This window comes from Asterias amurensis, chromosome 10, assembly GCF_032118995.1.
Source record: "Asterias amurensis chromosome 10, ASM3211899v1".
Classification (NCBI taxonomy): domain Eukaryota; kingdom Metazoa; phylum Echinodermata; class Asteroidea; order Forcipulatida; family Asteriidae; genus Asterias; species Asterias amurensis.
This window is the reverse complement of record NC_092657.1, coordinates 15,495,592-15,567,680: the sequence shown is the minus strand read 5'-3', so window position 1 is coordinate 15,567,680 and position 72,089 is coordinate 15,495,592. Positions and strand designations below refer to the sequence as shown.

The 72,089-nt window shown below is 38.0% G+C and overlaps 2 protein-coding genes, 1 non-coding gene and 1 pseudogene across 3 annotated transcripts in view; 2 read left to right on the top strand and 2 right to left on the bottom strand.

Moving 5' to 3' along the window:
- LOC139943185 (monocarboxylate transporter 11-like) overlaps positions 1-1,889 on the bottom strand; it is a 4,697-nt gene extending 2,808 nt beyond the window's left edge. Inside the window, exons 1-2 of the mRNA XM_071940001.1 lie at positions 1,739-1,889; positions 262-405 (exon numbers count right to left, since the gene is read on the bottom strand). Of these exons, the coding sequence (XP_071796102.1) occupies positions 262-405; positions 1,739-1,874 (280 nt within the window). The 5' untranslated portion in view covers positions 1,875-1,889. The remainder of the gene's footprint in view (positions 1-261; positions 406-1,738) is intronic.
- A 22,309-nt stretch (positions 1,890-24,198) lies between these two features.
- Trnas-gga (transfer RNA serine (anticodon GGA)) lies at positions 24,199-24,273 on the bottom strand. Its single transcript has one exon. It is a non-coding gene; the product is annotated as a tRNA-Ser (tRNA).
- Positions 24,274-42,681: 18,408 nt separating this feature from the next.
- LOC139942730 (monocarboxylate transporter 12-like) lies at positions 42,682-61,415 on the top strand. The gene is made up of 4 exons (XM_071939525.1): positions 42,682-42,913; positions 47,874-48,014; positions 58,896-59,738; positions 61,246-61,415. The coding sequence occupies exons 1-4, from the start codon at positions 42,682-42,684 to the stop codon at positions 61,413-61,415; spliced, it is 1,386 nt and encodes a 461-aa protein (XP_071795626.1).
- Positions 61,416-70,382: 8,967 nt separating this feature from the next.
- LOC139942729 (microfibril-associated glycoprotein 4 pseudogene) lies at positions 70,383-71,282 on the top strand (annotated as a pseudogene).
- The last annotated feature ends 807 nt before the right edge of the window (positions 71,283-72,089 follow it).

Genomic DNA, 72,089 nt, shown 5'->3' with positions numbered 1-72,089 from the left:
AAATCTGAGGTCTCGAAACCAAATTTGCGGAAACTACTCTACTTCAGAGGGAGCCGTTTCTCACAATGTTTTATACTACCAACCTCTCCCCATTACTCGTTACCAAGTAAGGTTTTATGCTAATAATTACTTTTACTAGTAAATACCATTAGTGTCCACTGCCTTTAAAGGGTCTATGTACTTTTTGTAGGAAAAAAAAAAAAAACACAATTTCACTAAATGGACACATTTTTTCCGTAATAACAGTCTTGTAATACTAACCTGCAAATACGGTAAGGATGAGGGCGATTGTGTATAAACTGGACAGGAATGGCGCAGTTATCATGGAGACACCAGCAACTAATCCACTCACTGTCACCACAGTCCTGGCGCCAAATCTCTCTTTAAGTGGGGTTGCTGAGACACCTGTTCAGAAACAGCAAACTTGTTAAAGAAAACAGGGTTAGGATGAAGACGATTGCGTATAAACTGGGCAGGAATGACGCAGTTATCATGGAGATACGCAGCAACTAATCCACACACTGTCAACACGGTCCTGGCTCAAAATCTATCCTTTACTGGCGGTGCTAGGATGCCTTTTAGAAGAATTTTTTTTTTCTAAAGCAAAACAGACATTTAGAGGAAGCTGATCATGTTTACCCACATATTATTCGGTATAGCCAGAACTATTGGAGGGGGGGGGGGGTCGAAAATTTTTGAAAATAAAATGGAAATTCTGATAGACACGTTCTGAACTGACTGGCTTGTTAACACTTGTTGTGCATTGATGTATAAGTACTTCATGTTGTGTATACATGTAATGTGTTGGGTGCAACCTTAGAAGATGCATTTCTTTAATTTTGCGCAAAATGTAGTTTTGTTTTGGCGCAAACTCTGTTTCCTTTTTTTTTTTTTTTTTTTTTTTTTTTTTTTTGGGGGGGGGGAGTACGCACGATTGGCTTTATAAACATGTCATTTCACCCAATGAGTTGCAATTGCGGTACCAGAGTATATACTCCGAGCCATGCGCACACCTGTGCTCACACTATACATGGATAATAGGGTCGAACAATTTTTTTTAGTTATAAGCTCAATAAAATTGTAGTAAGTACGGTGCTCTTAAAGTGTCATCCGACATCCAAGATACTGACATAAATATCTCCGGATGACGTACTCCTAAACGGAAATAAGTCGACATACCGAGATAATTTTGTCGGGATGTCGACATCCAAAAAGTAGGTGCAGACTCGTGTCTCAGTGATTGCAGCCACTAGGTTTTGTGCATATTAGAATTTAGTTCAAAATATATGAAACATTAGTTTGTGTTATGCCTTTTCCAACTTTCTATGGATGCTATAAGAATCCTGAGTTGATGTGGATGGTATTATTAAATTTTGGAAGATTTGTTTTTCTTTTTTACCATGCAAAAACTGTTTAGTGACACCAACCACCAAGACACGCACTTATGGACTACCTATTTTTATGTTCTTAACCCCAGGCTAAATTGGGCGCCAAAGTCTGCGATTCAACTTTGAGGTGTTGACCGATGCCCCAGTACAGGATAAACTGAAATAGCAGGTTCAGTGGATTTTTTTATCCAGATGTGGCAGATGAAAACCAATACTGGTCGGTGGGAGCTGTCACAGTGGTGACTTCATTAAAGTGTCCCCGTTGAAACCCAACCAATCATAATTAACGACGTAAACGTGATAGTTTAAGCTGAATGTCGTATTCCCAAAACAAACTCGATCGTGCTTACCTGCGAAATATCCTCCTGCGTTGACAAAAGCAACCATCCAGCCAATTAACCAAGTCGAAGTGGCGAACTGTTCTTGTAGTGTAGGTAACATCATACCACAAACCCAACACAGCAATCCAACCATGAAGACCACCATCTTGTAAAGTCTCAATTGAAGAGTGCAAAACGCGTTCAAAGCAGCCGGGCTTCATTTTTAAACAACCTTCAATTATATAAACGACTTGATAGTCAACAGTCTTTGATACGGCAAGCAGATATAACTCAAACTCAGAATTTCTGTTTTGTATGTCTGACTAACACACGTTTTATGAATGCGCTACATGACCTTTGCGACAAAGCGCAGTGTCATAAAACTCTCATTACGTTCGCTTGTGTGGTGTCGTGTCGTCAGTAGCATTAGCTTGATCAACAAATTGTACATTTACCACCTTTCATAAAAAGGTTATCAATGGTTGACCTCATCTAGACAACTATACAGTACTGATGATAATAAGGATTCACTGCATGACAACTTCTGTTGCTGGTCTACCACGCCGTCCATGGATCCTCACCAATCTACTTGCAGAACTCTAAAAAAAAAAATCCAGGCATACCCTCTAAAAACTAAAGAGTTGAACCCAACACTTGCATGAGTTCGGTGAGTGACTACACTTTCCAGCATTATGTTCAATCCAGCATTTTAGGGTATTCAGTCAACAATTTAAGGGCCCGTTAAACGTTAAAACGCTGGATCCAAGTGTAGTCACTCACCGAACTCATATGCAAGTTAGTGTGTGATTCAACTCTTTAGTTTGTAGAGTGTATCAACCATATCGCAGACTACGGTCATCATACTCTGTGCTTCTTCAGGTTTCCCGATCGCACTACTCTTGGGGTGACCACAGCTTTTCCCACGCAGGGCCATCTCTCTAGAACAATCTGCCTCTTCTTCGTCACCAAGCCTCCTCCGCTACTTCTTTCAAACAACTACTCTAAACCCATCTGTTCACTTTGTAATTATGTTTCATTGAACTGTGTGCACTGCATCTCTACCTAATTTAGTCAAAATACGTCAATTGTATACAGCGCCATGAGCGCCATGCCTGACGAACTTGAGCGCTTTATATAGGTCACTTTTTTTGTATTGACACCTTACAAAAGGATAAAGGGATAATACTTCATGTTTAAAAAGCATGCGATTCGTCACCTGTGTCCGCAGAGTTTTTAAATGTATGATTCAAGGTTAATTCAAATAACGGAAGCTTGGCAGAAATTTAAGCAATAATAAAATAATAATAATAATAATAATACTAATAATAATAATAATAATACTAATAATAATAATAATAATAATAATAATACTAATACTAATAATAATACTAATAATAATAATACTAATAATAATAATAATACTAATAATAATAATACTAATAATAATAATAATAATAATAATAATAATAATAATAATAATAATAATAATAATAATAATAATAATAATAATAATAATAATAATAATAATAATAATAATAATAATAATAATAATAATAATAATAATAATAATAATAATAATAATAATAATAATAATAATAATAATAATAATAATAATAATAATAATAATAATAATAATAATAATAATAATAATAATAATAATAATAATAATAATAATAATAATAATAATAATAATAATAATAATAATAATAATAATAATAATAATAATAATAATAATAATAATAATAATAATAATAATAATAATAATAATAATAATAATAATAATAATAATAATAATAATAATAATAATAATAATAATAATAATAATAATAATAATAATAATAATAATAATAATAATAATAATAATAATAATAATAATAATAATAATAATAATAATAATAATAATAATAATAATAATAATAATAATAATAATAATAATAATAATAATAATAATAATAATAATAATAATAATAATAATAATAATAATAATAATAATAATAATAATAATAATAATAATAATAATAATAATAATAATAATAATAATAATAATAATAATAATAATAATAATAATAATAATAATAATAATAATAATAATAATAATAATAATAATAATAATAATAATAATAATAATAATAATAATAATAATAATAATAATAATAATAATAATAATAATAATAATAATAATAATAATAATAATAATAATAATAATAATAATAATAATAATAATAATAATAATAATAATAATACTAATAATAATAATAATAATAATAATAATAATAATAATAATACTAATAATAATAATAATAATAATAATAATAATAATAATAATAATAATACTAATACTAATACTAATAATAATAATAATACTAATAATAATAATACTAATAATAATAATAATACTAATAATAATAATAATAATAATAATAATAATAATAATAATAATAATAATAATAATAATAATAATAATAATAATAATAATAATAATAATAATAATAATAATAATAATAATAATAATAATAATAATAATAATAATAATAATAATACTAATACTAATACTAATACTAATACTAATACTAATAATAATAATAATAACAATAATAATAATAATAATAATAATAATAATAATAATAATAATAATAATAATAATAATAATAATAATAATAATAATAATAATAATAATAATAATAATAATAATAATAATAATAATAATAATAATAACAATAATAATAATAATAATTATAATACTTTAAAGCCGTTGGACCCTTTCGGTACAGAAAACAAAATGAAAGTGAACAGATTTACAAATAACTTACATAGTTTACAGCAGGTAGTGGTGAAAGACTTCTCTTGAAATATTATTTCATGAAATGCTTTACTTTTCGAGATATCGAGAATCACGGATTTATGTTAAACACAAGTCATGACATGGCGAAACGTGCGGATACAAGGGTGGGTTTTCCCGTTATTTTCTCCCGACTCCGACGTCCGATTGAGCCTACATTTTCACAGGTTTGTTATTTTATATAGAAGTTGTGATACACGAAGTGTGGGCCTTGGACAATACTGTTTACCGAAATGGTCAAATGGCTTTAAGACATTGGACACTGTTAGTAATTGTCACAGACCAGTTTTTTCACTTGGTGTATCTCAACACATGCCAAACCTGTGAACATTTCAGCTCAATTGGTCGTCGAAGTTGCGAGATAATAATGAAAGAAAAAAGAAAACCCTTGTCACACGAAATTGTGTACTTTCAGATGCTTGATTTCAAGACCAAAAATTCTAAATCTGAGGTCTTGAAATCAAATGCGTGGAAAATTACTTATTTCTCAAGAACTAGCAGAGGGAGCCGTTTTTCACAATGTTTTATACCAACAGCTCTCTATTACTCGTTACCAAGTAAGGCTTTATGCTAATAATTATTTTGAATAATTACCAATAGATGATGTGACCTATGTTTACATTTAAACCGCCCTCTGTTGACAAAACACTGTATACGTGATGTTTCGCCAGGCAAAAAGATTGCATACACTTTTTAGCTGGCTGCTAAAACACAAAATGTTTTGCCCGGCGGTATGCCCGCGAATCATGTTATGGTTTTCGAGTGACGTCAGAGGTCACATGGTCAATAGTGTCCACTGCCTTTAAAAATGAATGAATTTATTTGTGTATATCCACTTCAGAAAACCAAAATTACATGTACTATTAAAGACTCAGAGGTTAACCTGGAGGCAACATAAAACATTAAAGATATCGAGTTTAAGATTTTATTTTACTTTGGAGTTTCAATTCAAGCTATTGAGTTGTGACATGAAACCAGGGCACAGTGGGCCAGATCAAGGTCAAACTGTGCCAAAAATAGGCAATTGGTGATTGTTTAAAAAAATCAAAAACTTCAATTTTTGTTATTGTTCCTAATGGTCAAGGGGTATGGAAAGAATTAATGAAAAACAAAATCACTTTAAAATACGGGTTATAACTTTATTTAGTCACAAAATGGTGAAAAAGTGCGGCAAAACAGTTGCACTTAACGGAGTATTTTAACTCGCTGCCCCGTACAGCTCATAAAAGATAACGCCATGAAAACCGCTTCGATGGTTGTTTATAATCTATAATTCATGAAAATTAAAATAATCATCTGTTTACTGTTTGAAACAGCCTGACAAATCACATAAAATGCCTCATAACTGTCATTATTTTTAATCAGAGACAAAATAAATATAAAATGCCACCGATATCCGCTTTAAATCTCACATTTTTATTCCAGAAGCCTAAACCTTCAGGAACAGTCTAAAACAAAATTTGTTTTCGACTTTTTGCGGCCTTGGAAATTATTCAATTTTGAAGTTGTATTCCCTAAGAGAGACGCCTGTTTTGACTCAACCACCCGTGCAACTACTCGCGGTCATATTAATTGTATCTGTTCAGCATCAAAGAAAGGCCACCATCTAATAGTACCGCTTTAGAAATCTTTATGAAAACGCCATTTTGATTGAGACTTTTCAGAAAAGACTGAAAATGACCGAATTCCAGAAGCCCTTTTGACTAATTAATATTCACACAGAGGTCACGCACGTAAAAACGATGAATATTCTGCAGATAAATCACACAGGAGATTAGTGACCTGCGTGTAGACTGTAATATTCGAAACAATTCATAGTCAAGGTAGCAGTAAAAAGCAGTCATCCACTTACCCACCTATTAACTACATGACTCGACTTATAAGGCGAATGTGTACAAGACACTGGACACTATTGGTAATTATCAAAGACCAGCCTTGTCACTTGGTTTATCAATTTTAAGTACTTTTTTGATATTCAAGCTCTGGTCTTGATGACCCATACTTTAATGTTTCATCATAACGTGCACTACCTTGTTTTGCACCACATTCCAATCATCATCGACTGACACACTACATAATTCATCCCCCTCTAGCCACCCTTACCGTCAGCATAATCGATTCTCCTTCCTTTGTTTCAAGTTACCATATTATATCTTTTAATAATAACCTTTTGTACTATTGTTGCTATTATTTGTTTTTATGCTGATAAACAAGTCGTTGAAGTTTTGGTGTGGTAGTTGAAGAAAATACCTTTTTTTTTTTTTTTTTAGAGTCTCAGAAGTTCTCTTTGCACCACTTTTGTAATAAATACTATCAATGAACATTGCATACAAAATTGTCAACCCCGGCGTAACTTACTTCATAATATCAGCAAAGCCTGCTTCTCAAAGTATTATGGCTTTTGATTTGTAACCTGTTAAAAAAAAACATTGGCACCGTGTTCTTGGTTTATTTGTAGTCATGGTTTAGTGTTCATAGTTATTGATCTTGAATTTTGTTGGCTGAAGTGAGTTCTTGGAAACTCTTGTGAGGTCCCTAGCAAACAAGTCGTATAAAAGCAGTGCGCAGTAGCTATTGTGGTCCAGGGAACATGTTGGGCAAAGCTAGACAATATAGTGTTCTGGCGATGGCACGGGATGGGGACTTGAGTCAAGTCTAGGTATATGATCCTGCCAGCTGAACTTTTGACCTCTTATGCATTCACACTTGTAGGCACATTTCACTTGATTTATTAAACAGTTACAGAATTATATTCACTCGTCCACAGCAGGATTAACTGCTGATGTATGAAGCTGACAAAGAACGTCACTTCGGAGCAATCAAATCCAACGCAGAGTTTTTATTTTTTTTTCGAAATTGTGGGTGGGTGGGTGAACTGAAAATCGAAATTCATTTATTATTATTATTAGCTTTTTGTGTTTACAACATGATAAAAATAAGAAGGAAATAAAAGACCACGCTGGTCCAGATCTTCGTCTGGCGCATCTAGCAGGTCTGTTCGCCGTCACCGAACAATTGTTTTCAAACTAAAAACTGTTGTATAAAGTTGTATGTGCTTGCAAATTTCATTTCTAGTTATAACTACAAATTTGTTTAAGCAATGAACAGCTATTATAAACTACTGATGTTGGAGTCATTTGACCTGATAAATCTGCATCAGTTGAGGCATTACTTTGTTCTTTAGTGCATAGAGTATATTGTGAAGCAAATCAATATTAAAAAAATCTAAATTTTGGGTGGGTGGGTGGGTCAAAACAATTCCGAAAAAAAATAAAATCGATTGTTTTTTTTTTTTTTACATTGACTATTACGAATGGCCCCTTATGTCATTTAAAGTTTATGAACTCATATCATTGGGATAACGTAATGACAACGACATGTGGTCAGTCTACATTGGTCCCTGCCGTCCGTGAGTGTGTGGTCAAAGCTGTCGATAGTGACCTAAAATTTATAAAACATTGAGAGAAGCGGCACCCTCTGAAGGAGTGTTGATTGTAAACCGTAGAATGGTTTGCGAATGTTTTAAGTATTGCATTTTTTCTTGTTTTAAAGGCAGTGGACACTATTTGTAATTACTCAAAACAATTATAAGCATAAAACTTCACTTGGTAACGAGTAATGGGGAGAGGTTGATAGTATAAAACATTGTGAGAAACGGTTCCCTCTGAAGTGACGTAGTTTTCGAGAAATAAGCGAGTTTTTCCGTAATTTTCCGCGAGTTTGATTTCGAGACCTCAGATTTAGAATTTGAGGTCCGAAGTCAATCATTCGAAAGCACACAGCTTCGTGTGACAAGGGTGTTTTTTTTTCTTTCATTGTTATCTCACATATCCGACGACCAATCGAGCTCAATTTTCCACAGGTTTGTAATACTATGCACATGTTGAGATACACCAAGTGAGAAGACTGGTCTTTGACAATTACCAATAGTGTCCAGTGTCTTTAATGCACTGGAAACATTTAGTATTGTCATAGACCAGTACACTCATTTGGTGTAATACAACATTATGTAAACATAGCACAAAAACCCTGTGACAAATCTCAAAACGCTGTACAGTAATTTTACATAATTTTAAACATTATGCTAAAAAGAGATAAGCAAAATGCAGCAAGATTACATTGTACATAAAGAACGACAAAAATACAAACAATGCGATAAGCCAATACGAGACAATCCACAATATCACACCACTAGAAAAGGCAATACAAAAAAAAAAAAATACAAAGATTCAAAGATAATGTTTTTTTAAAAAGAAATGTTCTGAGTTTTTAACAATACCAAAGTTTACGATAGCCCTCAAATGAATGGGTAATTGAGTCAAAAGAGTTGGAGCATAACTACAAAAAAGCCCGATCCCCATGAGACTAAAACCAAAACTGATAGAGTAAAATCGTCAAACAATATATAGGAGGGTAAACTGTATCAATGCCTCTACTACATGAAATTGCATGCTGGCATATATCTTTTTAAAACTCGGTTAGGTGAGCGATAATTTCATTGATGGATTTTTCTCTAAGGGAAAATTTAAAACGAATATTAAAACTCGCCTTGGTTTTTGACATTTGTATAGTATACGCTGTAGAAAAACTGGTGCCTTAATTATGGTCGGTATTGGTTACGCTCTTGAACTTAATACAAAATAATGATTTTCCACAGGGGTGATAATGCACGGGCAGGTAGGGTTCGTTTTAAAATGCCGAGCCCTTGGTGGTAAATTTTTACCAATTGGCAATGAATAATACAACGCGTTTAAAGGGTGTGTGTAACTTTTGTAAGACAAAAAAAAAAAAATAATGTCCACAGATTTACACCTTACTTACACAGTTTGAAGATAATGATAGTAGAAAGCTTCCCTGAAAATATTACGTGGTGAGGTGCTGTAGTTTTTGAGAAACGAGTAAAACAATGTCATGAAAGCATTTACAAACGTATTTTACTGACATTGTTTTACTCATTTCTCAAAAACTACAGCACCTCAGTAAGTTATATTTGAAGGGAAGCTTTCCACTATCATTTTCTTCACACCCTGTAAGTTTAATGTAAATCTATGGACATTTTGAAAAGGTACCCAAATCCTTTAAAGGCACTGGACATGTTTGGTAATATTGTCAAAGACCAGTATGCTCATTGTGTGTATCCCAACATATGCATCAAACAACAAATTTATGACATGTTTCACTCAATTGGTCATCGAAGTTGCAACAGAACAATGAAAGAAAAACAAAAACATGTTGTGCACAAATGTATATGCCTGATATACAATACAATACAATACAATAATCTTTATTAGATCCCCAAAAGGGTAATTCAAATGCTCGCGTACAGTACAAACATTGACACTAGTAAAAACATTAAAAACCAGACAAGGGCTATATACAATTACAAGAAAAACCACTAAAAAGCGACAAAAAAATATTGAGATTGTGGTGTGTTATTATTGCACGAGGGATAAAGGAGGATGGGTAGCGGTTTGTCGCAGAATATGGCACTCGCATACGACCAGACCTAGGGATCAGCTTGCTGGCAAGCGCATCATGAAGCAGATGGTTAGCATCATCCAGTAGCATAGTTAGCTTGCCAGCCAGCAGATCCTCAATGCTGTGTCAACAAAGCGGCCGCGACTCCCCAATGATCCTTCCTGCTGCTTTTATCATTGTATTTATGCGATCATTTGCAACCCCACGTACATTTCCACCCCAACAGATCAAGCAGTAGGCCCAAACACTAGCAACCACAGTGTCGTAAAAGTAGATAACATTTTACGATTGACATGAAACGAATTTAATTTCCTAAAACAAAACATACGAGAATTAATTGTGTTCACAATGTAATATACATGCTCATGCCAACACAGTTCATTGTCAAATACGACAATTTATACTGATATTTGTAATAATTGTACGTTCCACTGCCCTGTCTTTCATGATAACATGAATAACGCATCAGACTTGAAATTTGTTATTGTTTGAGTGGAAAATTACCTCTTTCTCCAAAAACACGTTGCTTCAGAGGTAGCCGTTTCTCACAATGTTCTGACTATCAACAACTCTGTATTGCTCTTTAGTTACCAGGTATGTTGTTTTGCGAAAAAATATTTTGAGTAATTATCAATAGTGTCCAGGGCCTTTAATCTCAAGAATAATATGACGTGTTAAGTGATGAATTCAACGCTGCAGCAAACATGCTGTTTGCAGCTCCATTTGTGTTTTGCATTGTTTCAAGACAGTCTGCTGGTAATCGAAGTAGTGTTACCGATAGGACTTAAGATGAAGAGTTTACTGTTGATCGGACTCCTGGCGTTCTGCACTGAAGGTTAAATTTACCATAAACAAAAAAATGTATTATCGCACAGGATAAAGTCAAGTTTATTAACAATTTTAACTTTGTTGGTTCTCTGCATCTCAAACAATCTATTTTTTTATATTGTGCATTGTTTATCCTAGATTGTATCCTCTCTCTGTGTCATAAGGTGTCTTTTTTATTGTTTTTTTTTTATGGTTTAATATTTATATTGTTCATTGTAATGCGCCTTTGAACAACTTTGCCTGGAATTGGCGCAGTATAAACATGTTTTTTTTTCTTTCTATTTTTAAATTTGATCGGGGATAAAAAAATTTAATTTCGTTTTCACCCATACAAAATTAATAATAATAATAATATTCTGTATCCCCGATGCAAATTTAACATATGTTATATCGTTGCGGTACCCGCTGCCAAAACATAGGATTCGAACTGACTCAAGCTACCAGGCACCCTGTTCGTTTAGTTGGTATAAGACATGCCTGTGATTTTTGTTTTCACAGGACTCGGGAAAGTAGGCCCCTATACAGTGCTTACACACATCGGTGTATGGGCAAAAACCAATATATATTTTGTTTTATCACGTAATTATCACATGGCTTCAAATAAATCGCTTATTGATTCACCTTTGTGAAATCCTGTAACATTAGTTACCCATGAGGAGGGGCTTATAATTCGGGGTCTGTGCGATTTAAAGAACACATAATTAGGGTAGGTGGGGACTTTTAGGAGGGAGGAAAGCTACGCCCCGCCCCCACTTGGGATGCACTGGTAGTAATAATATTATGAAACATATGGTTTGAGTTTGAGCTTCCCATTAATTAGTATGGTAAAGCCAACCTACCCAAGGTAGCCTTGTACCAGTTTAAGCCGCGAACGATCAGGAAATCCCTAATTGGAATAACGAATGAAGCAGTTCACTCCGTCCTTTCAGGTCGATCCCAATGCCTCGCCATCAAAACGTAGCCATTTATTACAAAACTTAAAGCTGCATTTCGGGGAAGTAACGTCAGGTAAAAGTAAGCACCAATATTAAAAAAAAAATATATTCCTTTTGGCAATTGAAGTTGACAACAATCGTCATTGCATGCGTTAGAGTGATTTGTTTATTATTTATTTGAATCTAACATCTGACAAAAACACTCGAAAGAAAGACGGTAATTCACCCACAAATTAGTGTAAACAATTACAACTTATCAAGTTCAATTAAAGCTTAAAAACATGAAAGCAATATGTTTAATGAAACCGTTAAATGTTTGATTTGCACTACCCATATGAACAGTGTGATTTCAACATCGCCTAAAAAAAATTAAATGGCTAAAAAAAAAAAAGTAAAACTTGGGAAAATGCACAAAAATTTGTTACTTGAATATTTGTAAGTTTGACTCAAAAATTAGCTTCAAACAAATTCATCGTATGTAAACTGTCCAGTTGTTTTTCTATACCGGCATAAAAAAAACACCGCTTCAAGAATAACAAGGTTTCGAAATTAATTCACCCTCGAGTATATGCCAGGGGTTTGCGTGGGTTTGAAGCTTTGAATCTTACTTTGACGATACTCATCTTCCTTGCGCGTGGTATTGATTAGTGTACGCTTGTTGATAATGCGTGCACCGCCTATAAAATCACAAGCCATGTGATAAGTAAGCATCAGATTGACTATAAACCACAGTCTTATTAAAGTTGATGCGACAGACAAACTCAGACAGACATCAAAAAAGATGGTTTGGGCAGTGGTGAGGATCTGGCTGTTGGTTGAAGTCATCTGGTATTCGGAAGGTATACTTTACTAGATGTTAAATTTACATTCGGAATAAAGAGTATTCATTTTGGTTTTTACCCATTTACAGATGTGTGTTAGCACTGTATACTCAGTACTTTACCGAGTCCTGTGAAAACAATCACATGCATAAAACTCTGATGGGATTCGAACCCACGACCAAAATGAATGTTTTTTACTAATTATAATGTGTTTTGTTGCTATTAATTCAATTTATAATTCATTCTATTATATCGTTGCGGTACCCGCTGCCAAAACATAAGATTCGAACTGCCTGTAGCTGCCGCGCAACCTCGGAAGTCTAGTTGGTAAGACACTGCTCAAGAATTGCAAGGGTCGTGGGTTCGAATCCCACCCGAGTAACATGCCTGTGATATTTTTCCACAGGACTCGGGAAAGTACTGAGTATACAGTGCTAACACACATCGATGTATGGGTAAAAAAACAAAATTAATAATTCATTATATTTTTAAAAATTCCTTAGTGACCATAAAATAAGCTTTTGATGTACTTTGTCACAAGTTTTAGAAAACAAGATTGGTTGTATTGGTTTCCAAACCATGTTCCGATTAACTTATTCACTGAAATGACAAACTTCATGTTTAATGTGTATTTTTTTGAGTTTTTGTTAAGGTTTTTCTCTTGTAGTTTTTGCTTTTATACTTAAGGCTTACTCGGCCAAGTTCAATAAATATTTACTCAATTAAACACACCGGATAAACATTCAACTATCAAAAATGCTCATTAAAATTCAAAGTTTTAGCATTCAATTTGTCTATAAAGACACTGGACACTACTGGTAAATGTCAAAGACCAGTCCTCTCACTTCATGTATCTCAACATTATGCATAAAATAACCAACCTGTGAAAATTTGAACTCAATGGGTAGTCGAAGTTGCAAGAAAAAAATGAAACAACAAAAAACCTTCTCACACAAAGTTAAGTACTTTCAGATGCTTGATTTTGAAATTATAAATCTGAGGTCTCGAAATCAAATTTGTGGACAATTACTTTCTCGAAAACTACGATACTTCAGAGGGAGCCGTTTCTCACAATGTTTTATACCATAAACAGCTCCCCATTACTTGTTACCAGTTAAGGTTTTTTGCAAATAATTATTTTGAGAAACCAAAAGTATCCACTGCCTTTAACTCTTTGTGAAATCCACACCTGATGTATGGGCGATCCAGGCATTAAAAACAATAACTGGTTGTTTTGTATATTCTCTTTTTCATGAAGCACTTATCTGCACCATTGGACAAGAACGGGATCCAGAGTCTGGTTTTCGTTACCGTTGGGTAATTCCTGAACCTGATCCATGCCAGTGCACTACGATACGTGTTGGTGGTCTGAATACCCGTACACCTTACAGACCCTTCGTGGTTACATACATGGATACATTCATCCATAGTGATGACCAAGAGGAGATTCAAACATGGCTCAACTGCACAAACGAAATTGACGGTAAACATCTATACCATTATAAACCTAGCTTTCCTGTAAATTTATTATTTTGTTTACAATAGATGTTAAATTTGCATCGGGGATAAAGAATATTAATTTTGTTTTTTACCCATACACCGATGTGTGTTAGCACTGTATACTCAGTACTTTCCCGAGTCCTGTGAAAAAAAAATATTACACGCATGTTACTCGGGTGGGATTCGAACCCACGACCCTTGCAATTCTAGAGCAGTCTCTTACCAACTAGACTACCGAGGTTGCCCGGCAGCTAGAGGCAGTTCGAATCCTATGTTTTGGCAGCGGGTACCGCAACGATAATAATAGATGTTAAATTTGCATCGGGGTTAAAGAATACTGAGTACTGAGTATACAGTGCTAACACACATCGGTATATGGGTAAAAAACAAAATTAATATTTTGTTTACGCTGTAATAAATGGATACCTTTTATAAAACCCCTAAATGAACATAACTATAATACAATTTGAACTTAATATCAAAATCATGAAAAAATGAAAAATGTTTTATGTTATGCTAATAATTATTAAAATGTACAACAAAAGTGTAAATGTTTTTAAAACCAAAATACATTAATATGACAACATTTGAACAACAATGATAGCAACTCAGACGGGGAAAACAATGACATCAACTTAAAAAGGGAAACAAAGACATCAACTTATACATTCGTAACAATGACAACAACTTAGACCTGGACAACAATTACAGCAACTAAGACATCGGTAACATTGACAACAACTCAGACACGGACATGATCGACGACAGTAACGTGGACAGCAATGACAGCAACTCATACATTAGACTGGGCCCCAAAACAGGTCCCTGCCGCTAGATACAGTGATTCCATTGGATATAATGATATTGGATAAACTATTTTGTTTTCCAGTACGAACGTGTTATTTATTAACATCTTCATGCACACGTTCGTACTGGAAAACAGAATAGGCGACTTTTCCAGGACGAACGTGGGGTAATTATCTGCCCACGTTCGTCCTGAAAAAAATAAATAAAAAATACGCCACTTGCATGAGCACATCGGGGTCGACCCAGGGAAGCTTATCGAACGCACCCTTTGTGAAATTGATGAGGTCAAAGGTTAAAACACACGCCATATTTTGATGCCGGTCTCTGGCGTTATTCACGAGCCTCGAAGTGTGATGTTATATTATGTTCAGGCTACTCAAAGGGTGCATTCGTTTAGCTTCCCTGGGTCGACCCCAATGTGGCGTATTTTATTTTTTTCCAGGACGAACGTGGGCACACAATTACCCCACGGTAGTCCTCGAACCAGGAAAAAAACCCAGACACGTCACCACGTGAGCCTTCCCGTGGTGACGTCAGTGCACCTCGGGCCAGCCCCAAGTGATCCTATCCACAAGTGGGGCTCTTTGGGGCTGTCCCGAGGTGTACTGACGTCACCACGGGAAGGCTCACGTGGTGACGTGTCTGTGGGGTTTTTCTGGTTCGAGGACGAACGTGGGGTAATTGTGTGCCCACGTTCGTCCTGGAAAAAAATAAAATACGCAACATCGGGGTCGACCCAGGGAAGCTAAACGAACGCACCCATACATGAACAACAATTGGGTGCGTTCGTTTAGCTTCCCTGGGTCGACCCCGATGTTGCGTATTTTGCGTTTTTGTTTTCTACGACGAACGTGGGTAATTATCTGCACACGTTCGTCCAGGAAAAAACCCAACAACGCCACACACCGGGGTCGACCCGGGGAAGCTTATCGACCGCACCCACGACAGCAACATAGACATGGGCAAACATGACGGCAACTTGGACATAGACAGCAATAACATACAATTAGACATGGATAACAAGAACAACAGATAAATCAAAAACCAGTTTTAAAAAATAGAAGCTGGAACGAAACAGCTCTGTGATTGTTATTTGTAGTTATACAGTGTTCTGACTATTTATATGTTCGTTACCATACAGTGTGTACCATCGACCGCGAAAGGGCGCTCGGTATGGAGAATGGGGACATTCTCGATACTGATCTGAGTGCATCAACGGTGTTATCGTACTATCAACCTGGAAAAGCAAGGCTTAACTATAACGGTACAGTTTCGAATTGATTTAAAGACACTATACACTATTGATTATTACTTAAAGGAACGTTTCAGAATTGGTAAGAAACAAAAATCGTGAAGATCACAGATTTACATTAAACTTACACGGTCTAATGATATTGATAGTTGAAAACATCCTTGAAATATTTCTCTCTGAAATTTCATATTTGATAAATAATCTAACTTCGCGTTTGGAGTTTATCGCTCAGTGAGCGTTTTGTCAAATTGATGTTGGCATCGATGCAATGCAAAATTTGTAATCTTTTGTTTTTGTTTACTATTCTCTCGTGACCCAGATGGCCGATCGATCTACAACTTCTACAGGTTTGTCAGTTTATGTATATGGTGGATTACATACACTGCCAGCAACTAATTCTGTAATGTTCCTTTAAAATAATTGTAACCCTAATAACTTACTTGGTAACGAGCATTGGAGATGCAATGGAGATGTTGATAATATAAAAAATTGTGAGAAACGGCTTCCTCTGAAGTAATGTTACGAGGTTTTGAAATAGAGGTTATTATTTCTCGCTCAAATAAGAAAACAAAACTGCAGGTCTGAAGCATTTTCAGGCATCCGAAAGCACAACAATTATTTACAACTTTGATGACTAATTGGGTCAACATTTCCTCAGATTTGTTTGAATACGGTCTGGGATACACCAAGGAGTGTTCATAGGTTTTGGAGGTACGTCGGCCGGTCGAACGCGTCAGAGCCAATGAACAACTCTCCCTTGGCAGCTACATCCATAATTTGCATACACGACGAACGTCGCACAAGGTTCCTTTATTTTGATTCATTACAGCAGGGTGAATATTCATGCATCGGCCTCTGCGATGACGAAACACCTGGTAAGCTTACCCGTGCTTTTCAAAGGCGAGTGAATAGACTGTGTGCTCGTGACATACCAAGTAAAGAGTTCCTTCGGTTAAAACAGTGCAGTATTGTCTCAACTCGTGTTGGCTGTTTTTTCACTCTGTATGTTGCAAGCACACAGTCTATTCATTCGCCTTTGAATAGCACGGTAAGCTTACCAGGGGTTTCGTCATCGCAGAGGCCGGTGAATATTCACCATGATGTTAATGACTTACAATAAAGGAACCTTGTGCAACGTTCGTCGTGTATGTAAATTGTGGGTGGAGCTACCCAGGGAGAGCTGTTCATTGGCTCTAACGTGGTCGACCGGCCGACGTACCTCCAAAACCTATGAACACTAGTGAGACTATGACTGGTCCTTGACAAACTCCAAAGGTGTCCAGCCTTTAAATAGCAAACTTAAAGTAAGAAGTGAAAGAAAACTGTTGGTAAGCGACATAAATACAAATATAATGAGATCAAGAGACATCCACAATTAGCCCCAACGTGGTTTGCCATTATGAGGCATGGTTTCAGCGAAATAACCACCAAAAATTGACGTCCGAAATCTGGTCAATCAAAATTGTGCTACTCATTTTGGCGCAATATGCTGCGAATCCAGCCAGGAACAACGGGGCAAACCTCCTCTCTTTTCGATAAGCGTGTTATTTTACTTGAGTTAAACACCACACGGTACCAACGATTTTACGTCCCATCAGCAATGGTTGCGTGTCTTGCTTTAGTACACAATTGTCACGGCTGAGGATTCGAACCCACACTCTGCTGCGCTGATCAGAGACACCAACAATTGAATTCGGTGCTCCTAACCGCTCCCACGGCCACGACACTTTCAACCTTGTGTTGCAGTTCCTCATTTTACTATTCCAATACAATTTAAAGTCTCCCTTTCGCGTTTATGTTGCTAAAAACACGAATCCGTAATGAGAATAAAAAAAAACTGCACACTTTTTAAAATAACTTGTAAGAGACAACAATTACAATTAAATACTGGACTTGTCAGCATTATTTTTAGCATTAAATTCATATTAGCTAAAATTAGCGTTCCTTTAGTTCAATGCAGGGACGAAAGACAAACCACGGTATATTTTTTTCATAATGTGTTGTTTATACATCGGTAACAATGTGAAGTTTGATTGCTCGAGAACCAATCACGTGACGTGCAACAAAAACGCACGTGCCATGGCTAAGAATGCGCTACGCGTAATGCACAGCGCGGTCAGTAACATTAAAAGTGATGTTAACCGGTGTGATCACCTTGATCATTCCCACCGTTGGTCGAATTCCAGTGCTTGGTACCAAACGGGCGCGGGTTCGAGGGAACAGTTAATAATAATTGTTTCTCATTTGGACAACTGTTCGTCTACTTATTAAACTATGCATACTCGTCGTAAGTAACGTTTGAAGATGACTACTAAAGGATACTTTGAGAAGAGTAATAATTATGTTACCAAGGTATAACAAAACAATTGTTGCATGCTGTCATTATTTTGGGGTCCATGGGTTTTGTACACCCCCGGGGGGAAATGGCACCCTCGGCTTCGCCGAGGGTGCCATTTCCCCGATCGGATGTACAAAACGCCATGGACCCGTCAATAATCATGTTACCAAGGTGTAACAAAACTATTGCTGCACGCTGTGATTTGGGGTCCATGGTTTTGTACACCCCGGGGGAAAATGGCACCCTCAGCTTCGCCTAGGGTGCCATTTCCCCCGTCGGGTGTACAAAACCCATGGACCCAAAATTACAGCGTGCAAAAATTGTATAATGTTCACCTCTTTATTTAAGATCAACCCTCTGGGTGGTGCTCATTGTCTCAAGATATGGCTCCATGGATACAAGTCAACTTCAACGTTAGAGTGTACATTACTGGTCTGATCACGCAGGGACACAACTATGAATACTATGTGGAGACCTACAACCTTAAGTACGGTGATGACTCAAAGTCATTGATGTACGTGAGAACTTCTAGTGGAAGTATCCAACTGGTAAGTACCGTACTCTGCAAGAACTCTGCTTAGAGTTGAAACACAAATAATGTTGTACCAACTGTTTAAAGGCAGTGGACACTATTGGTTATTACGTATTCTTACTTTGTAACGAGTAATGGGGAGAGATTGATATTATAAAACATTGTGAGAAACGGCTCCCTCTGAAGTAACGACATAGTTTTCGAGAAAGAAGGAATTTTTCCACGAGTTTGATTTCGAGACGTCATAATTATATTTTGAGGTCTCGAAATCAAGCATCTGAAGCTCACAACTTCGTGTGACAAGGGTGTTTTTTCTTTCACTAATATCTCAAAACTTCGACGACCAATTGAGCTCAAATTTTCACAGGCTCGTTGTTTTATGCATATGTTGAGATACACCAAGTGAGAAGACTGGTATTTGACAATTACCAATAGTGCCAATTATCAATAGTGTCCACTGTCTTTATACACGTTTAATTAACGAACATGCTTTAATATCATTTTTACACCTGGTCAAATGCTTTGTAGCATTCAAGCTCACACTTTTTTTTTTTTTATTTTTTTTTTTATTATAGATTATACATGTGAAAAGCAGGTGACAAAATTATGCTTAGACATGTGTTAAATGAATGCTAAAGAATTGGTAAGAAACACAAATCGTGAAGATCACACATTTACATAAAACTTACACGGTCTAAAGATGATGATATTTGAAAACATCCTCTGAAATATTTCTGTCTGAAGTGTCATATTTGATGAGAATTAAATAATATAACTTCGCGTTTGGACTTTATCGCTCAATGAGCGTTTTATTCATTTTTGTTATGGCATCGATGCAACGCAAAATTTGTAATCGGTTTTTGTTCACTATTGTCTCGTGACCCAGATGGCCGATCGATCTCAAACTTCTTCAGGTTTGTCAATATGGTTGATTACATAAAGTGCTTACTCGGCCAGCAAAGGTTTTGTTAGCAAAAAACAATTCTGTAATGTTCCTTTAAATTTATATAGACACTGTTTTTACAGTGTATAGGCAATACTTATAAAGTATAACCACACAATATCCAAAGGTTGCAAAAATGGTGCTAACAAAAGCTAAAATAGCAAAACAAGATATGCGAGAGGAAGCAAATCTTCGTTGGGATTTGAACCCAAGACCCTTGACACTCCATGCAGATGCTCTACAAATCGAGCTTCGAGGCACAGCGGTAAACTCCATCAGGTTTTCCCTAAGAACCAAACAACCACAATGTTTTATCGGTGCTGCATGGATGCGCAACTGGGCAAAGAAACAAACACAGCATGTGATTTGGTATAGTGCCTTATTACTGTATCAGTGAAGATGTATTTGTTTTCTCTCATTCCATGTTTGGTTAGAGACAATAAAGTTAGTTTGAAATTGTATATTGCACAATATGTTTGGTAGTACAAGGTAACATTCACTGTACACACATGTACGGGCAAGTCCAATTTGAAGTATCGACGTACAAGGTAGACATTCACTGTTTAAACCTATATCCAATATCCAATATCTAAAAAGCAATAACGATATTCGCTGTACAAACTTATTGTATTATGTGAATATTTATACAATATCAATCTACAAGGTGGACATTAACTGTACAAAGATGGGAATGCCCACTATCCAATATCAATGTGTAAGGTAGTCAAACAGTGAATATATTTTTGGGGCAGATAATGTCATAATTCAAAGCTCCTTAAAGGTACGAGGGACACTGTTGATAATTATTCAAAATAATTGTTAGCATACAAACTTACTTGGTAACGAACAATGGAGAGCTGTTGATAGTTTAAAACATTGTGAGAACGGCTCCCTCTGAACTAACGTATTTTTTTTTTTTTTAAGTAATTTATCAGTAAAATACTTGAATTGGTTTCGAGATCTCACGCGTGAGGTCTCGAAATGAGGCATCTGAAAGCACGCAATTTCGTGTCACAAGGATAATTGCTCCTCCATTATTATCTTACAACTTCAACGACCACGCTAGTCTAAACTTTCACAGGTTTGTTATTTTGTGCAAGTGTTTGAGATACACCAAAATGAGAAGACTAGTCTTTGACAATTCCCAAAAGGTGCCTTCTTAAAATGGTCATGTTCGTAGGTTTGCTGGTATCCTAATGTAATTTTTCTCTGTAAATTTCGGCAAATGAGCAGCCAATTTAACCACCAAGCTATTCTATTTCGCGCGAAATCGAGTGCTACTGAAAAGGGTCATTCGATTTCGTGTAATGATTAGTCAAATGTAATGTTGCGTCATGTGAATAAACAGTTAACTAAATGTGAATAAACAGTTAATAAGGTTTTAAAAAATCAGTTATTATGTTATTTACAAATTTAAGAGTAGACCCCGACCCGAGAGGGCGCTGTTCGTGACGTCAATCGAGGCAGACTTTGCCTGTAATGCGTAGAGTAAACACAATTGCAAAGTACATGTACGGACCAAGTCGTGAGTTTGTACGTTTCAACAAAAAACACATTTACAGATACTCATGTGACCAACCAGTTCTCGTCAGTGTTGCACGCCCAGTATCTGCGCATCAACCCGGTTTCGTGGGTATTGTACGGTGACAACCTATGCTGTATGCGCTTTGAGGTGATAGGATGTCTGTAAAAAAAATATGGTAGTTAAAGGAACGTTAGAGAATTGGTAAGAAACAAAAATCGTGAAGATCACAGATGTACATATAACCTAAACTTTCACAGGTTTGTTATTTTGTGCAAATGTTTCAGATACACCAAAATGAGAAGACTAGTCTTTGACAATTCCCAAAAGGTGCCTTTTTAAAACGGTCATGTTCGTAGGTTTGCTGGTATCCTAATGTAGGGTTCCTCGGTCAATTTCGACAAATGAGCAGCCAATTTAACCACCAAGCTATTCTATTTCGCGCGAAATCGAGTGCTACTGAAAAGGGTCATTCAACAAAAAACCACAGTTGTTTTTTTTTTTTTTCCGGCAATGCCGACCAGGTGTATTGCTGCTGAATGCAGAAAAACACTTTTTGAAATGTACCAACTCACGACTTGGACGTACATGTACTTTGCATGTGTGTTTACTATACGCATTGCAGGCAAAGTCTGCCTCGATTGACGTCACGAACAGCGCCCTCTCGGGTCGGGGTCTACTCTTAAATTTGTAAATAACATAATAACTGATTTGCTAAAACCTTACTAACTGTTTATTCACATTTAGTTAACTGTTTATTCACATGACGCAACATTACATTTGACTAATCATTACACGAAATCGAATGACCCTTTTCAGTAGCACTCGATTTAATTCGAACGCATAAAAAATTAAACTGGCTGCTTATTTGTTGAATTCGACTGAGAAAACCCATATAAACGTCTCTGTTTGGCTTCCATTGGCGAGTTGTCACAATTCTCTCCACACACAACTCTGACGTGGACAACCATCATGCTAATTGTTGGCTTGATATTGTTTTGTACACAGTTCTCCGGTAATACCGACAAAGATACTCATGTGACCAACCAGTTCTCGTCAGTGTTGCACGCCCAGTATCTGCGCATCAACCCGGTTTCATGGGTATCGCACGGTGACAACCTATGCTGTATGCGCTTTGAGGTGATAGGATGTCTGTAAAAAAAATATGGTAGTTAAAGGAACGTTAGAGAATTGGTAAGAAACAAAAATCGTGAAGGTCACAGATGTACATAACACCTACACGTCTAATGATGACGATAGTTGAAAACATCCCTTGAAATATTTCTGTCTGAAATGTCATAATTGATGAGAAATAAATAATCTAATTTCGTGTTTGGAGTTTATCGCTCATTGAGCGTTTTATTCATTTTTACTTTGGCCTCGATGCAATGCAAAATTTGTAATCGGTTTTTCACTATTCTCTCGTGACCCAGATGGCCGATCGATCTCAAACTTCTTCAGGTCTGTCAGTTTATGTATATGGTGGATTACATAAAGGGCTTATACTGCCAGCAACTGTTTTGTTAGCAAAAACCAATCATGTTATGTACCATTAAAGACCCTAGACACTATTGGTAATTGTCAAAGACCAGTCTTCTCATTTGGTGTATCTCAACATGAATTCAAAATAACAAACCTGTGAAAATTTGAACTAAAATGGTCCTCGATGTTGCGAGATAAAAATGGAAGAAAAAACACCCTTGTCACACGAAGTTGTGTGCTTTCAGATGCTTGATTTCGAGACCTCACGACAACCAAAGGTGTCCAGTGTCTTTAAGTATTTGTAAGTGGATGATATAAAGTCAAATTAAAGATCAACTTTCTAAATTAAGGTGTTACAAAAATAATACTACACTAATTTCAATAAGTCTCTGAATTCTAATTTTCAATAAAGGGTGTTCTTTAAGACACTATGGTTGTTCATTCTTAGCCATCAATGTCATGTATGTTATTAGTATCTTTGTGATAGCACATAAAGTTGATGCCCCTGAAGGGATGAACCGTCTTTTCCATACACCGGGAAAAGAAAGACAATGTTTTTCATATAATAACATACAAAATTATACGGGTCTATGTAGAACCCAATAGGCTACTTTTTTAACTACTATAATTACTTACTATAGGTTTTATCGGTCATATTCGGCAAATGAGCAGTCAATTTAATTTTCACGCGTTCGAATTAAAGCTGTTTTGCTTTTCCAGTTGTTACTGCGTTTCAAATTCAGAATTCGGCCATTAAATTTCGTTTTGGGTCGAGTCAAATTACTTAAGCACTCTGTTCAATTTAGCGTTGCGTCATTCTTTTTCGTGACACACACGTCTCACGAAGCGTCTGCGAATTTGAATGCTGCTTTGATGAATTGTTAAATTGAATGATTATTTTGTTAATTCGAATGACGCAACATTACATTAGACTAATCCCAAAACGAAATCGAATGACCCTTTTGAGTAGCATTCGATTTTGCGCGAAATAGAATAGATTGGTTGTTAAATTGGATGTTCTTTTTCCGAAATTGACCGAGAAAACCGATATTTTGTCATGAAAATCAATAATATAATAGATGCTAAATTTAATTTTTAATCGGGAATAAAGAGTAAAAATGTTTGTTTTTTACCATGACACCGATGTGTGTTAGCACATACTCAGTACTTTCCCGAGTCGTGCGAGGAAACAAAAAAAAACAACCCACAGGCTCATTACTCGGGTGGGATTCGAACCCACGACCCTTGCAATTCCAGAGCAGTGTCTTACCAACTAGACCACCGAGATTGCCCTGTAGCTAGAATCAGTCCGAAAAAAAACAAACAAAAAAAAACCAATTGAAACAAATATGTTGATAAAAAACATTTATTTTGTATGGTCCTACACGTAACGAAATATCTATACCAATCTATATAACCCCAGGTTGGTTATTACACACCTTGACGATTCCCTCCCTGGGGAACGAACTGGACGACAGACGTCATTATATCTTATTATATCGATTCTAAAAACAAACTCAGCAAACATGTACATTATTAATTGTAATATTACAATGAGGGTTAGTTAATACATACATGTACTTTTGACAGTTTTAATAATGGTATTTACATGTTTCGTAATGTCTCAGAAAATGATAGTCAATGAATACGTACATATTATGAAGTTCAGCTGCAGGTTTGAAGGCAACGTGTTCCTTTAAAAGCAAGGTACACCTTGAACTTCTGGAACTGTTTTATTTCTTAGTTAATCCAATACTAATGTACATGTATCAAATAAAACGAACCTTTGAACATTCGGTCGTGTTTTTAATGTTTCGCCGAAAATTGGGCGCGAGTATTTTCACACATCAGGTAAAACAACCGTAAATGAAGAATGTATAAAGCGTGACTGACAGTTCTCCCAGATTCAATTACTTCGAAAGCTGTTGTGGGGTGTCGTGCCGAGTGGATAAGAGCACCGAATTCAAGCTCTGTTCAGCGAAGCTTGGGTTCGAATCCCGGTCGTGACACTTCTGTCCTTGAGCAAGACACTTCACTATAATTGCTTCTCTCCACCCAAGGGTAAATTACCTGTGAGTGCAGAGTTGTTTTTTGTGATTGATTAGCCTTGATTGCGCTACATATTTGGCGGCACGGGCTGTATACTCCCCAGGGAGCTGAGATGGTTTAATGAATGATTTAAGGCCCAGTGACCAGGGGTAAAAATGTTGAAGCGCCATGAGCGTCACTGCGTGATGGACCTGAGCGCTATAGGAAGCCATTAGTATTATTATTAGTAGTAGTATTGCTACTGCTACTGCTACTGCTACTGCTACTGCTACTGCTACTGCTACTGCTACTGCTACTGCTACTGCTACTGCTACTGCTACTGCTACTGCTACTGCTACTGCTACTGCTACTGCTACTGCTACTGCTACTGCTACTGCTACTGCTACTGCTACTGCTACTGCTACTGTTATTATTATTATGCCAGCAATTGAAATAGTTTATACCGAATGTTTGCACTCCCTTTAATCGATGTTAATTTGCATCGAGATTAATTATATTCATTGTTTTCACCCTGTCGCCAACGTGCGTAAACACTTTATGCTAAGTACATGCATATCACGTGGATGGTACTCAAGCCAACCACACTCAGAATCAAACATAAACAAAGCAAAACAATAATAACAATAATAATAACTAGACATTAAGTGTTTGTGAACAAACACAAAGCTGTTTCGTGTTGTTTTGCTTGGATTATGTGTTTCAGTGACCAAAGGATCTGTCAATGAAAAAAGGTTTGAACAGATTTTAGTACTTCTTGAGATATGGTCCCACTTCCGGTTGACCCGCAATTAAAGATCACATGGTTTATTAATTAAAACATAATTTGTTTTACATTTTTTTGTTCACACTTTGTACACACAATCGTGTCTATGATGTTGAGCCTCGCAAGTTAATGAATCTTGTGAACATCCAATTCCATGCAAACAATATGTTAACGGTGGAGATATGGTTGGTTAATTCAAATTTGTTCACCTATAAATTCTAACAAACCTGGTTACTTTTTATTTTGAGATCGCAAGTGCGCCCTCTTTTACAGTGCGATCGGGGTCACGTCATAGTGTTCGCTCGGCCCCATCAGCGGCGAGTAAAGCATGCAAGGCATCGCGCCCGTCCGTATCGCGATCGTACCTTTATCATCGAGCAAGGCATGCTGTGAAAAAAAAAAAAAAAATGTCGACCGACCACCCTTGGGAACGAGGTTGCGGGAAGTCAACAATATTAGTGTGGTCCCGTTCCTGATTTGCAAGAAGTGTAGCGTCTAGCATCTTCGGAACCATATTTTAATCCACGGAGATAATGGAAGGCCGTTGTTTCGGGATTTATCTGAAACAATTTAGATTATACTTGTTTTTGTGAGATGTTTGGGTGTTTGTTTTTTGTCATATTTGTCTCAGAACTTGTTGTTGTCATTGGTAAAATCTAAACTGTCAATGTACTTCTCATGTGTATGGTATTGTACATGCCTCCATCCATGTCATTACCGTTAAGATAGTAGTAGCCATAGTATTCGTTACCATCGTACCCGTAGGTACGACAATGACGTTGACAATACATGCATATCGCATACATGTAAGTGTACAGTACAAACGTAGCCTACATGTACATTGTGTAATTGTTGGGAAATTCTGTTGTTATGTGTATGTATCCAATGTATGTATCTCGATGGTTAACTCGAGCAGTAACTTTCAGTATGGCGCCACCACTTTTTCACTAATTAATTTTTACAAAAAGGTATATATCATAGTCATACAGTCAGTTGAATATGATTGAGGAATATTATTATTAATATTAAAATTAGATACATACTTTACTGTATACATAACATACTATACTATTATTTCATTTCGAATGAATGAAGAAGTGGGTGGCGCCATGTACTTTCTCCACCTCAAGTGTAGGTCAGGTTTTGTACTACCTACTACTAGGTTATGTAGGTTGTCAGTTACCAAACAGTAATTTGCAGGTTGTTGGTTGTCAAACAGTAATTTGCAGGTTGTTGGTTGCCAAACAGTAATTTGCAGGTTGTCAGTTACCAAACAGTAATTTGCAGGTTGTCAGTTACCAAACAGTAATTTGCAGGTTGTTAGTTACCAAACAGTAATTTGCAGGTTGTTAGTTGCCAAACAGTAATTTGCAGGTTGTCAGTTGCCAAACAGTAATTTGCAGGTTGTTAGTTACCAAACAGTAATTTGCAGGTTGTTAGTTGCCAAACAGTAATTTTGCAGGTTGTTAGTTGCCAAACAGTAATTTGCAGGTTGTTAGTTGCCAAACAGTAATTTGCAGGTTGTTAGTTGCCAAACAGTAATTTGCAGGTTGTTAGTTACCAAACAGTAATTTGAAGGTTGTTAGTTGCCAAACAGTAATTTGCAGGTTGTCAGTTACCAAACAGTAATTTGCAGGTTGTTAGTTGCCAAACAGTAATTTGCAGGTTGTTAGTTGCCAAACAGTAATTTGCAGGTTGTTAGTTGCCAAACAGTAATTTGCAGGTTGTTAGTTACCAAACAGTAATTTGCAGGTTGTTAGTTGCCAAACATTAATTTGCCATACTGCATGTTTGCTTTGCACATTGCAATGCTGTTCAGTTTCAGTTAAGTTTCAGTTTATTTCCACAGTTTCAAAATCACAATCAGTATCAAATCATAGGCAATGTATTAGTTGAAAATAAAGAAATAGATAGTTGTTTGATAAGATCAATGAAATGAATAATAAGCATTGACATCCGTGAAACTGTGGGGGACCCATACAGAAGCAAGGCTTGTAAGGGTATGGTTCCCTGAGCAAGCTTGTGCATTGAGCTGATAATTATTTAAATTGATGTATTGTGGAAGAAGATACCCCTCCTGGTAGGAAACATGTCCCGGAAAGGACAGGTGTACTCAAAAAGGCTCAATGCACAAGATGCTAACAATGAAAGTAGTTACCTGTAACAACGAACAATGGACAAAACAAACAAAGACAAACAAAGACGGGTCAGCGAAGTAAGAAAGGCAATATCTACCGACAATATAAATTCATTAAAGTACACTTAGATTTACCATGTAGGAAATACCTTATATATCAACAATATGAATTCAACAAAGTACACTTAAATTTACTCTTAAATACAGAAACACTTTTTGAGGCTTTAAATTGAGAGTTGAGCGAGTTCCAGAGCTTGGGTCCCTCTAGTTTAACTGTTTTATAAGTAAGAGAAGTACGGGTATATGGTATATGAAGGTTAGAGGCTTGACGAGTAAAGTGTGAGTGAATCTCATGATTGTGTGTAAATATACTATTACTTGAGGATGGTAAAGTATTACGGGTAGACTGGTACACGAGGGACCCAAGTTGGTAATAATAATAAATGTCTTTGACTTTAAGAGTCTTATATTTAGTAAAGTAGGGACTTGTATGTGAACGAAAATCAGCAAAATTAATGGTACGTAAAGCCCGTTTCCGTAGTAGGAGAATAATGTTCAGTTTGTTGATTGAACTACCTCCCCATGCCAGTATACCATAATTCCGATACGATCCGATTAATGTGTTGTAAAGAGAATCTAGTACTTTTGCTGGGACAAGAAATGTTATCTTATTAATCACCCCAATATTTATATAAATTATTTTACATGGCTGGTCAATATGAGAATCCCACTTAAAGCCCGAGTCAATATATAACCCCAACAATTTACAACACTTAGTTTTTAATAACAGTTTTTAATAACAGTGTTAACAATTTTAACATCGCAAGGAATTTCATTGGCAGTACTGCTAAACAACATGAAATTGTTTTTTTTTTTCAATATTGAGAGACAGTCCATTGACCCTGAACCAGTTTGCGACATGTATCAGTTCAGTGTTGACCTTATTAATGAGGTAATTAAGATTACTAAGGGAATAAAATAAATTTGAATCATCGGCAATTAATATAAAATAAAGTTCATCTGAGGATTGTGTGAAATCATTAGTATATATATTACAAAGAGTAATTCGTCCTATTATCAATGCTGCATTTCTTGAGGGAGTATTCGGTCCCTTTCCAGCTCCTCCATTGTATTCCTTTGAATTTAAGAAAATCTCCATTCTGGTAGTACCGACCGTTGAGATGAGACGTGAAGCAGCCTGTAAACCACCAAGCACTCATTGAGGTTTGCCATGTGTTAGGATTCTGGTACTTGAATTAGTACCATCTATGGACACATATTGAGATCTGTTAAAAAGATAACTTCTAAACCAATCAAGTGTAATTCCTCAAATGCCACAACAGGAAAGTTTATGCAGTAAGATATCATGGTTGATTGTATCAAAGGCTTTCGAAAGATCAAGGAATATCCCCAGTGTGTGCTTAGAGTCATCGATTGCTTTGGAACCCTTATCAATAAAATCTAAAAGGGCATGGGAGGTTGAATGTTTACTACGAAATCCAAATTGGGAGTTTGACAAAATACTGAATTTATCTAGAAATTTAATAGTACGTGCATAAACACATTTTTCACAAATGTTAGAGAAACAAGTCAGGATAGATATAGGTCTGTAATTGCTAACACAGCTAGAGTCACCTTTTTTTTTTTTAAACAGGGATAACCTTTGCAACATTTTACTGAAATGGTACAACACCTGTCATAAAAGAAGTATTAATAATATGTGCAAGTGGTTCACATATGGCAGTTATTGAGTGTTTGATAATAAACATGTTTATAAAGTCGTGCCCACAACTATTTTTGTTTTCTAGATTGTTAACTATATCAGTAACATCATAATTATTAACTGGGGTAAAAATAAAGAATTTTTGTTGGGGTTAGTCAGGGTGTCAGTAAAACTGAGAGAAGTATTTGTTTGTTGGATTTTACTTGCAAGGTCCGGACCAATATTGGTAAAATATGAATTGAAGCAGTCAGCAATTTCATCAGGACTGGAAGTTAAATGCCCATCAGAGATATTTGTTTTAATAGTTTTTGAAGATTTGTTCTTGTTTAAAATTGAATTAATTTGCTTCCAAGTGTTTTGAACACTTTTGTTTTTTTGCCTTTTCAAATTGATTGGCGTAATAGTTTTTCTTAGAAGTTCTTAAAAGTCTTGTTAGTGTAATTTTGTATTTTTGACATGGAGCAATCTAAGTAAGTTCTACTGTTGGTATGTTGTTTTAGTGAGGGGGATTGAGATGACGGTGTTTATTACTTCCCTATATATTACGGCTGTGTATACTATATTTATTTTTTTAGACTACGGTCATTTCACAGTGGTACCTGTAGATATTAATATTATTTTACATCATCAAACCCTCATTTATAAATAGCATAACATGACATTTATAGACATGCATTTCTTTTTAATTTGTGTGTTTTTGCGAACACAATAATACAAGTTTGCAATTGTTTAAACAGTACTCTGCAGAAGTTAAGCCATTGTCTGTATATAATATTAGTATAAAGACGCTATACTAGTTCATCGAATCAGCGCTCATGCTTGTTAGGAAATATCATGGTGCCTGATGCCAGTGGAGACTTTTTGGTGAAATGAACGTCTTTCTTCATAGTTTAAGGGGTATATTTTGGGGGCATGTATGCTTTTGTAAGAGTGTCAGCTGTCGGTGGAATGTGTGATTGCATACTATTGTTATTTTTGTGAATATTTAATAGAAATTTTTATATATACCGGTTAGTAATAAGAAAAAGTTAAGATGATTCTTGTCAGTTTAAAGAAAAACAAACTTACAGTGCGTCATTCATGATTATTTATTTGTAATTTATAATTGATAACAGTTTTTTTAAATATAGGTCAGATATGCAATTTTCTTTGTATGTAGTTAGTGTCATGAGTGTGGTCTGTGAATCAAGTATTGCCTTACATTAGCACTGTTTTAGCAACATGTTGGAAAGTAAATGTGAATGATTGTGTTGTGAAGAGGAAAGCACAAAGACTCAATTTAAAAGTGGCGTAGAAAGGATTGGGAAATGAAATTTCAGTGAGGGTCACAACAGGGTGATTGACGTGCATAGATGTGAAATCCTTTTTACAGTGCTGTGCATACTTGCATTAAATGAAAAGTAACTAAAAACCAAATAGTTTTTGATTTATGAAGACAAAATATTAAATAAACAATAAAATAATCATATGATGGTTATTCTATATTACAACCCCACCCCTTGCAGACTTGCCCTTTTGAGTTATCACGGCATGTTGTTTATAAGAAGCTTGTATACTGTGATTGATTAAAAACAGATTTATGATTAGGAACAAATCAACGCAATTGTTTTTTTTTCACTAAAAGCCTGCATGTCAACTTACATGCCAAAACACTTGTGAGTGGACTGAGGTATTCCAAAAGAAGATGGAGCCGTTGGCAACATCTGTTAATATGACAGATGCACTTTGGTTCACTTTTATATGTGGCCCCTGTCATTGTTTACAATATTTTTTTATTTTTATTTTTTTTACAGAAGATGCCAAGATTCAAGAAGTTGCCGAAGACGACGGTGGATGGCCGCCATTATATGTTTTCCTTGTCTGTTTCTGTTCGGTCTCATTTCACTAGTAGCATCCCTCCCTCCATGTTGACATCTCATTCCTTCCCTTTAATGTGTACCCAGGTCATCCCTTATCCATGCACCATTCCATTCCCTTCTCATCCAAATGCCTTGAGAGAAGCACTCTCTCAGGGAAGTCGGGTACCCATGTCTAAAGGATCTGGCAAGGCCCTGGCGAACATAAAGCCTTGTCCTAAAGAAACTGGACGTGGGAATGCTCTGGGGTTGGCACCTCCCTAGAGAAGTCTGTCTTTAAGGCTGTCAGAAAATGGTCTGAAGCAGGCGTTGTCGAGGACTGAGTCGTCACACAAATGTTAGGGCAGTGATGGCCGTTGGCATACTGAAATCAGAGATGCAATATACCCTGAAATATACTCTGAATTATACCCTAAAATGAAAACTGGGAGTCTATTTCACTTATACCGAGTCTGGTGGTTGAAGTGGGGGTGACATCATTGACCCTGCCTACCTGGGAGTCGACTCTCCTTACCGAGTCTGGTGGTTGAAGTGGGGTGACATCATTGACCCTGCTAACCTGGGAGTCTACTTCACTTATACCGAGTCTGGTGGTTGAAGTGGGGTGACACATTGACCCTGCTTACCTGGGAGTCGACTTTACTTATACCGAGTCTGGTGGTTGAAGTGGGGTGACATCATTGACCCTGCTAACCTGGGAGTCTACTTCACTTATACCGAGTCTGGTGGTTGAAGTGGGGTGATATCATTGACCCTGCTAACCTGGTAGTCTACTTCACTTATACCGAGTCTGGTGGTTGAAGTGGGGTAACATCATTGACCCTGCTTACCTGGGAGTCGACTTGACTTATACCGAGTCTGGTGGTTGAAGTGGGGTGACATCATTGACCCTGCTAACCTGGGAGTCTACTTCACTTATACCGAGTCTGGTGGTTGAAGTGGGGTGACATCATTGACCCTGCTTACCTGGGAGTCGACTTTACTTACCGAGTCTGGTGGTTGAAGTGGGGTGACATCATTGACCCTGCTTACCTGGGAGTCGACTTTACTTATACCGAGTCTGGTGGTTGAAGTGGGGTAACATCATTGACCCTGCTAACCTGGGAGTCTACTTCACTTATACCGAGTCTGGTGGTTGAAGTGGGGTGACATCATTGACCCTGCTTACCTGGAAGTCAACTTCACTTATACCGAGACTTGTGGTTGAAGTGGGGTGACATCATTGACCCTGCTAACCTGAGAGTCTACTTTACTTATACCGAGTCTGGTGGTTGAAGTGGGGTGACATCATTGACCCTGCTTACTCTGGAGTCGACTTTACTTACCGAGTCTGGTGTGCTGATGAAGTGAGGTGACACATTGACTCTGCTTACCTGGGAGTCGACTTTACTTACTGAGTCTGGTGTGCTAAAGTGGGGTGACATTATTGACTCTGCTTACCTGGGAGTCCACTTCACTTACCGGGTCTTGTGTGCTGAAGTGGGGTGACATCATTGAAGTGGGATGAGAACATGAACGTCAGGTGCCATTATGGCCCTACTGACATTGGATACCTAATCAACATCTGCTTGTGTGCAATGAAGTAAAGTTTTAGTCACCTGACATCTGTGCTTTTATAGTATGATGACATCATAGTCTTCTAGGTAAGTGTTTTTTCTGAAGGAAGACACTGAGATGTAAAGCATATTGTACTGTATATTTTACTCGGGGTACAATGCAAACAATTTCCAACTTGCAGAAGTATTTTCTTATTGTATAGGTACATTTCATTATCTGTTCTCTAACTGAGAACAGTTTGAAAATCGATATTGCCACACTTTAGGTTGACCCGGAAGTAGAGGTCAACTTGAGGTCACTGTTTTTCAAAATTAATCTCCAATCCCCAAGGAGTCTTTAACTACAAACAGTCTAAAAAACGGCAGTGTTCTTCTTCAGATATGGTGCTACAAAGTTTTCCTAGTTAAATATGCAAATATGGGTCACGTGGTTAACTAATTACGATTTTTAACATTTTTGGGGGTCGGTGGTTTGATGTTTGATCTAGTACGATTTTATTTCACAGAACTCTTAACCACCAAACTCTGCGCTTATGATCACCATTTTCCGCTTACTGTGTTTTTCAAACATCATCGTGTCATGCATGCACATATGTTATATTGGGCTAACAATTGAGAAAAAGAAAAGGCAACACTAACGATATTAAGATAAGAATCAAACTAAAATATTACAAAAAGAAAAACATTTTAAGTTTTGGGGGATACAACAAAAAATTCAGACGGAGATTCGAACTCGCAATTCTCAGATGTGTAGTCGCGATTGATGACCACTAGGCTAGAAGGGCACGATGCAAAAGAGGTGGGTTTTTACATGTGTGCATTAACAGAGGGGATTATGATCCGGCGAAATAATTATTGTTTCATGATATAAACAGAGTAATTGGTCCAGAACGCGGTTAGAAAAACAAGGACAAATTTAACGCACGTTCTAACGAAAATCCTAAACCTCCGTACGCTGTGCGTGTACAGAGTTATGTGACCAGAACGCAGGTAGGAAACAAAATAGTATAGACTCTTTTCAAGAAGTCAACAACTCATAGAAGTACATACTGTGTTGTATTACCAAAGAGAATATTTCACAATAACATGAAAGTGACTGCATCAAGTTTACAAATTAAAAATTCAAATGAAGACCACGTGGTTAATTAATTAAGAATGTTAACACTTTTTTATTAGAGTAAAGTAAAGCTTATATTCTAAGCTTCCATTATTAGAGTAAAGTAAAGCTTATATTCTAAGCTTCAATTTGATATGTGATTTAACACTTTTATCCTTATACTTTAGGAGATGGAGCCTGAACAAAAATGCTGTACAAACGCAATGGGGTTTTAGGCGGAAACAAATAATAATAATAATAATAAAAATAATAAAAATCTCGACGAAAACAACACCTGTTCCGACGGTAGGTCGGAACACCTAATGATACAAATCTCGACGAAAACAACACCTGTTCCGATGGTAGGTCGGAACAGCTAATGATACAAATCTCGACGAAAACAACACCTGTTCCGATGGTAGGTCGGAACAGCTAATAATAAAAATCTCGACGATAACAACACCTGCTCCGACGGTAGGTCGGAACAGCTAATAATAAACACAGTAATTACCAAGCAGCACCAACCATACTTAACATAATGGATTACAATTAGGGAATAACGGTGCGAGTACCCGGTCTTCACTGCGTGGTAATGCCCGGGTTGGTGGCTGGCGCTGTAAACAGACCGAGCCGGAGGCGAGGTCCGTTAACAGCGTCAGCCACCAACCAAGGTCATTACCACGCAGTGAAGACCGGGTACGAACACTGTTATTCCCATTAATAAATACTTTTTTAGCGATGTAAACTGCTAAAATTGTCAAAATGTTGTGACTTTTCTCTCGGCGGTACTTCCAGACATGTTCAGGGGCCATATTTGAGCCCTTGATGGTTCCCATTAATCACATTACTGATCTTTGAGACCAGTGACTCTTTTAAATAATGATCTGTTCAGCGCATTCACTGGGATCAAAGGAGCCAAATGATTGGACCATAGCTGTTCATTGTGCATTAAAACGCGCACATGAGCTCGGCGTTAGTTTATACGCGCGCACATGTTACACGCGCGCACTCAAAATTGATACATTTTTTAGCGCGCCTTCGCGTAAGTGCGCGAAGTTGCAATGAAACTTAACTGGGATTTAAATAAGCTTGCGATACAGTGCAACGCGCAAGTTTTACACATTGTATGCTGATTTAGTGGCCATTTGTTCGCTATTTTCCAAAGCCGGTCTTTATACCACCGTTAACACTTCCACACGTGACCGGGTTTTGACCAATCAGAGACTTGAAACCGTCCAAGGTATTTATTAATAAACAATAAAACATAACGAAGCCTGAACACGAAGCCTGATTTACGGCACCGCACACTATTGATAATAACTCAAAATAATTGTAATAGCATAAAAACGTATTCGGTAACGAGTAATGGAGAGCTGTTGATAGTAACATAAAACACTGTGAGAAACGACAACCAAACAACTTGTGCGACAAGGGTGTTTTTTACTTCCATTATTCTCTCGCAATTTCGACGACCAATTGAGCTCAAATTTGTACAGGTTTGTTATTGTATGCACATGTTGAGATACACCAAATGAGAAGACTGGTCGTTGACAAGTACCAAAGGTATGTGAAATTAGAAACATTATGATTTTAAATTCTGTTTTGTCAAGACATTGATAACTGCTCTAACCCTTTCCCAATGTGTATTTAACACTGTATACGCATGACTTTGTCGAGTTTCATAAAAAGAAATAACTACAGAGAAAACATACATTTTTGCACAACATATATTTTCGAGGAAACACGATTCAATATTTTGGTCGAAAAAAAGAAAAAACAAAACTAGAAAAGTTGTGTGAACATAACATTTTTTAAATTGAACTAAAACACTATTTCGATCACACGAAATTATATTACAGTCTACCAAAACTATTATTTTGCACAGTGCTTAATATTAATTGCGTCTTAACATAATTAGGTGCTTTGTGGTATTTTCCCGATTACCGGGCAATCTCGGTGGCCTAGTTGGTATGACACTGCTCTAGAACAGCAAAGGTCGTGGATACGAATCCCGAGTAATATTAATATGCATGTTTTTTTTTTCAAAATGAATATTCTATCCTCGATGCAAACTTAACATTTTTATTGAATTGTTGCACTAACCGCTGCTAAAACCTAAGATTCGTACTGTCTCTTACTAGCAATCTCGGTGGTCTAGTTGGTTAGACACTGCTCTAGAATTGCCAAGGTCGTGGGTTCGAATCCCACTAGAATAGCATGCATGTGATTTTTGTCAGTACACACATCGTTGTATAAGGGTTAAACCGAAATGAATATTTTATCCCCGATGCAAATGTACCATACTAAATTAAAATGCTGCATTAAATGCTGCTAAAACTAAGGATTCGAACTGCCTCTAGCTAGCAATCTCGGTGGTCTAGTTGGTTAGACACTGCTCTAGAACTGCCAAGGTCGTGGGTTCGAATCCCACTAGAATAGCATGCATGTGATTTTTGTCAGTACACACATCGTTGTATAAGGGTTAAACCAAAATGAATATTTTATCCCCGATGCAAATGTACCATACTATATTAAAATGCTGCATTAAATGCTGCTAAAACTAAGGATTCGAACTGCCTCTTATAGCGACCGGCCAATCTCGGTGGTTAGACACTGCCCTAGATTTGCCAAGGTCGAATGTTCGAATCCCACCAGAGTAAAATGCCTGTTTTTTGTCAGTATACATCGGTGTATATGGGTAAAACCGAAATGAATATTTTATCCCCGATGCAAATGTACCATACTAAATTAAAATGCTGCATTAAATGCTGCTAAAACTAAGGATTCGAACTGCCTCTTATAGCGACCGGCCAATCTCGGTGGTTAGACACTGCTCTAGATTTGCCAAGGTCGAATGTTCGAATCCCACCAGAGTAAAATGCCTGTTTTTTGTCAGTATACATCGGTGTATATGGGTAAAACCAAAATGAATATTATATCCCCGATGTAAATTTAACATTTATACTAAATTGTTGCACTAACCGCTGCTATAACATAGGATTCGAACTGCCTCTAGCTAGTAATCTCGGTGGTCTAGTTGGTAAGACACTGCTCTAGAATTGCCAAGGTCATGGGTTCGAATCCCACCAGAGTAAAACGCCTGTGTTTTGTTCAATATACATCGGTGTATCACCAACATGAATAAATAACAAGTTGTTGTAAGGTAGTGGGTTGTGGCTGTTGAGTTCTTTAATCCTTCCATGCGTTTAATAAAACAATTCATCTCCCTGCATGAGACCCACTTAAGTTTACTGCGCTCGGGAAATCTTAATTAGCCTGGGTAAATAAAGTTATTTCCAACATTTGTTTATGCCCAGCACCTTTCAGAGGGTCTAGGTATAAGTTGGCAACAACAACAAATCAAAATCAAAATTATTTGGTAACAATCTCGGATTTAACCTATTTTGCACTTTTTCGGCACTTCCCCCCAAAAAATGTCTGTCTTCGATAGTTTCATGCACGCTCATAAAAACCAAATAGCTACAAAAAGTCCGATCATGATCTATAGCTTTTTACACAAAGCAATGGGACAGCCCTGGCCACCACGTGTGGAATCAATCACTACATGGTCACCGGGTTAGCATGGCCATTCAACTTTGGCAGTTTGTTTCACGAAGGTATGAAGTTGGATTACACGGAAGCCTGATTTTTTTTATAGTATTATTAGTTAAGTTATGCATAAAAGAGCAAATACGGGCAGTGAAACAAAGTGGCACTGTTTCAGGGTGTGTCTTCATCTCTTCTTAGTTCTTATTCTTATTCTTGTTTTTTTTTTTGGCCATTAAACGATTACAAATACAAGCAGACAGTATGTCAAATAAATAATACAAATACATCAGTAATACAAAGCAAGAAAAACTGTAAGGGCACAGGAAATTACAAAACAACCATAATGTGATGGCTAGGATCAACAAAAGTATAAATAAACACTGTTGCTCGAAAGACTGTTAATTCAGTCACATAGGGAAGCAAACACTATAGATAACACTATAGATAAAATACCCTCTTTGAAATAATAATAATAATTTGAAATGAATATAAATAATCTGTATAAACAAAGCACAACTTTAAAATAACAAAACCAAAAACAAACACCAGAAATTAGACATTCCCAAGCAAATAAATAAATAAACAAATACATAAATAAATAGTAAGTTAATAAAATATGAATAAAATAAAAAGTATTTACAAATAAACGAATAAATATTTAGAAAAGTACAAGTCAAAAGAAACAAAGCAACAAATAATTAAATATATGGATGGGTTTAACAAAACAAATAGGTCAACAAATAAATAGCTTTATTGACACTTACCTAAACAACGCCAAGAAACACGACGTCTCTTTCCTCCCAGGGAATTCTCATTAAGCGCAAAAGCTTAGAACGCAATTGCGAAAATCTGGCGCGGAAATCTTAACCTATTGGCATTTAGGCCGGTTTATAGTCGGTCGCGCGATGGTCGCGCGACGGAAATCTTGCGCGCAATCCTAAGACTGAGGCCTAAAAACCGTGTCTTTTTATGATCGCGCGTCTAGATTTCCGACGCCCGACCATCGCGCGACCGACTAAAACTCGGCCTTTTAAAACGGACGAAGGAGATGGGATATCAATATGACATAGGAGACGTATCCCACGGCACACGAAGTTACTAGGGAACGACAATGGTGTAGTCAAAGGCGATATATGCGGATTTTATGAATCGTCAGTGGTCAAGGAGAACGGATATCTTGTCAAATATCTTATTTTGGCTCCTAAGTTTATTTAAACATTCCATACAAACAGTAGGCCTGCGACGACGCGTCGCGACGACAGGAAATCAGTTATTTCAATGTCATCCTTTTGTCGAATTTATTACAAAGTAACTAATGTCTGAATCATGGACAGGAATGTTACTTTACTTACAAAATCACACAACGAATGAAGCAAAGAGCACAAACAGGAGTGTTGTTTCACAAAAGCTACACCCACCGTTGTGTTGTTGTTTGTTTGTTTGTTTGTTTTTTGTTTTAGTTTGTTTATATTTCTTTTTCTGCTATTGCTTTTTACACCCACAGGCCCATCCCTACAATAATGAATCATTAAAGGAAAACGTTGCCTTGGATCGGACGAGTTGGTCAAAACAAAAGCGTTTGTAACCGTTTTTTATAAAATGCATATGGTTGGAAAGATGTTTTAAAAGTAGAATACAATGATCCACACAAGTTTGCCTCGAAATTGCGTGGTTTTCCCTTTACTGTACGAACTAACATGGTCCGCCATTTATGAGAGTCAAAATTTTGACCCCCCATAAATGGCCGACGTGTTAGTCGACGAGGTAAAAGGAAAACCACGCAGTTTCGAGGCATGTTTGTGTGGATCATTGTATTCTACTTTTACAACATCTTTCTACCCATATGCATTTTATAAAAAAAACGGTTACAAACGCTTTTCAAAGACCAACTCGACCGATCCAAGGCAACGTGTTCCTTTAAGTGAACAGTACACTGTATCATTTTCCGATAAATTTATATTTGGAAACCAATGCGCAAAAAGACGAGTTGGCCCCTCAAGGCATTCATGAATATTTATAATGGAGGGCCAATTATCCCAGTTGAGACCTCTTGATTCCTCAGGCAAACGGGATAGAATGGCTTCATGTTCAGAAACTTATTCTATTGTGGAGTCTTTCAAACACACAAATAGGGCAGACAAATCTTGTTTAACCAAAAATAATAGGATCCTAAAACAAAATGCCATGCTTTTGCTGCATGGGCCCCGTATAAACTATGTTAAATGTTCAGTCATTGATGGTGGAACTAGGGCATGTGCACCAAGAACGAGTCCTTCGGGTTGGAAGTAAAGCTATATGTGCATCGGTGCAGAACAGAAACATTCCACTATTACCATTGCAAGAAAACAATAAATAATGTTAATGGTAATTATTGTTAATGAGAATTTTTATGGTTTAGATCCTTTCATTTTACAAGCTATACACTTTGTATAACTTAACATTTTTGTCTACGGCAGCTACCCTTTTTGAAATTCTACAACCGATTATTGGCTTTTAGGATAAACTGGTAACTTTAACGTCTCTATGGGAAAATATATGTCATCGTTCTGTTGATTGTGGCCATAATTCCTAGTTTGACGATATCCTCATTTAATGGGTTTCGAAAGAGTGCATGGTAGTCTCCAAAGGGCTGTATCCAAACTTCCTTTATTGCCTACAATTTTCTGGATGGTCTACGTGATCTTTATAATGGTTTCGTTGAGCAGTACAACCAAAAGTCATCAATATTCATTTGTATTAAATGATTTGTTACTTTTAGAGTCAGCCATGGTTTAAACAATCTGTCGTCAGCATAGTCGGGAGAGTGAGTCGGTGTTTTTTATTAATCTTGTCTGTGTGCATTACTAAAGCCAATGGTGTCGCAATTTGTTTTTTTCCCTGATGCTTTTTCTTATTCATTTTAAACTTATACACCGATGTGTGTTAGCACTGTATACTCAGTACTTTCCCGAGTCATGTGAAAACAATATCACAGGTATGTTACTCGGGTGGGATTCAAACCCACGACCCTTGCAATTCTAAAGCAGTGTCATACCATCGAGGAAGGAATAGAAGGAGCTCGAACGACCCGCAAAACCGCAGAGTAACAAAAGAATACCCTGACAATGCCCCCGTCTAACCAGTGGAAAAAGATAGGAGACCTCCAGCTGGACGGCCGATTAACGGGCAGGATTAGATTTCTTTGTACAGAACGTGTGGTACCGCCAGTCTGCGCTCTTGCCTACTTGTAAAGTTGAATCATTGGAGACAAGAATTGTAAATATACACGTTTTCATTTACCGTTTGTGGTGTTTCACTGAAACATAATGGCATATTTTTTCTTTTCTTTTTGACTTTCCGGTCACTAGCGGTGGTTCAAAATTTGGGTATTAGCACACGAGGGTGGTTGGTATTTAATTGTGTTTTTCGATTTGGTGAGCACAAGTGTACACAATTTTTATCAGGTCTCAAAAAAATTGTTTTTTTCTGTATTGTATCCATACGACATACGACACCATGATTGAGTGAAGAACCAAGTACGCACGCGCAAACTCACATACGCCAGTTCGCCCATTGTCTGTAAAAAAAAAAAAAAAGTTTGTCGGTGATTACGAGGTGTTCTTAAACGACCGCGGTACCGCAGTTCGACTTTTGAAGTCCCTTCGTTCGAGCTCCTTCTATTCCTTCCTCCATGGTCATACCGAGGTTGCCCGGTGGCTAGAGACAGTTCGAATCATATGTTTTGGCAGCGGGTACCGCAACGATGTAAGAGATGTTAAATTTGCATTGGTTTTTGTATTCTGCATCTTAGTAAAGGCGAATTAGGAAGTTTCCAGGAGAGTTTATTTATGCATTTGTAAACCAATATACTGGTAAAAACATTGTGGTTTTATTCCTGCTGGGCACAAACGAAGCATCTCCTTAAAACCAAATCCGCGATGAAAAAAAATCAGTAGCCCCAGAAAATGAGCATGCACATGATCTGCGCATCCACCGCGTAGCCCACGGATAATCGCCCGAGGGGTTTAAGTTGTCATCACGACTCGGACATGGTTTGGGTTACCAGGGAGCCCCGATTGCACCACCGTCATCCGTCACGTAAAGCCCCCCTATTGTTTGGCGTCACGAACCGCCCACTCGGTGTTTTATGTCCCGTCTCATCCCGGAGGTCGCCTTGGTGTCACGAGGCACGTTATAGATGAACACGAGACGGTAAGCCACCACCTCCTTAGATGTTTAGATGACCAGTTAGAACGTTAATGAGGAATATGTTTACCGGAGTGTACACCGGCTTGCTGCTTATGCGTGCAATGCACAGAGAGAGGTTCCTAGTATTCCGAATTTAGATCAGCAAAGATACTTTGGTAAATGATGCTGTGGATGAGGCCAATTTAAAGAAGCTGCTTAGCTCAAAATGCAGGAATAGTTTGTCTACAAGAGTGTCACATACACACAACTCAATGTGTAGTAAATTTAGAAAAAGTTTTTATGATAATACAATTCGAAAAATGATATCTGTGCCGGACTCTTTCCACTTTTGTTATGTTAACTGGAAAGTGGTGGGGAAATAGTAAGACTTTTGGTCCACACTTGACATCACTCGCTTGAATGTTCCCCGAGCAAACAAAGTTCAAGGTCGAAAAGCTTTCAGTGTATCTGGGCCAATGATTTGGAACAATCTCCCTATGAACTGTCATTAGGGAATCTGTTACTCAATCTGCATTTCGTATAGTCCTGATGAAGAGTCAGCTTTGTCAATTGTAATGCTTTCTACTGCGCTATGATATTGATGTAATAGCGCCTTATAAACTGTAATTGTTATGTAATGTTATGTTATGACCTTTCGCGACCATGTTGGTCTGTAGTGAACGTTTTTGTTTCTCGATATCAATGATTTTTTTTGCAGATCTTTTCGGTAGCAATCGTTTAGGCCGATGAGCTTCTTAATGTGTTTACTTTTGTTTAATCTCATGTAGCTCAACCTTAAAATGCCACCAGGCTGGTTTGAACGCGTTTTGATCTCTTCAAAGGAAACTTTACGAGAAGGGGGTCTTCATGGTTGGATTGCTGTACTTGCTTTATTTGCGTCTTCTGCAGCATGGGCTGCTATAACTAAAGGTCTTGGTATGTTGCTACCTACCCTACAAGAACAGTTCGTCACTTCGACTTGGTTGATTGGCTGGATGGTTGCTTTTGTAGACGCGGCTGCACAATTATCAGGTAATATAAACTGCGCCAATAAAGTCTAAACACCTACAAGTTGATCGGGACCTGAGCAAAATAAATAGGGAATAAAAGGGTAGCGATGAGTTCTTACACGGCCTTTTAAAGCCGGCAGGGTCGAATTGCCGAACCGAAGATGATGGCCTTTATCGCACGGCAACGATCCTGCAAGGTTTTAAACGGACATTTACGAACGAGTCACTACTCTTTTATTCCCGTTCATGAATGCCCTTTCGTTAAAAAACGTTAACAAAACACAATAACAGACACTTTGACAGTTAAAAATTCGAGGTTTGAAATATTTTTTTTTTTCAAGAACTTCGTGAAGAGTGTGTTGCGCGTGGGTTGTGTGTACGCGCGCGCCCTTATAAATAGATTACGCGCGCGCGCTTAGAAGTAGGTTACACGCTGTTACTAATATATATGAATTGCGTTCCGCGTGATAATCTTGCGTGCCTGACACGCGGAAGCCAGCCGGTTATAAACACTGGTCATTATCAACCGTTTAAACACCTCCACGTGACGCGCTCTCCACCAATAGGAGTGGAGAAACTGTCTGGGGGTATTTATGAATAATGAATTAATTCGAATCACTGTTATCTTCTGCCCATTTTGACACCTTTTTTGTTGCCCTTGAGTTTTTTTCGACTGAAAGGTCATATTTGGTGAGAAATAAATAATTTCGCGTTTGGAGTTCATCGCCCAGTGAGCGTTTTATTCAATTTGTTGTTTTTCTTCCATCGATGTCATTCACTATTTTTGTTCGTGACCCAGATGGCCGATCGATCTCAAACTTCTACAGATTTGTCAGTTTATGTCTACGGTGGATTACATAGAGTGCTTACACTGCCAGCAACTGTTTTGTTAGCAAAACCGAATTTCAAAAGTTGCAAAAGCCCCTATTCATCCCAATTCCAGAAGGGAACTCGCGCAAACATCACCCAGACAAATCGTTTTAAAAGGCGGGCACAAATAATGCTGATCTCATTAGTCACATAACAACGATCTTGCTTGAATAGGGGCTTTTGCAATTTTTTATTTTCGACCGTAAGCCACTTAAGTACCCATAAATCCGGCAAACAACATCGTAGTGCAACAACATACACTTTAAGAAAAAATACCCAATGTTGCGTAAAATTTTACTCTTTGTGGTGTTCAAGAGGGAACATGGTCGTTTGGAGGGTAAAACGCTACGCAACAGGGGTTGCGTCGTAATTTACTCAATTTCTGTGTAAAACGGCTACCCAACTATGCGTCAAATTTCTTACCCAACTTTGTTGTGTCAAAATGTACCCAACAATCGACTACCCATTTACTCAGTAGTTTAGCACCATAACCCATAGTGTTAAGTAAAAAAGAAGTAATGCATTTTTGTAGCAAACACGGACACTAAAAAAAAAACATTTAAAAAAAAGCCATATACATTGAATTGGACTGGACAGTATAATTTCCGATTAATCTATGGTGATCACAACCTAATAATAACCTTGCATAAAACGACCGGAGAGTTTTTGTACATTCAGGGGGTGAAACACGAACACAAAAGTCTTGCGAGCAGACTACATGTAACAATCTCTTTTTAGAAGCGGTTTTGGCTCTGAAAAGAGCCGGTTGGTTTTGCCAGACCTGTTATTGACGAAATTGTTGAAGCTACTATCCGCGTCTTTCCTGGTGATGCATTTCTCCCTTCAACAGACTGTTGTTCCTCAAACAAACTATCTACCATAAAGCCAAAATTATCTCTTGACAACCGTGGTTAAATGAACATCAGACATCAACGACCTGCAACATCAGAATTACGTCCACCCCATCCATCTTTGATTATGACTTGTGCCATGCGACTTGTACGATACGTCCGTGTGTGTGTAATGTGCACTTTGCATTATGGGTAAAATGGTTTCCACGAGGAGCAGTTTACCCAATTACGTGCAACATTTTACCACAAAAAGAGCATTTTTTAGTACGTCGCAAGGTAAACTTGACCCTGTGGCGAGGAAAATGTGTTTTTGTACACATAAGTTGATTTCACTGGCTAATTTTTGTATGCAACTTAAAAAGGTACAAGTTACCTTCTCGGGGCACAAGCCAAATCGCCTCGTTGCCCAACATTGCGTAAGAAGGTACTCAACTTTCGTACCCAGCACATTTACTCAGCAAGTTTTTACACTTCTTTTTTAGAGTGTAGGCATCAACATGTGCAGAAGATAACTGTGCATCGGATTAATTATCTAATTTTGTGCACATGAAACACATCAAACGTCAATTAAACTGGCTACCCATCAGGTCGCGGTGTGGTGGTTTCAACTTTCCGCTGTGTTCAGTTTTCCGAATGACCAAATACGGTAGCATTACGTTATGCTATGCCTGCGCTCAGTCAGCGAAAGTAGTCCATTTTTAGTGCCGTATGGAGTCATTCGTTACCCTCCGGTAGCTGTCATGGCGGCGTCCACGAGTCGAGTACAACTAGCGGAAAGAGGCGTGGATCGTATGAGTTGTTTTGTTATGCAAGCAGAGTGTGACCTGCCTGAAGTTTTACCCATGAATACATGTAAAGCGTGGGGCAAGAGATTATGTGACTACACAGAAAAGAATCGTGATATAAACAATGTGGGGTCACTGCTGAGAGAACTACAGTACAAGCCAGGGTACTCGCGGAGGTATCTGAACACGCCGGAAAGCTAAAACCGCCACACCGGATTGAATACAAAGTTCTCCTTCTCACCTTCAAATGCATCCACGGTCTAGCTCCTCCCTACCTATCTGAACTTATAACATCGTGCAACCATCCCGCTACTCCCTTCGCTCCTCTCAAGGCATCACGCTGAACCACCCATCTCCCAAGATGCTACCCACACTTGGTGATAGAGCCTTCACTACTGCCGCTCCCAAATTGTGGAATAAGCTACCAATGTCTCTTCGTAATCAACAATCTGTCAATATGTTCAAAACACTGCTCAAAACTCACCTGTTCTGTTAACAATTTCTCTGTCAAGCGCATTTGAACATGTATATGGAAAATGCGCTATAACTACATTATTATGATACTATTTGAGATTCCGATATATATGACCATTTGTGAGTGTTTAGATACTTTATTGGCTTAGTTTAGTTCTCTTTTTGGGGAGAGGGTAACTACATTCCGCCGAAACCACATGTGTTCTTTTCGTGAATCATGTTCTTGGGGTTTCGATTACATTTGTTTCTTAAAGACATTGAACACTTTTCGTAATTGTCAAAGACCAGTCTTCTTACTTGGTGTATCTTAACATATGCACAAAGTAACAAACTTGTGAAAATTTGAACTCAATTGGTCAACGAAGTTGCGAGATAATAATGAAAAAAAAAAAAAAAAAAAAAATTGTCACAAAAAGTTTTCAGATGCTTGATTTCGGTACCACAAAACATAATTCTGAGGTATTTAAATTAAATTCGTGGAAAACTACTTCTTTCTCGAAAACTACGTAACTTCAGAGGGAGCCGTTTCTCACAATGTTTTATACTATCAACAGCTCTCCACTGCTTGTTACCAAGTAAGTTTTTATGCTAATAATTATTTTGAGTAGTAACCAACAGTGTCCACTGCCTTAAAGTAAGTTCAGTTTTAGGCCCCACATGCTCCCTTTTTCCGTCGACATTTGTTCACGTGTATCCGTTCCAACACGAACCGCAAATCTTGTGTTGATTTATTTTGTATTCAATTTAAAGTTGTTGATATTATATATTTTATAAAGTCATAAATATTGAGCTCCAATTGACCAACAATTTCCTTTGTGTCAATGTGAAGGAAAACAAACTCGTCTTTGAATTTAGTGTCTATACAAACATTATTTCCAAAACTCCATTTAATATTTATTAAACTTGTTCTCAAAGATTAAAAATTATGTCTATTGATTTTGTTTTAATCGGCAAATTATGTTAAATAATCAGTGGTTCTTTTCTTTACCCAAATAATGATCGTCTTTTGAAATCCCAACCTTCAATTACCTTTAAGGCCATTGGACACTTTCGGAACAGAACAAAAAAAAACATAACGTTCACAGATTTACAAATAACTTACAGGGTTTACATAAGGTAACGGTGAAAGACTTCTCTTAAAAATATTATTCCATGAAATGCTTTACTTTTTGAGAAAACATTAAAACAATATCAATCCTCGATATCGAGAATTACGGATTTATTATAAACACATGTCATGACACGGCGACACGTGCGGAAACAAGGGTGGGTTTTCCCGTGATTATCTCCCGACTCCGATGAAAAATTCGAACCTAAATTTGCACAGGTTCGGTTTTTTATATATATATGGTCCACACGTAGTGTGGGCTTTTGGACAATACTGTTTACCGAAAGTGTGCAATGGCTTTAATTGTTTTAAAGGCAGTGGACACTATTGGTAATTACTCAAAATAACTTGGTAACGAGTATATAATGGGAGAGGTTGATGGTATATAAAACATTGTGAGGACCGGTTCCCTCAATCAAGCGTCTGAAAGCACACACCTTCGTGTGACAAGGATGTTTTTTCTCGCATAGTTATCTCGCAACTTCAACGACCATTATTTTGAGCTCAAATTTTCACACGTTTGTTATTATATGCAAATGTTGAGATACAACAAGTGGGAAGACTGGTCTTTGACAAGTACCAATAGTGTACTGTGTCTTTAAAACCCAATGCAAACTGAAACCCCTTTTTAATATATACTAGAACTATTAAAAACATAAATAATTGCATTGTGCAGAACAACAATATTGCATACTTTATTGTGCAATTTGTTGTCCATGTTTTGAAATTTTGCGGATTTTGATTTTATTTAGTAAGATCTGCTTATCCGACATACCATTGTGCTTATTGTATTCGTTTGTTCTGCTCTGATGTATTGACTCGAGGTATCGTCTGAAAAAAAAAGTTTATTTCATCTGTCTGTTTTGCTGTATTTTTCCCCCTTTCTTTGTAAAGCCATCATAGCAACGCCCCTAAAGGAGAGATTTGGCGCCAGGACTGTGTTGACAGTGAGTGGATTAGTTGCTGGTATCTCCATGATAACTGCGTCATTACAACCCAATTTATACGCCCTCACCTTCATCCTTACATTAACAGGTATAATATATGTAAGTTTGATAATTTTATAGGGACAACGCCAACATATGGCTACATAGCTCAGTTGGTAGAGCGCCGGCACGTTAATCCGGAGGTATTTGGTTCGAATCCCACTCTAGTCAATTCTTTGTTAACCCCCAAAAGTCATTTTAAAATTTACCCAGTCAGTTTCCCTTCTGGTTTATATTGATGTCATTAATTTACATACAGCATTGTGTGATAATCGAACACCAGTAAAAACTGGTAGCACTCAAAGTAGTTTACGACCCATTTTGTTTTTTTTTTAAATGTCGAAAATAATTTGTTGGTCGTCCAGGATTGGTGTTGAAAAATGGTATGGAGGACTTTAAGGTCCAATAGTTCTTCTGTCAATTTATTTAAATGCATTGTATAGTCATTCTAGGCAATACTATAATACTAATATCGAAGTTTTATATAGCGCACGTCTCTACCAAACAAGGTACTCAAGGCGCTGAGTATAATATACAACATTTCAGGAAGATAGGTAATTGCAGTGATGAATTTTGAGACACAATTACTTAGCACCTTCTAATGGTTTACAGGGTGCTACGGCGCATACAGCAGCCACAGCCAGGATCACCGGGCGAGCCCCTTCTCTTTTCGAAAAGTGCACTGTGTTAGTTTGCATGCGTTACACAACACATGGGACCAACGGCTTTACGTCCCATCCGAAGGACGAAGCAATGGTTAAGTGTCTTGCTTAAGGACACAAGTGTCACGGCTGGAGATTCGAACCCACACTCTGCTAATCAGAAACATCATAGTTTGAATTCGGTGCTCATAACCGCTCGTGCCACGACACTTCCAATTATGTATTGATGAACTGGACTAAATATGATAGAACAGTTACGTTGCATGTGTCTCTTTAAACCGTCATAGACAACTCAGTTGCACTGCGCAGCCTTGCTTTACCCCGTTCGTCACCAGGGCCAATTTCCATAAAGCTGTTTAGCAAAAAGTACTGTTTGACAAATTTATTTGATTAGCAAAATTTTGATCGGCTGCCTGCTGCCACAAAAACGCAAACTAAAGGTAGTTTGGGCTGGCAACAAGCTTCTGCTTAGCAACGCTATTTTGTGCTTACATCAGGCTAAAATAGGGCACTGGAAGTTATCTCACATGTCTCAATTGTCCTGCACGCGCCGCCATCTTCAACGGGTGCGTTTGATAAGCTTCCCTGGGTCGACCCCGCAGTGCTCACTCGGGTGGGCCCCTGCCATGAGCTAATCGAACAATCACACTCGCCCTCTCGTGGTGACGGCACGCACCTCAGGTCACCCCAAGTGACCCACTCCACTAGCAGGGCACTGGGGGCTGACCAGGGTGAGCTCCGCCAAAGCTCTTCGAACGTATCGGGACAGACCGGGGTCGACCCAGGGAAGCTAAACGAACGCACCCAATGTACTTTTTCGTAACTACCCATTGCGCAAGCGCAATCTGCTGAATGAGGTGCATGCTGGTGAAGCTAGGGATCAAACGTGATCGCCAGCTAGACCAGCAAGCACCTCGCTCAATGCCTCACTCCACTACTAGCAGCTGAAGGAGCTGTTTTGCCTCTAAGATCAAGTGGTAGAGAGTTCCAGATGCATGACGCGGCTGAAGAAAAAGACATGTCACCCCATGAGTGTCGAGAGTTGGGTTCAATGAAGAGAAGCATAGAACTTGATCGTAGATTCCTTGATGGAGTGTAAACTTGAAGCAGAAATATTGTGGGAAGCCTTTTCATCAAGAGCTTTGTGGACAATGAGCCAGCTTGAAGATGATTCGTTGAGAGATAGGGAGCCAGTGTAGTTGTTTCAGAATTGGGGTGATATAACAGGATTTTCTAGACAGTGTCACAATGCGGGCAGCAGTATTTTGGAGCCGTTGAAGTCGAGAAATCTGGTTGTTAGGAAGACTGTATGAGAAGAGCATTGCCGTTGTCAAGACGAGAAGTAACACATGCGTGAATGACCTTTTCAGTGGCACTTTTGACCATTTTTAGTGCCGTATGGAGTCATTCGTTACCCTCCGGTAGCTGTCATGGCGGCGTCCACGAGTCGAGTACAACTAGCGGAAAAAGGCGTGGATCGTATGAGTTGTTTTGTTATGCAAGCAGAGTGTGACCTGCCTGAAGTTTTACCCATGAATACATGTAAAGCGTGGGGCAAGAGATTATGTGACTACACAGAAAAGAATCGTGATATAAACAATGTGGGGTCACTGCTGAGAGAACTACAGTACAAGCCAGGGTACTCGCGGAGGTATCTGACAAGTCACCCGGAAAACTGAACACGCCGGAAAGCTAAAACCGCCACACCGGATTGAATACAAAGTTCTCCTTCTCACCGTCAAATGCATCCACGGTCTAGCTCCTCCCTACCTATCTGAACTTATAACATCATGCAACCATCCCGCTACTCCCTTCGCTCCTCTCAAGGCATCACGCTGAACCACCCATCTCCCAAGATGCTACCCACATTTGGTGATAGAGCCTTCACTACTGCCGCTCCCAAATTGTGGAATAAGCTACCAATGTCTCTTCGTAATCAACAATCTGTCAATATGTTCAAAACACTGCTCAAAACTCACCTGTTCTGTTAACAATTTCTCTGTCAAGCGCATTTGAACATGTATATGGAAAATGCGCTATAACTACATTATTATGATACTATTTGAGATTCCGATATATATGACCATTTGTGAGTGTTTAGATACTTTATTGGCTTAGTTTAGTTCTCTTTTTGGGGAGAGGGTAACTACATTCCGCCGAAACCACATGTGTTCTTTTCGTGAATCATGTTCTTGGGGTTTCGATTACATTTGTTTCTTAAAGACATTGAACACTTTTCGTAATTGTCAAAGACCAGTCTTCTTACTTGGTGTATCTCAACATATGCACATAATAACAAACTTGTGAAAATTTGAACTCAATTGGTCAACGAAGTTGCGAGATAATAATGAAAAAAAAAAATAAAAAATAAATTGTCACAAAAAGTTTTCAGATGCTTGATTTCGGTACCACAAAACATAATTCTGAGGTATTGAAATCAAATTCGTGGAAAACTACTTCTTTCTCGAAAACTACGTAACTTCAGAGGGAGCCGTTTCTCACAATGTTTTATACTATCAACAGCTCTCCACTGCTTGTTACCAAGTAAGTTTTTATGCTAATAATTATTTTGGGTAGTAACCAACAGTGTCCACTGCCTTAAAGTAAGTTTAGTTTTAGGCCCCACATGCTCCCTTTTTCCGTCGACATTTGTTCACGTGTATCCGTTCCAACACGAACCGCAAATCTTGTGTTGATTTATTTTGTATTCAATTTAAAGTTGTTGATGTTATATATTTTATAAAGTCATAAATATTGAGCTCCAATTGACCAACATTTTCCTTTGTGTCAATGTGAAGGAAAACAAACTCGTCTTTGAATTTAGTGTCTATACAAACATTATTTCCAAAACTCCATTTAATATTTATTAAACTTGTTCTCAAAGATTAAAAATTATGTCTATTGATTTTGTTTTAATCGGCAAATTATGTTAAATAATCAGTGGTTCTTTTCTTTACCCAAATAATGATCGTCTTTTGAAATCCCAACCTTCAATTACCTTTAAGGCCATTGGACACTTTCGGAACAGAACAAAAAAAAAACATAACGTTCACAGATTTACAAATAACTTACAGGGTTTACATAAGGTAACGGTGAAAGACTTCTCTTAAAAATATTATTCCATGAAACGCTTTACTTTTTGAGAAAACATTAAAACAATATCAATCCTCGATATCGAGAATTACGGATTTATTATAAACACATGTCATGACACGGCGACACGTGCGGAAACAAGGGTGGGTTTTCCCGTGATTATCTCCCGACTCCGATGAAAAATTCGAACCTAAATTTGCACAGGTTCGGTTTTTTATATATATATGGTCCACACGTAGTGTGGGCTTTTGGACAATACTGTTTACCGAAAGTGTGCAATGGCTTTAATTGTTTTAAAGGCAGTGGACACTATTGGTAATTACTCAAAATAACTTGGTAACGAGTATATAATGGGAGAGGTTGATGGTATATAAAACATTGTGAGGACCGGTTCCCTCAATCAAGCGTCTGAAAGCACACACCTTCGTGTGACAAGGATGTTTTTTCTCGCATAGTTATCTCGCAACTTCAACGACCATTATTTTGAGCTCAAATTTTCACACGTTTGTTATTATATGCAAATGTTGAGATACAACAAGTGGGAAGACTGGTCTTTGACAAGTACCAATAGTGTACTGTGTCTTTAAAACCCAATGCAAACTGAAACCCCTTTTTAATATATACTAGAACTATTAAAAACATAAATAATTGCATTGTGCAGAACAACAATATTGCATACTTTATTGTGCAATTTGTTGTCCATGTTTTGAAATTTTGCGGATTTTGATTTTATTTAGTAAGATCTGCTTATCCGACATACCATTGTGCTTATTGTATTCGTTTGTTCTGCTCTGATGTATTGACTCGAGGTATCGTCTGAAAAAAAAAGTTTTATTTCATCTGTCTGTTTTGCTGTATTTTTCCCCCTTTCTTTGTAAAGCCATCATAGCAACGCCCCTAAAGGAGAGATTTGGCGCCAGGACTGTGTTGACAGTGAGTGGATTAGTTGCTGGTATCTCCATGATAACTGCGTCATTACAACCCAATTTATACGCCCTCACCTTCATCCTTACATTAACAGGTATAATATATGTAAGTTTGATAATTTTATAGGGACAACGCCAACATATGGCTACATAGCTCAGTTGGTAGAGCGCCGGCACGTTAATCCGGAGGTATTTGGTTCGAATCCCACTCTAGTCAATTCTTTGTTAACCCCCAAAAGTCATTTTAAAATTTACCCAGTCAGTTTCCCTTCTGGTTTATATTGATGTCATTAATTTACATACAGCATTGTGTGATAATCGAACACCAGTAAAAACTGGTAGCACTCAAAGTAGTTTACGACCCATTTTGTTTTTTTTTTAAATGTCGAAAATAGTTTGTTGGTCGTCCAGGATTGGTGTTGAAAAATGGTATGGAGGACTTTAAGGTCCAATAGTTCTTCTGTCAATTTATTTAAATGCATTGTATAGTCATTCTAGGCAATACTATAATACTAATATCGAAGTTTTATATAGCGCACGTCTCTACCAAACAAGGTACTCAAGGCGCTGAGTATAATATACAACATTTCAGGAAGATAGGTAATTGCAGTGATGAATTTTGAGACACAATTACTTAGCACCTTCTAATGGTTTACAGGGTGCTACGGCGCATACAGCAGCCACAGCCAGGATCACCGGGCGAACCCCTTCTCTTTTCGAAAAGTGCACTGTGTTAGTTTGCATGCGTTACACAACACATGGGACCAACGGCTTTACGTCCCATCCGAAGGACGAAGCAATGGTTAAGTGTCTTGCTTAAGGACACAAGTGTCACGGCTGGAGATTCGAACCCACACTCTGCTAATCAGAAACATCATAGTTTGAATTCGGTGCTCATAACCGCTCGTGCCACGACACTTCCAATTATGTATTGATGAACTGGACTAAATATGATAGAACAGTTACGTTGCATGTGTCTCTTTAAACCGTCATAGACAACTCAGTTGCACTGCGCAGCCTTGCTTTACCCCGTTCGTCACCAGGGCCAATTTCCATAAAGCTGTTTAGCAAAAAGTACTGTTTGACAAATTTATTTGATTAGCAAAATTTTGATCGGCTGCCTGCTGCCACAAAAACGCAAACTAAAGGTAGTTTGGGCTGGCAACAAGCTTCTGCTTAGCAACGCTATTTTGTGCTTACATCAGGCTAAAATAGGGCACTGGAAGTTATCTCACATGTCTCAATTGTCCTGCACGCGCCGCCATCTTCAACGGGTGCGTTTGATAAGCTTCCCTGGGTCGACCCCGCAGTGCTCACTCGGGTGGGCCCCTGCCATGAGCTAATCGAACAATCACACTCGCCCTCTCGTGGTGACGGCACGCACCTCAGGTCACCCCAAGTGACCCACTCCACTAGCAGGGCACTGGGGGCTGACCAGGGTGAGCTCCGCCAAAGCTCTTCGAACGTATCGGGACAGACCGGGGTCGACCCAGGGAAGCTAAACGAACGCACCCAATGTACTTTTTTCGTAACTACCCATTGCGCAAGCGCAATCTGCTGAATGAGGTGCATGCTGGTGAAGCTAGGGATCAAACGTGATCGCCAGCTAGACCAGCAAGCACCTCGCTCAATGCCTCACTCCACTACTAGCAGCTGAAGGAGCTGTTTTGCCTCTAAGATCAAGTGGTAGAGAGTTCCAGATGCATGACGCGGCTGAAGAAAAAGACATGTCACCCCATGAGTGTCGAGAGTTGGGTTCAATGAAGAGAAGCATAGAACTTGATCGTAGATTCCTTGATGGAGTGTAAACTTGAAGCAGAAATATTGTGGGAAGCCTTTTCATCAAGAGCTTTGTGGACAATGAGCCAGCTTGAAGATGATTCGTTGAGAGATAGGGAGCCAGTGTAGTTGTTTCAGAATTGGGGTGATATAACAGGATTTTCTAGACAGTGTCACAATGCGGGCAGCAGTATTTTGGAGCCGTTGAAGTCGAGAAATCTGGTTGTTAGGAAGACTGTATGAGAAGAGCATTGCCGTTGTCAAGACGAGAAGTAACACATGCGTGAATGACCTTTTCAGTGGCACTTTTGTCCAAGTACTTGCGAATCTTACCTATATTCCTGATGTGATATGATGATAAACGAACAATGTTGTTGATGTGTGGCTGAAATGTCATCGATGAGTCAAAAACAACCCCTAAGTTCCGAGCTTTCAGCGAGGGAGCTATCTGAGCATCACCGATGGAGATGTATAGCACAGTAACCTTAGTTAACTGTTGACGTGACCCAAATAGAAGGAACTCTGTCTTATCATCATCTAACTTCAGGAAGTTTTGTTGTGTCCAACGTCGAATCTCTTGGATCAATTATCAAGTCTTGCAATAGATGCATTGGCGTTTTCTTGAGAAGATTTAAACGTGATGTATAGCCGACTGTCGTCTGCGTACACATGGTAATTCAGATTAAATTTGAGGATGATGTCATGAATCGGTAAAGTGTACAGCGTAAACCACTGCGGGCCGAGTACCGACCCCTGTTGCACAGAGTAGTTCAAAACAACAGGGTCGGATATCGCGGAGCCAATACATACATGCTGAGTTATATTGTAGAGATACGATTTGCACCATGCTAGGGCTGTGTCCTCTTTGCCCTCTATGCCAAGGTGATTATGGAGCCCAGAGAGAAGGATGTTGTGATCAACAGTGTCAAAAGCAGCACTCAAGTCTAGCAGGACTAGTGTTGTAAGGCTACCATTGTCCATTGCAGAGAGAATATCGTTGCTCACACGGACTAGTGCAGCCTTGGTCCCATGGCAAGGCTTGTATGCTGACTGGAACACGTCGGACAGGCTGAAAGTATGAATGTGATCAGAAATACGTGATGAAACTACTCGTTCGATGACTTTTCCAAGATATTTTAAGTTTGCAACCGGTCTGTAGTTTTCGAAGACCTCGTTGTCCAGGTTTGGTTTCTTGATGAGCGGCCTGATGTAGGAAACTTTGAGGCTATCGGGGAAACAACCGGAACTAAGAGATTCGTTTACAAGCTTAGTGATGTAGGGTACAAACATATCAATGTTTTGCTTTATCATGGATGTTGACACTGGATCCAGCTCACAGGATTTTGAAGGAGATTTCATAAAACCCTTCAGCAACAGTCGTCGCAGGCTCAAACACATAGTCTACACTTTGATGAAAATGATGAGCGGATGTCTGAAATCTTGGTGACACAGAGTTTCTGGAACTCATTTCGTTTGAGCAACAACTTACCAATTATCTTGAAGAGCTTCTTTTGATCTCCTGAGGATTATTGTACTTGAGATGAATAATGGATGGTCTTTGCCTGGTTAATCAAATTCCTAACTACTTTACATTGGTTGCGATATTCTTGTCGCTGTATTGCCAATTTGCCATTTTTCCGCCACTTCCGCTCCAGTTGACGACAGATCTTTCTCGCTGTACGAATATCATCATTGAACCAGGAGACTTCAGTTCGGACCTTTACTGATCTCGTTTTCCAAGGTGCGTATTTATCCAAGATGTCACTGACTGTACACTCATATTGGCTGACATATGAATCCAAGCAGTCGTGGTCAACTTCTAGATTTGCTAAATGAGTTTCTATGTCGCGGAACACTTCGGGAGGATTCACATGTTTCCATTGTCGGCTCTTTATACGGTTGGGACTTTGGGCTTGCACAGACTCAAGTTACACATGGCTGCATAATGGTCTGATAATCCAGGTAGAATAACAAAGTTTAAGACAATTGGTGGGGAGATTTCACGAGTTATGACAAGGTCCAGGCAATGACCGAGATAATGAGTCGGCTCATTGATATGCTGGGTAAGACCAAAAGCCTGAAGTAGATGCTTAAACTGGTTGGCATTGGTGTTGTGGACGTCATAAACATGAATGTTAAAGTCGCCGGTGATGATGATTTCCGATGGATGAAGCAGATATTCCAAAATCAAATTCTCAAACTCCCTTAAAAAACTTGAGAAAGTCACATGTTGGCCGTTTGAATCTCTTTCAGGTCTGTATACAATGACAAGGCGAACAGATTAAGAGTTTCCGGAAACTTCAGCATGAAGAGATTCAACAGTTGTGTACTGGACGTCATTACTTTTCACAGAGGCAGATAAAGTAGATCTTTACAGTATTGCAATTCCTCCACCAGTCTTGTGAGGTCTTGGGATGTGATGAAAGTAGTAGCCAGCAGGGGTACACTGACGACATGATAAGTTGTCATCTGGTCTCAGCCATGTTTCTGAAACGGCAACAAGGTCCAGATCTTTTTGCAGAACAAAATCAGCAAAATCGTCATACTTGTTACAGATGGACTGTGTGTGTTAACACAAAGGCTTAGTTGAGATTTGGCTGGAGTCACTGGTACTGGAACAGATGGGAGTGTAACTTCACGTAAAGAGGGGTTTATTACCACGATGTGTTGGTCGGTAAACAGTGCTGGGATTTACAAAAAGGCCAAGGTTATGTAATGATAACATACAGGAAGGCCGCAAAGTTGTAGCATGTGTGGATGGGGCATAACGGAGACTGAGAAGCTTGTTTCGTGAGTAGGAATTTGCAGAGTTTAGACTAGCATCTGCTGAGTTTGAGTTGTTACCACATTCAGGGCTAGGATTTACAGCAATGTCACAAAAAATCACAATTTCCAAATGAAAAGTGGCTGGGGAGTTGTCATAGTAAGACAGGGCATTTCAGGTATTTACGACGCTGGATGAGTCCTAGATGTGTCTATGGCAGAATGCAAGCACCACACACAATTGATGCTGATGGAACAAAGCTTACCACAGATGAGTCAGTACAGTACAATGGTCTAGCAAGCAGAGGGAGAATGAAAATGATACTTACCTCCCTTGTCCCAGATGGGCGAACAATGTCCATGGACTATGTGGATGACTGCACAGGATACAGCCACCTAATTGTGTGTAAGCTTTATACACCAGAATTCTCAACTGAAACAGTGAAAAATTCCAACAGAAAAACACTATTTTCACAATTCAGATGACTCCAGGATTCACAAATAAAGTCCTGTAGATTCCAGGTGTAGTAACAAATCCAGTTGTATAAAAATAACAACACAAATTGAGCAATATACTAAGAAATTAGCAAACAAACACAGAGCTGATTTGAGTGGCTGCTGTCAGGCGCTCAGTCAAATCGCAAATAGCGCCCTCAATTCGCCAAAGCTGGAGAACTGTGTACAGACACTGTTGGGAAAAAGCGCCAATGACGTCAAGGGGTCATTGCATATCAGTATCATATATAAGCAGTTTTTGACTCTCGGCTGAAAAAGTAGTCTGGTCCCCTGACCACAAATTCCTTGACGTCTCTTGCTTAATAAAAATCTTAGGACAGGTATCACCCACGGTTAAAAATAGAGCATGACGCAACTTGTTAGGGTCGGGGTCATCTCCAGGGAAACCATGTCTGCACTAGATGCGATAACGTAACCCTCCTCCTGGTCCCGACGGCCGCCAGGCCAGAGGGTTACGAGATTATTTTGATCGGCAGTTAATGACAATCAGGTTCAACACGTATAATTTCGACAGCTAGTCACCAGATTTGCCCGATTTTTACCACTTTCAAAAATCATGAAACATAATCCTCAATCAATGTCTAATGAACACTCAAGTCAAAACACCTTTTAACAAATATTTTTGAAGAAAAGTTACAAAAACTTACCAGATCCCAGAGCGATTTCCAAAGTTTATATATTTTGAACCTGTCGCATCGCTTTGCAAACGCATAAAAACTCCTGCGGCCGACAGGACTGACATTACGATTCCATGCCGAACATCAACGATACTGTCCGAATGTTGACGACATCACGTTCGGAACATTTCGGATGACTTAAAAAAGGAGGAATTCCTCCTTTTTGGTCACGTGATTTTGGGTGATACCGGACCCTAAATTCGACAGAGCCAAGTCGGAGATTTTTGGGTCTGGGATCCAGACTACTAAAAAAGCCGCACGTAGAGGTGCGTTTTGGACTTGAATTAGTTATTACTAAATGCAAATTTTAAGCGTAAAATGCTTATAAATCGGCATGTACGATGTCTGTTTGGCCAAAAAAAAGGGTAATACTTAAAACATTGAGATTATCTTGTAGCCGCTGTTTAACCTAATTATATTCCTGTTTTAAGTTTGTGTATAAGTGACTTGACTACATTTTCTCTTTTCGTCACATGCATTGCCTATGGTTTGAAATATTTGTTTTACTATCCAGGATCAGCAATTGGCATCCCATACGTGATAACGAAGCATCTGGTTGGAAGTTACTTTACTAAATCGGTTGGAACAGCCTACGGTTTGGGAACCCTAGGCGCCTCCTTCGCTCTTGTGACCATTGTTCCCTTGATAAAGCTCTTCCTAGATACCTACGGCTGGAGGGGAACAATGCTACTACTTGGAGGAGTATTCTTACATCTCGCTGTCATTGGAGCTCTGGTGAAACCACCTGCAGCTAGTAGGAGTCAAGATGGTTATGAGGCAGCTCTCACAGACGAGGAGCAAGAGACCGGGGAGGACAACGTGAAACCCAGCAACCGCTCTGGCTGTTCTTGTTTTACCACAGTCTACTCATTTACTAGAGATACATTTAAGCTCGGTTTGTTCTCATCCATATCGTTCTGGCTTGTTTTATTTGTTTACACGGTGACGGAAATGACAAATTGTGCCTGGTTAATATACTATGTGCAGTACACTACTGTGTCGAAAGGATTCACACTGGAAGACGCGTCACATTTCATTGTCGCCTTTGGAATAGGGAGAGCAATTTCTAGTATTGTGATTGGTCCATTAGTTCAAGCTGTAAAGGTTGTCAGCGCAACCATATGGTTTGCTGTTGTTTTACTTTTAATAACAGTTTATTTTGCTGTCGATCCATGGTTGACGTCTTATTGGCCGATAATTACGAATTCTTTATTTTATGGAATCGTACTCTCTTCTCATTTTATACTCTTAAATGTGGTTATCAAGGACAGCTTCGGGAAGGAACAGATGGGCCATGTACTAGGATGGTTGGGAGTGGCGTCTGGTTCGTCAATGCTCCTTCTGTTGTATTTTCCAGGTGAGTTATAAAGCCCTTTTTTTTTTTTTTTTTTTTTTTTTCATTACTTTAAAGGCAGTGGACACTAATGGTAATTGTCAAAGACTGGTCTAAACGGTTGGTGTATCTCAACATTTGTATAAAATAATTAACCTGTAAAAATTTGAGCTCAATCGGTCATCAAAGATCGAGATAATAATGTAAAAAGAAAACACCCTTGTCACACGAAGTTGTGTGCGTTTAGATGGTTGATTTCGAGACCTCAAGTTCTAAATCTGAGGTCTCGAAATCAAATTCGTGGAAAATTACTGCTTTCTCGAAAACTATGGCACTTCAGAGGGAGCCGTTTCTCACAACCTCTCCCCATTACTCGTTACCAAGAATAGTTGTAAGATAATAAATATTTTGAGTAGTTACCAATAGTGTCCACTGTCTTTTAAGCCATTGGACACTTTCGGAACAGAACAACAAAAAATCACAGATTTACAAATAACCTACAGGGTTTACATAAGGTAATGGTGAAATACTTCTATTGAAATATTATTCCATGAAATGCTTTACTTTTCGAGAAAACATTAAAACAATTATCAATTCTCGATATCGATAATTACGGATTCATTTTAAACACATGTCTTGACACGGCGAAACGTGCGGAAACAAGGGTGGGTTTTCCCGTTGTTTTCTTCCGACTCCGATGACCGATCGAGCCTAAATTTTCACAGGTTTGTTATTTTATTTATAAGTTATGATACACGAAGTGTGGGCCTTTGGACAATACTGTTTACTGAAAGTGTCTAATGGCTTTAAACACAACTTTAAAAAGTCAACCCTTACCGTTCATGTCAACAAAGGGAAGTCAGCTGTTGCGTGTCATACACAATGAAAGTTATTTTTACTCCATAGAAAATATAGACTTGTCGGGTGATGGTTTTCACCAAATTATACAAATTAAAAATGGCCGCTTCATCGCAACGTATCTTCAGTGGTAGCTATCCAGTTGACATCCTGATGTTAAATGACACCAATCAATTATTAACTTGTGGCACCAGTAAAATTAGTGTTAGAGGAAAGGTACACGTTTGGTAATTACTCAAAACAAATATTAACTTAAAAACTAACTTGGTAACGAGCATTGGAGAGCTGTTAATAGTATACAACATTGTGAGAAACGGCTCCTTCTGAAGTAGTATAGATTTTGAAAAAGAGGTAATTTCTTACTAAAATAATAAAATACGTCTAGCCAGAAGTATGTTATTCCTATCTGAAAGCACACAAATTGGTCAAACAAGTGTGGTTTTCTCTCTCATAATTTTCTCCCAACTTCGATGACCAATTTAGCTAAAATTTTAACAGGCTTGTTACTTTATGCTTACGTTGGGATACACCAAATAAAAAGACTGGTGCTTGACAATTTTACCAAACGTGTACCTTACCTTTAACCGTCAGTTGTTATTGCATTTAATAAAATAGGATCCTATTTCAATATATTGTTTCGGTAAATTTTGGTTTTGGCGTTCTTGTCCCCTAGGATTGATTTATGACTTAACTGGAGACTACAGAGTGGCTTTCGGTCTAATGGCTGGTGTACAATCACTGACTGTTTTTTCTGTACTGTCGTTACACTGGAGGCAGAAACACTATCCAAGACATCCGAGTCGTCAACATAATTTAGATAGGACAACGTATTTCCAACGATAAAAACCGACGGCCTGCAGCCGATTAAATACAGTTTTTAATTGTATGAAAAGCGCTATATAAAAACGAGTTATAATAAGGGGTCTTGTCAAAACTCATCCTGGACAGACCACAGGACGAGGCTCGTCCGATGTCACATTTTTGTCGGACGGGCCAAAGGATGGGAGTTCATATGGAACAAGGTTCCACACGATGAAATGTCTACTCCCGTCCGATACACAGTGCCCAAGGCACCCCACTGAGCGCTCTGCGGTTTCACTGGCTCATTAAACACTAGATAAACAAACCTGGGTTTTGTGGTTTGGGACAAGTCTGGACTGACTGTTTGGAGGTCACTGTAGGAAAGATTATACTAGCATAGCTCATGTAAACCATTAACAGTGTTTTATTCTCCATTCCTAAATTGTATAGGTTTATAAAAAATAAACTAATGAAAAATATAAATATCAAAAGAAAACTTTTTGCAATAATGGTGAAATTATCCACCAACTTCAAAAAAAAAACACGGATGCTAATCATGGCCACCCGTTCATGCACAGGAAATTCCCTTCAAAGATTTGTACCCTTCAAAAATTGACCATAACACTCAAAACTTGGTGGATTGTGGGGTGATGTTTCCAAGGTTATTTATTGTCTAAATTACTTTCAGAATAATTTCTATTCATTCACGATACATCAAAAGGGGGTACATCATTGTAAAGGTGCTGTTTCATAACATGGATTTCTCAAATAATTAGATTGTAAAAGGGGTTGTCCCACTTAATAATTAAATAAGCTTTTATTGACACAGAAGAACAACATAGACAATAAAGACAATTGCAATTGTGTCCACAGACTGAAATCAAACGTTGAAACCCACCCTGTTAAAAAGTTACAAATTGAAATGCATAGAGAGCTTAAGATATGACCGATTCGTCTGTAGTAAATACTCAAGGTCATTGAAGCCCAGTGTGAAACCCCAAACTAGCCCTCGCAGACCCCCTGCTTGTTTTCCAGTAGATATCAATCATAACACTCTGCGGTTTGTAAACAAATTATCTCTGGTGAAGGCCAGACACTGCGAGCTCGTCCTATAGCCCGTCCGATAAAGTAATCACTACAAGGGAATTGATCATGGGACAGAAACCTGGTCCTGGACGGGTGCCCGTCCGTTGGCTGTCCAGGATGAGTTTTGACAAGGTCCCTAAGGGAATCAATGTGTGGTGAAGAGGTTTTCAACAAGTGGTTTAAACCCGCGCCGAGGCCTGGACTTGATAATTTTACCGAGACGAAGTCGAGGTAAATTATCAAGAACCAGGCCTCGGCGGGTTTAAACCGCTTAGTAGAAATTTTGTAAGCAGTATTTTTTGCTAAACAGATGAAACTGACGGATAAATGGGCCATGCTATTCACAGTGAAACATTTTGTAATCTCGGGGGGTAGGGGGTCGGGAGGGAAGGGGGAGGGAATCGTGAGGGATTCACAAACGTCCTTGTGAGAATGTATTTTGAAACGTTAGCGTAGTTGCAAATCTTGAAACGTAAGCCTAGCTTAACTCGGGATTGAAAGCGTAATTTTGTATTATAGCGTAACAAATCTAAAAAATGTGTATGGATTGTATAGTAGCTGCGTAATATCACTTCATTCACAGAATTAACAAATATTTTTTGACAAAATTATGCTTTGAGAGAACTTTGTTGATTTTTTTTTTCCAACCTTTTGTACAAATTTATTATTCAACTGTTCTTTTTTCGATCGGGGGTTCCGTTTTTTTTAATCCCTTTTTTCTTCTTCATAAAACATTGTTAAATCTACTCACACAATAACACTGTCAATATAACAAAATGCGGTATTTCTACGTTTGGACATCCTTAATCTTTTTGTAATGTTAACTGAAAACTCCTAGCAAAATAAAGTTAGGAGCCATGAAACAAAACAGAGCGTAACATTGGATCGTTGCGATCATAAGAAATAACGGATTCGACACGAGGTGTACCGACTGACAAACACATGTTGACAAACATGTACTCCCAACCCCTCCCAAGCTCACGGCGAGACCCGCAAGCTTGGAGTTCATAGCGCCTGGGATTACACCTCCAGCCCCCCACGAGACACGGCATGCGCGGTATGGTATAATGCCCCGAGGCTTACGTTCTGATTGCTCCTCGCCGTTGGCTATACAACAAGCTTCCGTTACACGGACTCTTTGAATGCGAATCTTACGTTAGATTTTTCACCATTGTTTACATTTTGTAGCGATAACTTGAATACATGATCTTTTCCGTCAATTACCCGTTAATAATTTTGTAAAAACAAAATATTTAAATTTGGTTTGGTAAGTAATTTGGTTAGATAAAAACTAGCCCGGAAGGTCACGTGATTGTTTGTACCACTTTTTGGTTAGAACAGTCACGCGACCCAAGCTTTTGTTTTAATTTGCTCAAAAACGGCAAAATGTGATGATTTTTTTTATTATTTTTTTTTTTTTATGGACTGTTCTTTTTTATTCCTGGAGGACTGCTGAATTAATTTCTTAGTCTATTTTGTAGCCCAAATAGCCAAATTTGGCCGGTGTGTCCCTTTCAAAATTGTAAACCTTAATAAGAGCCGTTTTTGTACTATGATGCTTCCGGTATGATGATTAGATAACCGGAAACATGGAGTGTTTTGACATGTGACTATAAAGTTGGTCACAAACAGCCCTCTCAGTTAATTTAGAATAAAGTGCAAGTTACTGATTAGACGGTAGATTTCTAATTTCATGTCAAGATTGGGCTTCTTTAATATAACATATTAAAGCGTCTTTCCAGTCAGAAGGAAATGTTCCAGAAACTATTGATGAGTTTATAATGTTAGTAATTACTGGAAGCAAAACATCAAGGCACTCACCCACAAGGTTAGTAGGCATGGGATCCAGAGCGCATGATCTCTTAGAAGTATTGACAACAAGCTGTTTTACCTGTGACTCGGTTAATGGTATGAAACTATCAAAAAAGGATATTACTAGACATTGTTTCAGGTGTAAAAGATAACGGCCTGTCCACAGGGGTTGAAACTTCCAAGTCGTCAAGTTTAGCATGAATATTAGATATTTTCTTTACAAAAAAGCTACCCATATCTTTGGCAAGAGACAGTTTATCTTCAAAAGGTGGGTAGAGGACGTAAACATTATGCCCAAGCAGCTTTTTAGATGCTCTAAATAATTTCCTCTGGTCGGAACTATTGCTTTCGATAAAGTCTTTGTAAAAACTGCAGTGAGCTTTGTTAAGAAGAAAGGTAACCTTATTTCTTAAAAGCTTATATTCTGAAAGATCAGAGACCATGTTTGTTCGTCGCCACTTCTTTTCTGCACGTCTCCCCATCCTCAAGGCAGAGTTGATGTCTTGACTAAACCAAGGAAGACGGGGCCTAGCGGTGACCAACTTCGACTCTAATGGGGCATTTGTGTTAAAGGCACCAGCAATCTAAAACCAGGTGGGGTTGCTTCAACCTTGTGGGCAACATCCATATCTGTAAACCAAGTCCATGTAAGGGCAAACAAATCAGCCTTACTATTAATAGTATAAAAAAAGAAAAAATGTTCTGGTAACAAGAGATCTGGCATTTAAGCAACAGAGTTTAAATAGATCATCAGAGGGATCAGCAGGATTTACAACAATGTGTTTAAGGACAGGGGTGCGGTTTTCAAAAGCTCTCTCATTATGAACGCAATCAAGCCGGTGACCAATTTGAACAGGAATTGTACACTTATAGTTAACAATGACCTGCTCTATTACCCCTGAACTGAATAATTCCATTCGCTCATTATGAACGCAATCAAGCCGGTGACCAATTTGGACAGGAATGTTACACTTATAGTTACAATGACCCGCTCTATTACCCCTGAACCGAATAATTCCATTCGTTTTTAGAATAGAAAGCAATCCAGGCTGAATGGAGTGACAAGAAGTCTTACGGGTATTAAAAAGCTGACCACGGGAACACATTAAAATAATAGAATTACTAGACATGATAGAATGAGAACTATCTGAAAGTATAAAATGCAACTCGTCATTACTATTAAATGATTTTGATCGAGATTTATGATTTAAAAACAACAATAACTGACACGCAAAGCCCAAGTGAAGCAGAAATAAAGAAGCATTCTTTTCTGCGCGTCTGAAAACAAAATGACATAAATTGTTCAATTATACAGAAGTTTTGCCTATTATATTGAAAGCACCTTGGTTTGTAGCTCTTAGTGGAATATTAATGCTTGACTTAATCTAAACATCTGTGTATTAAAAAAGCAAAGGGTGTAAACAGGTAATTATGTGGACAGCTTGCAAAAAAGAACCTTTATTAAAATAGACATAACTCTTCTTAGGAATTATCGACTTCTTTCATTGTATTTTTCTAATAAGCTTTACAAAAGGCAAACAAAATCTATAATGTAATTGTTGTACTTCAAAAAAGCATTGACTTACCACTTTGACGGACTTACGCCAGTGTTATTCTTGAGTGGGGGTATTTCCTGTCATATCTATCGACGACATCGTCGAGGTTTTGTATTCACTCAAGAAATAAGACTTTGCACTGTGTGCATGTGACGTGTTGTGCGAACTTCGTGTACAATGGCTGTTTGCGGTTTTGGGCAGACCATGCACTTCTATTTATAGCAAGTTCACAAGCTTGTACAGATAAATAAATCCACATTTTAGTAACATTGCAGGAGATGGAAAGTGTATTGGGCTTTTTTATGGTGCCAGCTAATTATAATGGATGAAATTGAGTTTATTATTTCCAGCGCAAACAACATTGTAACAAATTGGGTGCAATGGTTTGGGATTACACTAAATTTCCGCCATCGGGGAAAAACTGGGGGGGGGGGCAAACTGGGGGGGGGGGGGGCAACAAAAATAGCTGGGGGCGCGTTTCCCCCCATTGCCCTCTTGTAGCGCCGCCGCTGCATGGAGGTATAAATGAAATGACCATACCGTCCACTAGTGAGTAACTTAAGATAAGATGGGGGAATACAACAACTCACAACACAGTGGCGATATGGAGGTCGTTTCACTAAATGTGTTGAATGAAACTGAAGGTGAATTAACAAGACGGCACACCTGAAACCTTGAAAACAATAAATCAGCCTTTTGAAATTACATCAATAGACAGAGAGCGGTGGGGGTGGGAGGCATTCCTGATCGGGCAAATCAGATGTTGCTCTTTATTGTTACGCCAGAGATCAACTGACGTGGCAATTTTGCCTTTTTAGTAGAACCGCAGTGCAACAAGATCAGCAGTACCTTGTTACAGTCATAATTAAACAGAAAATCAATCGTGCAGTACACGACGACGTTTTGATTACAGTGGCCTATTATAAAGCGCTTATATAGGTCCGTAACGCCGTGGCGCTTCAACATTATCACCCCTGGTCGCTGGGCCTTAAATCAGTCCTTAAACCATCTCAGCTCCCTGGGGAGTACACAGATTTTGTAGCCAAAATGTAGCGCACTAATAAGCTAATAAATCACAAGAACCATATCTGCCCTCGCAGGTACCCATTTATCCCTGGGTGGAGGGAAGCTTTTGTTATACTATTGGTAATTATTCAAAAAAATTATTATCATAACACATTACTTGGTAACGAGTAACGGGGAGGGGTTGATATTATAAAACATTGCGAAAAACGGCTCCCTCTGAAGTAATGTAGTTTTCGAAAAAGAAGTAATTTTGCACGAATTTGATTTCAAGGCCTTATAATGACATTTTGAGGTCTCGAAATCAAGCATGTGAAAGCACACAACTTTATGTGACAAGGGTGCTTTTCTTCCATAAATTTCTCGCAACCTCGACGACCAACTGAGTTCAAATGTTTCACATGTTTGTTATTGTATGCATATTTTGCGATACACCTAGTGAGAAGACCGGTCTTTGATGATTACTAATAGTGTCCAGTGTATTTAACGGTTTTGCTTAAGATCACAGGTGTTACGACCGGGTTTCGAACCCACACTCTGCTAAACAGAAATACCGTAGCTCGAATATCCGCTCGGCCACGGCACCAATAATGTGTAATAATATGAATAACAATAACACACGTGGGTTTATGGCTTTATGAACGAATACAGTTAAAATTAGGTCGTGCATACCATAACATTTAATATTCTATGGCGAGCAACTGAAGCTCTTAACTGAAAAAAAGCCCTATTCGCTTTCATGGGCACGTGTAGCTTTCACGCCAGCGGCGTACTTTGAACATATTTTTAATATCAAAATATCAACCAGCAATAATTAAGGTTTAATGACTTTTTTTTTTTAACCGCTGTGCTTTTATGTTAAACACCATTGGCGGTACAATAAAGCCCTTGGATAAAAGTCCAAAAAGGCAATTTCTCCAGATTTGCGAGTGGTAAAGAGAAGATCCTCATGTAGACGCCATTCATTTCCATTTCTTGCAGTTCTGGTGCCATGCTGTTCCTGCATAAACCCTGATGTCATCTTTCCATCTTCTTCGCTGTCTACCTCTTTCCCTTTTCCATGTCCTTGGTTGCCAGTCCATTATTATTGTTGTCCGTATTTTGTCGATTCTTCGTGCAGTGTGTTCAGCCTATCGTCATTTAGCTTGTTTTATTGTCCTCATGATGTCTCTTAATCCAGTTTTCTTTCGTATTTCTGTGCATTTAATCTTGTCTCTAATTGTTATGTGTAGCATTTTTCTCTCCACTGCCCCATACGTTATTGTTGGTGGCACACCAGATGAATATTGTTCTCATTTGCATAGACGGTGTTTAGCTGCAGACCATTTACCGTAGCAAACTCTTGTTCAAGGCTTTCAGAATTAATCTCAATCTTCAATAACGAGTAGGTAATTACACTGAACTCAAACGTTTGAGATAATCTGTTCCCCTCAACCTTATTCCCAATTAATGTAAAAGTGGATGTTTAAAGGAACACGTTGCCTTGGATCGGTCGAATTGGTCTTCGAAAAGTGTCCTGTAACCGTTTGTTATAAAATGCATATGGGTAGAAAGATGTTGTAAAAGTAGAATACAATGATCCATATAAACATGCCTCGAAATTGCACGGTTTTCCTTTTACCTCGTCGACTAACACGGTCGGCCATTTATGGGAGTCAAATTTTAGACTCCCATAAAATAATGGCTGACCGTGTTAGTTCACGCAGTAAAAGGAAAACCACGCAATTTCGAGGCAAACTTGTGTATTCTACTTTTGTAATCTACTTTTCTATTCTACATCTTTCCAACCATATGCATTTTATAACAAACCGGTTACACACGCTTTGTATATACCAACTCGACCGATCCAAGGCAACGTGCTCCTTTAAAGCAAATATTCTTTTTAATGAACGAATTTCCGTCCCACCTCAGAAGTTTGGTAGTTATTTATTAATTCAAATCTAGCCTCCTTGACCACCACCTTACAGGTGACCTGTATTTTTGAGTAGTGTATCATCATGCTTGTGTAATACGTTACCGATATGTTGTACATGACGTGCATTTTTGGCCGGTTTGGTCAAATTTAGTGACAAGGCACCAGACACCTTTGATAATTTTTCAAAGACCAGCCTTTTCGCTTGTTGTCTCTCAACATATGCATACAATAATAAGACTGTGAAATTTTGAACTCAATTGGTCTTTGAAGTTGCAAGAGAAAAATGGAAGAAAAAACAACAACATTGTCGCAAACGTTGACTGCTTTCAGATGCCTTGAATTCGAGACCTCAGCTGAGGTATCGAAATCGATTCAAAGAATATTATTTAAGTGAGAAATTACACCTTTCTCTAAAAATACGTTTTTCAGAGGGAGCAATGTATTACAAAAATAACAGCTCCCCATTGCTCGTAATCAGATAATCGTTTATGCTAACTATTATTGTGAGTAATAATCAATAGTGTCAAGTGCATTTAAAGGCAGTAGACACTATTGGTAAATACTCAAAAAATAATTATAAGCGTAACAACTTACTTGGTAACGAGTAATGGGGAGCTGTTGATAGTATAACACATTGTGAGCAACGGTTCCCTCTGAAGTAACGTAGTTTTCGAGAAAGAAGTAATTTTCCACGAATTTGATTTCGAGACCTCATATTATAGTTTGATGTCTCGAAAACAAGCACCTGAAAGCATACAACTTCGTGTGACAAGGCTGTTTTTCTTTTCAATCTTATAGGCATTTGTAACCGAAAAACTTTCCATATCGAATTCACATTGTTGTTGCAGAGGGTGTAAGTAGGTCGACTGTATAAGTGCGTAGTTGAAATCCTAATCAAACTGAAAACAAACCGTGCGGAACACTGCAACGTTGTGATTATTACTTAGATGGTCACCGATGCTTAACAAATCTGTATGAAATAATAATAACAAAAGCACGCGAAGGGTTATGCCTTTATGAACGAATTAAATTACAACTAGGTCGTGCAGATATTAATAGCGTGCACTCTGATGCAAGCAAACTCATATGAAGCTCTTAATTAAACAACATAAATTGCCCAAACTGTTTTATTTCTGTTTTGAACACAATACCTTTCACGCCAGCGGCTTACTTTTAAATTATTTTTAATATCAAAATATCAACCAGCAACTAATTAAGGTTTAATTATTTTGTTGGAAACTGCTGTGCTGTCATCTAAAACTCCATTGTCGGCACAATATCTTGGAGAAAATCCGAAAACCCAATCACTCCCGATTTGCGAGTGGTCAAGAGCGGAACAACCTCCACAGAGATGGTGATCTAGGTAGACCTGGCTTTGAAAACGTTTGACAGTACTTGACTTTGCTAGTGACTATTTACTTAAAAACCATCACTTTTGACTGACACTTTCCAGCTTCTCTTTTCGTTGAGCCATCTATGTTGTGAAGGTATCTTTAAATCTAACTACTACATCTAACTACTACATCCTGTAGCATGGGAGCTTTTGTTTTAGCTCTGTCTCTGTTACTCATGGTACTTTATTGTCAGAGTGAGAATCCACACAGATTTTGTTCAACCATGTATCAAGCTACAAACCGAGCCTTACTGTATCATGGGTTTCAGTGGAAGACTATGTCTTCTCATGTTGCCTGTGGGCGAGACTGCGCTATTGATCCACAGTGTGCATCGTTCAACTACCAAATCGATACCAAGCTCTGTGAAATTAACAATATCACCAGAGCAAACAGCCCAGGTGACTTTATCGAATCGCAAGGAAGTGTCTACTATGATGACAATTTTGACACTTTTTCATTTTCCGTTCCGGACATGAAGAGGTATGGCAGTTGTATGCCATTATATCAAGCAGGTAACCGTAACAACGGCATATACACAATCTACCCTAAGCGTCTGAATGGTGGGTTACAAGTCTACTGTGACATGGAGACAGATGGAGGAGGCTGGATCGTGTTCCAGAGGAGACAAGATGGTTCTGTCGATTTTTATCGTACCTGGACTGATTATCAATCTGGGTTTGGTGATCTACATAATGAGTTCTGGTTGGGTAATGACATCCTGCGTGACCTTACTGGATCGGGTCAATGGGAGCTCAGAGTAGATTTGGGAGATTGGCAGTCCAACACATCTTGGACTTCTTATGGCGAGTTTGCTGTTGAGGGTGACAACTACACTCTCCAGGTTGGTTCATATGATGCTCAGAGTACAGCAGGAGATTCAATGGCATTTCATAATGGTCACCAATTTTCAACAAAGGATCGTGACAATGATGCATTTGCTGCTTTCAATTTCGCCGAGTTATTCGAAGGTGCCTGGTGGTTCAAAGACGGCATGGAGGCTCATCTGAACGGTAATTATTATCATCAGCAATCGGTGTCAATTGGAGAAGGTTTACAATGGAACGGGTGGAAAGGACCTGGATACTCCCTGAAGAAATGCAGCATGAAGATACGGCAAGTTTGAACAAGTTTAACTCAATGAACAAACAACTAAAATGAAAAAAAAAAAAAAAAAAATCAGACTAAAACACCGACTTTCTTCAGATCATTAATTACAAAACTCTTAATTTCTCGTACTTATTATACAGTTTTTGTTTTATTTACAAATTGACAGTGCACATTTAAAAAATTGAGACTTATAAATGATTTGTACCCAACTTGAAGTACGTTGAACTATTGTTCGGTTAAGACAAGTGCCTTCTTTTGAGTTAAGAATTGCAATGATCTGTTCCTTCTAACGACCAATAACCTCATTTATTAAAATATCTGAAGTCAGATGAACAACACAATGTCAAAATGAAACAATTCAGATTGCTTATTATATTTATTAATAATGTTTTACTGTTGCATTTTAGACAAAAACAAATTGTAGTCGTTATTTTCTGAAAGTTATACAATTATTAACAATGAAATAATGCCACCGAATCTGGAAGGTTTTGACAAATATTGTTTACATTTTAAACATTTTTTTTAAAGGAGTTGGGTACCTTTGTAACACAAAACACAATGTCCACAGATTTACATTAAACTTACACCGTTTGAAGATAATGATAGTAGAAAGCGTACCTTAAAAATATTAGTTGCTGATGTGCTGTAGTTTTTGAGAAATGAGTAAAACGATGTCATGAGAAGACATTTGTACAGGTTAAAATGATTTTCATCGCATGATCACTGAGACAAACATTATTTGCATGACATTGTTTTACTCATTGCTCAAAAACTACAGCACCTCAGCAAGTAATACTTTCAGGGAAGCTTTCTACTATCAATA

What these genes read in the sequence shown, in the direction of transcription:
- LOC139942730 (XM_071939525.1), top strand. Translation starts at nt 42,682, where the DNA reads ATGCCACCAGGCTGGTTTGAACGCGTTTTGATCTCTTCAAAGGAAACT. An exon ending in CGCGGCTGCACAATTATCAG is followed by an intron (nt 42,914 to 47,873) that starts GTAATATAAACT and finishes TTCTTTGTAAAG; the next exon opens with CCATCATAGCAACGCCCCTA. An exon ending in CCTTCTGTTGTATTTTCCAG is followed by an intron (nt 59,739 to 61,245) that starts GTGAGTTATAAA and finishes CTTGTCCCCTAG; the next exon opens with GATTGATTTATGACTTAACT.